This window comes from Salvia miltiorrhiza, chromosome 8 (genome assembly GCF_028751815.1).
Source record: "Salvia miltiorrhiza cultivar Shanhuang (shh) chromosome 8, IMPLAD_Smil_shh, whole genome shotgun sequence".
Lineage (NCBI taxonomy): Eukaryota > Viridiplantae > Streptophyta > Magnoliopsida > Lamiales > Lamiaceae > Salvia > Salvia miltiorrhiza.
Genome location: NC_080394.1, coordinates 38153021 through 38225109, shown reverse-complemented (window position 1 = coordinate 38225109; position 72089 = coordinate 38153021). Strand labels below are relative to the sequence as shown.

The window sequence follows — 72089 nt, the reverse complement described above, 5'->3', positions numbered from 1 at the left end:
TTTTCGTTTTCATAACTCTCATTTAAATTTTGCATCTTTAAAGAAAAATATCTTCAAACCCCAAGATAAATAAATTGAAGATGATGTTAAACTTTGTTCTTCCTTATGTTGATGTTCTTCTTTTCCCTGCGTTTCTTCTTACTGCGTTTTTCTTCCAGCGTTTTTTTTCCTGCGGCTTTAATTAAAATTTTGAGTTGGGGCTATACTGATGGAGTTATTAGGGTTATACGTGATTTATCTGTTAAGAGTTTGTACGTATTATTCTTCTTTCAAATTAATCTTCAGAAACTTTTTGATTTATTATAAATTTTAAATGGGGCTATGAGGGTATATTAGTACAATCATAATTATTTTTATTATTTTATAAAACAAGAGGCTATAGTGAGAAAATTGGGGGCTATGTTTAAAATTACCCTTCGGTTATGGATATAAGTTCTTGTCATTAATTAATGATAAATAACGTGAAAAAAACGCAAATAAAATTGTCAATTACTATTATTTTAATTATCAATTAGGAGAGTGCCAGGTTATTTGTACTATATTAAAAATTCAATTTTTTTTTTAATTTTTTAAAATGGAGAGTGTCAGGTTATTTTATTTTTCTTTTTTGCCCAAAAAAATTCAATTTTTTTTTCTAAATTATATTTTTCTATATCTTTTTTTTTTCTTTTTAAAATTATGAAATTCGATTAATTATAAAATATTTAATATGCATATCACATTAAATATTACGATGAAAGTTTTAATTTGATATACTTTATGTAAATATTTAATTTAAAATAAAAAATTATATTTATTTAAAGATTATAATTTAAAAAAAATTCTCTCTCCCCTCTCATCTTTTATTGAATAAATCTATTTCTCAATTCTTTTTTATTTTTATTTTCATTTCATAACTGTTTTTTTTTGCCTTTTCATAATATCAATTTTTATTATTGTAAATTCTTTGATATTTTTTTTGGCTCAAATATATTAAGTTAAAATTAGTTATTTATTATATTTAGAAATGTGATAATCAAATCAATATTAAGTTTATATAAATATAAAAATATTTTTTTAAATTACACGGAAGTAAGTGCTAATTTTTCTTAATTAGTTAGTGGTTGGGAATTGCACAAATTGGTGGCCACGAAGTTTCGAATTTGAATAAATGATCTGTGATTTAACATGGAGAATGATATTAGTGCTTAACTGGTGTTCGATGATTACTTTGATGAATGTTTCTTTATTGGGTATCCTTAAGTATGAGAATACTATATACATATATATTTCAAAACAAAAAAATATTAGCCATTAAAGAAGAAGCAAAAAATGTATATTTATGATTCATTAGTCCTTTGTCCTGAAGCCAAATGTTATATTCCAAACCCTAGACGATATGACTTAAATGTTTGATGCTCGAAAATTTGATGTGATATTTTAAATTTTAGATAAGATGATTCATCCAACGAACAAAAGTCAGATATTGTCTTTTGAATTCCAGATGAGATGATTTCTAGAAATCATAAGTCTTAAAGTCAATCTATTTTTTCATGCTTCAAATGAAAATGGTGCTTATATGTTTCCAACTTCAAATAAGATGATGTTCAAAAGTCTGATGCTCACAATTTAGTTATGGTCTTTTAAGCTCTAGATGAGACAACGTTCATAAGTTAGTTTTGATCTTTCGAGCTCTAGATTAGATGATATTTAAAAGCTTGATGTTACTCACATCTTAACATGTAATAAAAACTACTTTTAGGTTGTGTTTGAGACAAATACAAGTATATAAAGTATAAACATATCCAGTCATTAATCTACATGTTTATATGATAATTTTCTATTTTTTAGTCGTTTGTTATTTATACTAATTATTATTAATGTTTACTTTGTAATGTTTGACTTTTATTCAGACAAATAAGTAAATACTATTACTACTTATATTTATAGATTTAAAAGTTTTCAGTGAAAAGGTTTTAATGAGGTTCGGCCCTTAGTCTGCTCCTTCTGTGCTTTCAAGGGTTTTTTTTTTTTGGTTTTTTCTTTTCTTTTTTTATAAAATCGTCATTTAATAATATTTATAGATTTAAACGAGTTTGGATAATTAATCGAATTTGGAACGCGTATGCATATATGCATTATATACGAATTTAGGAGGCTAAACCTTAGCCCATAATTTCTGTAATGACCCGACTTTTAATTGAGGATTTAAAATCTTCTAATTACTGATTTAAGGATTGATTATGGTAATTAGGGTTCAGCATCCATTAATAAAATACGAACTTATATGAATTTGATGATTTATATACATGATGATTTAATTTATTTTATCTTCAGTGGACGATGCACTCAAAATATATTTTGAGTCCATTAATTTATTAATGATGATTTAACATTTAAGTGTTAAATATGAATTTTTATTAATTACTAAAGTTGATCCATGTGGTTAGTTAAATTATTAAATTGACAAGCCCAAATGGATTTTATACTTCAAATAAGAATTAGTCTTGTATGTGTTAATGTATTTAAATGAGTTTGAAACCATATGATTAATGTATTAATCTCTTAGATATTTTGATGATTAAGATGGAACCATACTAAGCATACTGAAGAAATTCCACATTCATACTAAGCATGCTGAAGAATTTCCACAATCATGCTAAGCATGCTGAAGAAATTCCACAGTCATGCTAAGCATGCTGAAGAAGTCCACAATCATGCTAAGCATGCTGAAGAAATTCCACAGTCATGCTAAGCATGCTGAAGAAGTCCACGATCCTCATCCATCCAAGCCACCCCATTTTTCTTTTATAACCTACACCATTTTCAGCCAATTTCCACCTCTCACATTTATCTACCATCTCTCGCAGCCAAGAAACGACACCACATCTTTCATCATTCAAGGTTTATATTCTAATTTATATATTATGATATCCTTCAATTGTATACATCAACTCCAGAACACCAACACATGCTCATTAACTCAGATTTACATATGCTTTGATAAATGAAGAAAATGAGTAGCAGATTCATAGATTTACAGTTACTAAATATGTACTTGTGAACTGAAGTTACAAGGAAAGAGTTAAAACTTTTATTTGAGCAATTACAGTATATGATTCTTGCACAAAAAACCCTTTGTGTTGGCTGATTGCGTGTGTGAGTCGAGGTCAGGGGGAGGGCAGCCTCGGTGGATCGTCGTCGCCGGCGGTTGACGGACGGCGACGGAGCCGCGGTGGTTTCCGTTCTGCCATAGAGGAAAAGAGGAGAGGGGTTTTCAGATTTTTAATTTAAAAAAAAGGGAAAATGGTAGAAGATAGGGTTTTACCTGGGTTGTCGGCGGCTGCGGCTGCGGCTTCGCCGGAAATCGGAGGGAGGAAGGGCGGCGGCCATGGCTGTCCTGTGGTCGCCGGATTCGAGGGCGTCGGTGATTCAGGGCTTCGGCGGTGGCTGGCTTCATTAACAGCTGCTGCTACTGCTGCCGGAGTCGAGAGAAGGGAGATGGCTGACCGGTGCTGTCCTCGCCGGGGAAGAAGACGACGCGGCGGCGCGGCTTACGCCGTGTCTGCGTGCGTGTGTGTGTGAGTCAGTGAGAACTGAGAGAGAGGGAGAGAACCGAGAGGAAGAGGAGAGATGCCGAGGGAGAGCAGAGCGCCGCTCGTCGGCGGCGATGGCGCCGTTGAACGGCGGCGGCGGCGGAGAGAGCGCAGAGGCGCCGAGAGTGAGAGAAGAAACTGAGTGTGTGCGTGTGATGTAGGAGGAAGGAATAAGGGAAATAGGGTTTAGGTATTGGGAGTGGGCTTGAGAATTGGGCCTATGATGGGCCGATTTTTAATTAAATTGGCTGGGCTTTTTATTTAATTATGTTGGGCTTGCTGTTGGGCCGAGACTTGGGTCGATTTTAATAATTGTTTGGACCTTATTCAAAGAAAAACATAATAGACTTAATTTATCTAATTAATTTGGGCTTATATCTATTTAAATTATTTGAGCCCTTAATTATTAATTTAAATTGAGCTTGATTAATTTAATTATATATTGACCTTTAAATTAATTATTTAAATGAAGTTCTTTTATTTCAAGTATCTTTACAAATGGACTTTAAAATAAAATATTTTGAGTTAAACTCTTATTTAAATTAATTCTTTTCAAATGACTTATTAATATGGATTGTTTGAAAATGATTAAATTATTTTAAATATGAGAAAGCATGATCTATGATGGCATAATTTGTTTATGTAATATTATATGATTTGTTATTAAATGACGGAATATCTGACTTGATGGCGTGAGTAGAATGAGTTATGGTTGATGCGCATGTTGATATTCGAATAAATAGTTTCGAACCTAAATGTTAGTTATGTGATAAATGTTTTGAGTTTAAGGTTTTGAACGAGACGAGACAAGATTAATATGGATGCTAGAACCCTAAAATCATAAAAAAGGAGATAATTTAGTTTAGAGGCCTATCTTCCTTTCTTACACGACTTTCTTCTCGAACTTATCGACTCTTCGTCAATAAAGGTCCAGACGGGAAGTGAAAGCTAAAGAAGGAGGTAACTCTACGCCCCTAGTGGGAACGAATAAGGTGGGCATTACTTTTACTATACGTATATAGAGATCCCCTGCGTGTCGTAGGCCTCTTATACGAATGAATGCATGAGATGATTTAACTGTTAATTTCAGTTTTATATATCTATCAAACGAGTTTAATGCTACCTTTGAACAAGTTATTTCGTTACAAATCTTTGAACTGGAAAATATTACAACTGTTGTCTTGCCATAAAATGTTTAAATTTTAGTATGATATCTATCTGCTTTGGCTTTGCCAATGATGCAATCGAATTCGGGTCCTGAGCAGTTGATAGCTATCCTGCCAGGGCTAGTGTACACCAGTGACCGTGAGTCATCTAGCGGGTTGGCCGGTCAAGTGACCGTGAGAGGTGGCCACCTCTCCGGCACACAGTTCCAGATATGATAGATTACAAGAGAACTTAGTCTGCAGACGAACTTTAAGAATCACAAATGAATTTAGTAAGCTTGGGCCTTTTTAGCGAAAAACTCCCTTGCTGTACTGTTTATGATGGCATGACAATTTACAGTTTTCAAGCATGTATTTTTATACCTAGGCATACGTGCCCACTGAGTGCTTTTGTACTCAGCCCTGCATATGTTTTCTAAATGTGCAGGTTGAGCTGATGTGATGATGGTGCTGCAATGAGCGGAGTCTCCAGGGTTGTTAATAAATAGTTAACCTGTCTAGAATATGTCTTCATACATATGTCTAGCTACTTTCCGCTGCAAGATGTTGTTGATGTTATAGTATGTTATGTCATACTTTGAGTCTTAAGAGAATGGTTTCATATGATGTATAACTTGATTAATGATATTAATTAAGTTTTATGTTGTCTTTCATAGACTGTTCAAAAGAGTATTAATGAGTAAATACGATGATTTTTCTTAAGTTAAGTCAGATTTACGGTTTCAAATGATGCCCCTTTCTTTTCCCGCTTCTGAATCCCCTTCCCGAGTCATAACCCCGGTTAAGCCATCCTTAGGGATTGCGGGCTGTGACAGAGTGGTATCAGAGCGAAGGTTAAGCTTTGAATTAGAAGTCTTGAGTTTAGTCTAGAATGAGTCACTAGACTAATAGTTATTAACAACCGTGAGCTCAGCGCACCATCACACCAGGCTCAACGAGGTATGTAAAATTTCAAAGTTTATTTGACGTTAAATTTTGAAGAGCACGATGTTGAGGTTATATGATGAGTTATGATGTTATGCTTTGAAGATGCATAGTTTGAGTTTGAGGATGACAACATGATTAATAATGAGTTATTATGTTGTAAGAGCATATGTTGACGTTACATGATGAATCATGAGAGCGTTTATATCATATGATGTTATATGATTGAAGATGCATAATTATGAGTTATGATGTGATGTATTTGAGATGTTTTGTGATGAGAATTGTTTGAGCAGTTGTGATAAGTCACGATGATTTAGATGAAGGAATCTAATGTCATTGTTAAGAGAGATTTTTTTTTTTTTTTACTAAGTAGAAGGATGAAATGAGAACTTAGAGCTAAAGCTTGAGAGAATTAGCAATTGCTTTAAGTACTTGTTGGTTTGAGTTATGAGTTTGAGTTATGAGCTTGAGTATAATAGCATGATTAATGATGAGTTATTAGCATGTTGCAATGAGATATTGTACGATATGTTGAGTTGTTTTGTGACGCGAGTTTTGCTCACGCAACCTTAATGGTACTTGAGAAGGTATCATGAGCCATAGTCTTTGGAGATGGCTTTGAGAGAAAATTGTTGAGTTGTCTTACTGAGTCACGATGATTTAGATTAAGGGATCTAATATCATTGTTTAGAGAGATTCCCTACTGAGTAAAGATGGGACGAGATGAGAATTTAGATATTTTGAGCTTGAGTTTTAAGATAACAGTACTACTTAGTAGGAGTTTTGCTAAGTTATGTTTTGTTTATTTCTGTTGCTGGAGCCGAGTAGAGTTAGTTCCTAGAGTCACCTTTAAGTTCTCCTTATAGGTTGGCCAGGACTGTTGTGAGATCGAACTCAGGGAAGATCAGATACGAGGACGAGGCGTACAGTATGTGGTACAGAGATACCCTAGCAGATTATCAAACACATGTTCATAAACTATGAAAGGATGAGAAAGAGCCAAGGAAGGCTAGGGTTGAAAGGATGAGAAGTAGCCGAGGAGGGCTAGAGTTGATGAGGATGAGAAAAGAATCCGATGTAGGCTAGAGCTAAGGATGATCTTGAGAGTATAAGCAGTACACCTTTGTTTTTGATTAGTTTCAATTACATTGCGATGTATATAACTTACTTAGGAGATACTGATACTTGAGCTTTTGACATGCTGATAGATAAGCATGCGAATATAGTACCCTACTGATGTTAAATAGATGGATGTTCCTAGTGTGCTAAAGTAGCAACTAGATGAGTTAACTGGTAGCAATTACTGTAAGAGGTCCAGACCGAGACATAGTACTATTAATGGTGTCGGTTTAGAAGGGACATTACGATAGATACTATGGTTTTTGTAGGGTTTATATAACCCCTTTATGTAAGTCCTCTAAAAAGAGGCATTCTACTGATGGATATATTAGGTTGACCAGAGTGGTCTTTTTGTTAGCATTTCGTGAGTGCTTATTGCCTTACAGATGAATGTTAAGGTGACCGTGAGGGTTTCCTTAAAGTTGAGTTAGTAAATTGAACTTGAGTTTTGAGGATACTTAGAGCGTTGGTCGAGTTGAGTTTTCCTTTTGTGATTTCAAAAATGCCTCAAAGATGTCATCAAGAGTGTGATGTGAAGGATAGGCGGGATAATACTCCGCCACCACCACCGCAACATGAGAGGAGAGTAAAAAAAAAAAAAAAAAAAAATTTGAACTTTTGAAACAAGAGTCTAGAACATAGGACCCTGAGTTTAAGCTTTTAGCTTGCTGGTGTGAACTTAAGTTTTGTTATGTATAGTATGTTGAGGGTTTAGAAGACACAGAATTTCCAAGTTCGGGATAGTATATCCCGTATGACTGGGGAGTGATTATGTTGGACCTGGCCAGTCCGCATGATCCAAATCTCAGTAGACGTGTTTTGGGTTTATAAACCCATGTATTTCAACTTTCGGTTGAAAAATCAGATGGGTTCTCACTCTAAGTCATTTTGTTCGACTTGGTAGTTACTCCTTTCTACCCTCTGGTTATTTATTTGAGTCTCTTGAACAAATTTTCCGCAACACTTTATTATAATATCATTTGAGATTTGAGCTTTTGCAACTTTGAGTTGCCCTAGTAGATTCTTTTGATGTATACGACTAAGAAGTGTTAGTATATTGACTTAGTAAGTCACCCAAACTATAGCTTGGTTAACTGTCCATCAGTTTGTGTCTAAAATTAGTTGACATTAGTTCTTCTCCTATGATTATTATCAACCATACATTTTGTTAGCAATTTATAGTACAAACCGTAAGGTTTGAGAATAAGGACTTGAGTTATTTTGTCTATGCTGATTTCACGATGGAATCATGGAAAAGTGTTACGCATGTGATATGAGAAAAGGAATGTATTGATGATCGTTTTTTTTTTAATATAGAATGTCTGGTAGATGAGAAGCTAGAAACGAGATGGGGACAAAAAAATGAACCATTACGAAAGATGGATGAACTTTTTCTCGAGTAAAGCTTGTTATAGCTATGAAACCAAGAATCCAGTTGAGGGTAAACTCTAGATTAAGACGATGAAGAAAACCTTTAATTTTCTTTGTACCGCACAAGAAAGACTTCATGTGTTGCGTTCCAGTTGACTAGATTTACAGATTTTGGTGGGAGGCCAAAAGAAAAGCAATGACTCAAGAATGTGGTTAGCAAACTTGTCTTAGAAAGACTTTAAGACGGACACATATTACATATATATTTTTATATATCTGCGATAGGAGGAGAGAAACGAAAATGTTCAATCTAAAGCAAAACAGGATATCTATGACCTAGTATGACCACATTTGTTGTGGCATGTCCGTTATACCCCACAATAGGTGGACATCAATGAAAAGATCCCGAAGAAGTTTCGCCCTGGCCTAAAGTATGAGATAAGAATGGCACTCGCCAACCACGATGAGTTTACGTACTTTGAATGGCTCAGCAAAACTCTAGACGCTAAGGTAGTTATGCTCGAGGATCAACCGACACAAATTCAAACTGAACAAAGTGGTCAAGACATGAAAAAAAAAACTTTTCACCCGTAGAAGGGACAACGATAGTAACGCGTAGTTATATGAACCTTTAATTGAATGTAGGATCACTTAAGGTGGTAGCGAATAACTTGATGTTATACCAATATGGAACGTAGATGTAACCCTAAGAATGGACTGGTTAGCTGAGAACTATATGCTATGATTTACGCAATGAATGGGAAATCTCCTTCAAACCTCCAGGAATAGACGCTTTAAGTTTTCACGAGATTAGTATAAGGAGCGGATACCAGTTATTTCATACATACAAGCCATAAAGGTGATAAATAAGAAACATTACCAAGCTTTCTTTGTATACCTAAACGGAGGAGCTAGAACCGAAAGGACAGTTGAGGACATAGAAGTTATACGTGAATTCCATTATGATTATCCGGAAAACTTACCAAGACTGCCACCCAATAGACAAGTAGAATTTACCATCGACCTAGTACCAAGATCGACACGTGTATCAAAAGCATCGAACAAGATGACTCCAAAGGAGTTGGAGAGCCTAAAGATCTAATTGCAGAAACTACTAGACCTAAGTTAGATCATGTCTAGTGCATTCCCATCGGGAGCGCATATTTGTATGTTATGAAGAAGTATGGTACTTTAAAAAGGCGCACACACAATAGAGCGTGGAACAAATTAATACTCAAGAATGAATATCCTTTACTGAGGGTAGATGAATTGTTTGACCAACTCAAAGGTGCAAATGTGTTTACCAAGATCGATTGAGGATCGGATGTCATCACCCAAGACAACTTTTAGAACGGGTTATGACCACTACAAGTTTGTAGTTGTGCCATTCAGGCTAACAAATGCCCAGATATATTTATGGGCATCATTGATAGAGTATTCTACCTTCACCTGGATAAGTTCGTCTTAGTGACTCCAAGAATGAAGATGAACATAAGGAACATTTAGGGACCATGTACACAAGTACTATTGGGTGAACGAATTTATGCCAAATCAGTAGGTGTGAGTTTTGCTCAAGAAAGTGGCATTTTCTGGAACATATTGAATGATTTGAGTTTATATATGTGTTTATATTTATTAAATATTGCACGTATAATTTACTTAGATTAATTTGAACACCAAGGTTCAAATTTGATGAAGGCCGTGAGTCATAAGGCCAGAGACGAGCGATGCTCGATTTTAATTGAGTTATTTTGAGCATGCCTATGTGTTTAAAAATATCTGTATTTAAATTTTTGGAATTTATTTCCATTAAATACAAATTTTCTAACTATTCGATGATTTATTAAGTTGAGATATGTGGAGTATGTGAAGTCATGTAAGTGAACTAGCAGTGCATATGAGTTAATGCTATGTTAGTAAGACTATATGAATTATTTGAGTATTTATGAGATGAGCATGATTAGTAAGTTATTGAGCTTTTTGAATTACATGAGAAATGCATATAAAATGGCTAAGTATGAGAAATTAGCATGGATTAGATTTATTAGTTTAAATGAGATAAATAAATGAGAGAAACATGATAATTAATTATAGTTGGAATTTAGTATTTAATTACAAAGTTTGAGATTTAATCGAGAACTATGAGCATGATAAATTGTTAAGATATAATTTATTATTTTGAGTTTGATATCGATTATGTGTCTAAATGGAGTGAGTGTGAGAGTTATGATTAACGCACATAAATGTTGGTATCTGACACTCGAACAATTGGTGTCGAGTATAAATGATAGTTTAATGATAAAGAGTTTTGATGATTTTGAATTGTAGTGCTAGAGATTCTAAAACCTGATAAGGAATTTGTAGTAGCTGATGAGACAAAGAGGATGGGTTGAACCCGTAAAGGATTATGATTTTGGTATTAACCATCGCATGAACAAGACCAATGTAGTAGATGATGCAGTGAGCCTGAAGGTCTCGTCTAAGATATGATAAGAGGATGATAGAAGTGATTAAACCACCCAGCTTGAGGAAAATTGTGGTAGGAGCACGAAGGAATGATGAGAAGTTAAGAGTAAGAATAAGGATAAGAAGTTTCAAGAATTACCACGAGGAATCAAATAATGCTATCTTCTTTGAAGGGAAGATATGCATCTCCATGACAATGAACTTAAGAATAAGATAAAGCCACGACACCCATATACTGTCACCAGGAAGTACTAAGATATATTAAGATCTAGAAAAAAAATTCTAGTTAGGAGAAATGAAACGAGATGTAACCTCATTTGTTGAAATATGTCTTGCGTGCTAGCAAGTAAAGGTTTTACAACATATCATATCGTTACTTTGAGTCTTCGAGCTCATAAAGACAAGCTTAATGTCATGTTTGGGACAAACCGAGCCCTTAACGAACCAATGAATTTCGTTGTCGAGATGGATTTTTCGAACCCTTCAGACTTAAGCAAAGGTTGTCACGAAAGGGAGCAGTGAATGCCCACATGACTCGAGATTCCATCGATGAATGAATAAAAGTTTATAACGGCGTTTTAGGCTGACTGCCTACATGCTCGAAATGGTTGGTCTCCTTACAAACTGTTTAAGTTGCCTTAGGAATGCTTTAGAGATATTAGTCGTTATAGTTTCGCTTAAACGACATAGAAATTACTAATAAGGTATGTTGAGGACGACCAAGCTAAACCGGGGTGAAAGCTGAGAACATGTTTTTGCCACTCTTTGTGAGACATATAATACCAGTTATCAATCGACCATCGATAGGTTGGCAAATGAGGCGTTACACGTGAGGAAATATAGATCACCACTTTGTTGAGATGAAATGACTAGATGATTGAAATCATTCGTCAAAATTTGATAGTGAATAAATGATGGTCATGATTGACAGAGTCATATGTTGACAAATGACGAATTGACCTATGATGTGAAAGTGGAGAGATAATTTCCATAAAAGTTTCTCCATCAAGAGAAATCATTGGACTCAATGTGAAGGGTAAACCTAAACCCCGTTTTATAGGCTCATACGAGATTGTAGAAAGGATAGGCCCAATAACTTACTGGTTGGTGTTAGTGCTAAGCTTTGAGAATATGCGTAATGTATCCCATGTGCCGCGAATAAGGAAGTATGTTTACGATTCAAAGCATATGATCCATGAGAACAACATTGTTATTAGTCAATATTTGAGTTACGAAGGAAGATCCGAATCTATCTTACATCGGGAAGTTCAGGTACTAAGGACTAAGTCGATACCGATAGTAAGGGACCTATGAATATATCATGGTCAAAAAAAAAAAAAAAAAAAAAAGACTACGGTCTAACAGGAAAGTGAAGTACTCAGAGTTATTTTCTGAGGTACAAATTTCGGGACGAAATTTCTTTTAAGGGGGATAGTATGTAATGACCCGACTTTTAATTGAGGATTTAAAATCTTCTAATTACTGATTTAAGGATTGATTATGGTAATTAGGGTTCAGCATCCATTAATAAAATACGAACTTATATGAATTTGATGATTTATATACATGATGATTTAATTTATTTTATCTTCAGTGGACGATGCACTCAAAATATATTTTGAGTCCATTAATTTATTAATGATGATTTAACATTTAAGTGTTAAATATGAATTTTTATTAATTACTAAAGTTGATCCATGTGGTTAGTTAAATTATTAAATTGACAAGCCCAAATGGATTTTATACTTCAAATAAGAATTAGTCTTGTATGTGTTAATGTATTTAAATGAGTTTGAAACCATATGATTAATGTATTAATCTCTTAGATATTTTGATGATTAAGATGGAACCATACTAAGCATACTGAAGAAATTCCACATTCATACTAAGCATGCTGAAGAATTTCCACAATCATGCTAAGCATGCTGAAGAAATTCCACAGTCATGCTAAGCATGCTGAAGAAGTCCACAATCATGCTAAGCATGCTGAAGAAATTCCACAGTCATGCTAAGCATGCTGAAGAAGTCCACGATCCTCATCCATCCAAGCCACCCCATTTTTCTTTTATAACCTACACCATTTTCAGCCAATTTCCACCTCTCACATTTATCTACCATCTCTCGCAGCCAAGAAACGACACCACATCTTTCATCATTCAAGGTTTATATTCTAATTTATATATTATGATATCCTTCAATTGTATACATCAACTCCAGAACACCAACACATGCTCATTAACTCAGATTTACATATGCTTTGATAAATGAAGAAAATGAGTAGCAGATTCATAGATTTACAGTTACTAAATATGTACTTGTGAACTGAAGTTACAAGGAAAGAGTTAAAACTTTTATTTGAGCAATTACAGTATATGATTCTTGCACAAAAAACCCTTTGTGTTGGCTGATTGCGTGTGTGAGTCGAGGTCAGGGGGAGGGCAGCCTCGGTGGCTCGTCGTCGCCGGCGGTTGACGGACGGCGACGGAGCCGCGGTGGTTTCCGTTCTGCCATAGAGGAAAAGAGGAGAGGGGTTTTCAGATTTTTAATTTAAAAAAAAGGGAAAATGGTAGAAGATAGGGTTTTACCTGGGTTGTCGGCGGCTGCGGCTGCGGCTTCGCCGGAAATCGGAGGGAGGAAGGGCGGCGGCCATGGCTGTCCTGTGGTCGCCGGATTCGAGGGCGTCGGTGATTCAGGGCTTCGGCGGTGGCTGGCTTCATTAACAGCTGCTGCTACTGCTGCCGGAGTCGAGAGAAGGGAGATGGCTGACCGGTGCTGTCCTCGCCGGGGAAGAAGACGACGCGGCGGCGCGGCTTACGCCGTGTCTGCGTGCGTGTGTGTGTGAGTCAGTGAGAACTGAGAGAGAGGGAGAGAACCGAGAGGAAGAGGAGAGATGCCGAGGGAGAGCAGAGCGCCGCTCGTCGGCGGCGATGGCGCCGTTGAACGGCGGCGGCGGCGGAGAGAGCGCAGAGGCGCCGAGAGTGAGAGAAGAAACTGAGTGTGTGCGTGTGATGTAGGAGGAAGGAATAAGGGAAATAGGGTTTAGGTATTGGGAGTGGGCTTGAGAATTGGGCCTATGATGGGCCGATTTTTAATTAAATTGGCTGGGCTTTTTATTTAATTATGTTGGGCTTGCTGTTGGGCCGAGACTTGGGTCGATTTTAATAATTGTTTGGACCTTATTCAAAGAAAAACATAATAGACTTAATTTATCTAATTAATTTGGGCTTATATCTATTTAAATTATTTGAGCCCTTAATTATTAATTTAAATTGAGCTTGATTAATTTAATTATATATTGACCTTTAAATTAATTATTTAAATGAAGTTCTTTTATTTCAAGTATCTTTACAAATGGACTTTAAAATAAAATATTTTGAGTTAAACTCTTATTTAAATTAATTCTTTTCAAATGACTTATTAATATGGATTGTTTGAAAATGATTAAATTATTTTAAATATGAGAAAGCATGATCTATGATGACATAATTTGTTTATGTAATATTATATGATTTGTTATTAAATGACGGAATATCTGACTTGATGGCGTGAGTAGAATGAGTTATGGTTGATGCGCATGTTGATATTCGAATAAATAGTTTCGAACCTAAATGTTAGTTATGTGATAAATGTTTTGAGTTTAAGGTTTTGAACGAGACGAGACAAGATTAATATGGATGCTAGAACCCTAAAATCATAAAAAAGGAGATAGTTTAGTTTAGAGACCTATCTTCCTTTCTTACACGACTTTCTTCTCGAACTTATCGACTCTTCGTCAATAAAGGTCCAGACGGGAAGTGAAAGCTAAAGAAGGAGGTAACTCTACGCCCCTAGTGGGAACGAATAAGGTGGGCATTACTTTTACTATACGTATATAGAGATCCCCTGCGTGTCGTAGGCCTCTTATACGAATGAATGCATGAGATGATTTAACTGTTAATTTCAGTTTTATATATCTATCAAACGAGTTTAATGCTACCTTTGAACAAGTTATTTCGTTACAAATCTTTGAACTGGAAAATATTACAACTGTTGTCTTGCCATAAAATGTTTAAATTTTAGTATGATATCTATCTGCTTTGGCTTTGCCAATGATGCAATCGAATTCGGGTCCTGAGCAGTTGATAGCTATCCTGCCAGGGCTAGTGTACACCAGTGACCGTGAGTCATCTAGCGGGTTGGCCGGTCAAGTGACCGTGAGAGGTGGCCACCTCTCCGGCACACAGTTCCAGATATGATAGATTACAAGAGAACTTAGTCTGCAGACGAACTTTAAGAATCACAAATGAATTTAGTAAGCTTGGGCCTTTTTAGCGAAAAACTCCCTTGCTGTACTGTTTATGATGGCATGACAATTTACAGTTTTCAAGCATGTATTTTTATACCTAGGCATACGTGCCCACTGAGTGCTTTTGTACTCAGCCCTGCATATGTTTTCTAAATGTGCAGGTTGAGCTGATGTGATGATGGTGCTGCAATGAGCGGAGTCTCCAGGGTTGTTAATAAATAGTTAACCTGTCTAGAATATGTCTTCATACATATGTCTAGCTACTTTCCGCTGCAAGATGTTGTTGATGTTATAGTATGTTATGTCATACTTTGAGTCTTAAGAGAATGGTTTCATATGATGTATAACTTGATTAATGATATTAATTAAGTTTTATGTTGTCTTTCATAGACTGTTCAAAAGAGTATTAATGAGTAAATACGATGATTTTTCTTAAGTTAAGTCAGATTTACGGTTTCAAATGATGCCCCTTTCTTTTCCCGCTTCTGAATCCCCTTCCCGAGTCATAACCCCGGTTAAGCCATCCTTAGGGATTGCGGGCTGTGACAATTTCATATTATGCTTGTTCTCTGTCACGATTAACGACTGCAAATGGGTGAAGCAACTGAAAGGTGAGTGAACTTTAGCCGAGTACAAAGCTGGTTTATAAATTTTTATTTATAAACTAAAATGTAAAGCAATTCTTCGTCGAAACTTAGCAGAAAAGAAACAAAAGTATTGCTCTCTTATTGTTTTCTGTGGGAACAAAGGTAGGATTCTGTTTTTAAAAAATTACTCCCTCCGTCCGCCAAAATTATGTAAAATTGCTTGGGCACGGGATTTAATAAAATTGGTGATGATTTTGATGTAGTGGAGAAAGGGTCCCACCACTTTATGAAATGTGTGGTTGAGATTGAATTTTGAGTGGGTTTTTTGTAAATAAAGAGTGTTAGTAAGGATAAAATATTAAAGAGGATGGTGGGACCATTGCCATAAAAGGAAAGTGACATAATCTTGGCGGACGCCAAATATAGTAATTTTTACATAATCTTGGCGGACGGAAGGAGTATATTACAACTTAATGTGATTTTTCATCGAAATTTGATGGGCTACAAACTAGTTACTCTAAAAGTGAGACCATTATTTCATCAACACACTCAACCAATTTATTGTATAACTCATGTCATTGTCACATGAAGATACATTTGATGGACGGAGAAAGTATTGATTATAAGCCACAAAGAAATATTTTAAATTTAACCAATATGTTGGGTCCACGAGGGTTAAGAAACTGGTGTAGTGGGGGGGATACACCAGAAGGCCAATTTGCAGATTTAAAACATTTGAGGCTTCTTTGAAAAACACACTCTCAAAAAATGTAAGAACTCCTGACTGGTAGTGAGCGTAAGATGACACAAAATTTCAGTCAAGGAGTTTCAACTTTGAGTGTGAACACAAGACTGAATTTAAGAAGGTTCAAATCAATAGGGGTGAGCAAAATCGGACCAAAACCGACGAACCGAACCGAACCGGTCGGTTTTTTCGGTCCGGGCTGGTTTTGGTCCAGTGATTGGTCCGGTCCGGTCCAAATTTCCTGGACCGAATTATAGTCGCTTCAGTTTCGGTCCGAAGGAGGGCAAAACCGATGAAAATCGGACCGAACCGAATATATATATATTTAATATATATTTATTATTTTTATTAATATTATTAATTATTTCTAATATTTTAAAACTCAGAAACCCTAATTCCACTTGGGTTAAACCGGCCCGGAGGATTTTATTTCATGAATTTTTGTGGTATTATTGAATTATTGTTGTTAAACAGGTTTTATATGTGTAAAAATGTGTTTTTTAGTTTATTTCGCAAGCTGCCCAAATTTTTGGTTTTGGATCGAACCGGACCGAGGACCGACAACGGTTTCGGTCCGATTCCACTTCGGTCCCAATGTTTAAGTCAGTCCGGTTCGGTCCTAAAAGTTTTAGATATTCGATCCTCGGTTTTGTCGGTCCGGTCTGGTTCGGTCCGGTTTTGTCACCCCTACAGATCAAGACACAGATCAATGCACAATTGATCTTATTTTAAACTTCAGTCAAGTGAGTTAAAACAGATAGGCATTATGGATCTCACTGACAGATCAAGGATTAGTCAGTTCGATCAGTAACACACGCAGCTAGAAAACGATCTTTTGCAAAATAGCCTTTTTGAAGGTTGGGTTATCAGTTTACAGAATTCTCTCGTTACTTATATTAGTTTCAGTTGAAAAGAGATTAAGCGCATAAGTAAAGTTACAACTAAAAGCAATAAATAACACAGAGAATTTTACGTGGTTCGGATAGACATCTTACATCCACGGTCAGCTGGTTAGACTGACAACCACTAGGTTTGTGCTTACGGGTGCACATCGAACCTTACAACTGAAACAACCGTTTCAGTGTCAACACACTGGGTTGGACTTCTCGTCTCTTTTCTCAATCTCACAAGCTCGCTAAGACTTCACTCGTCTTGCTTGCGGGGACTGAGAACTCTTAAGTTTAGACAACCGTTTAAAACTCAAACTCTCAAACACTTTTTTCGCTCAGTTGAAAAGGGGTTTGAACTACCAACTAGATTACAGAGAACAGGCTCTCTGTAATTTACATCTAGGCTTAAGATTTACAAGGGAATGCCTAGAGGTTCTAAGAGAATATATGTAATCAGGTAACTGATTTTTGGCTTGGTGTATTCTTTTCTTCGATTCAAACTAAGGAATGGAATGAGTAGGCTGAACAGCAAGTTTGACAGAGATTCAGCAAGATGTGGTTGAATCGGTGAAGATTGAGCTTGGACGTTGAGTCTATTTATAGGCAAAGTCTTGAATAGATCCGTTGGTGGAGATTGTCTTCAGGATCTTGCCGTTGTGAGATATCTTTCAATCCGGGCTCATGTCTTCAATCTTCTGATCTCCTTGAGTCTAAAAGACGTAAAGTTTTCTTTCTTGGAGATGGTGTTTGCAGGCCGATATGACACAACAGGAGAGGCTTTGTGTCAGGATAGACGATCTCATATCTTCGGGATTTAATGTTTTTGTTTTTTAGCATTAATTGTGCTAAGTACAGCGGTTGACTACTTTAGCTTCTTGAGGAATGAACTGATGCTTTTCCAAAGTATCAGTCATGTTTGTATGTAGTCTTCAGTATCGTTCCTTTAGTCAGCTCTGCTGATCATGTGACTTCGATCTTCTATTTCAGTTAAGCATCATTCTTTCTTCAGTCTGGTGCCTTCAGTTAAGATCTTCAGTCTTTGCTGCTTCAGTCTAAACTAGTGAGGACTAAAACACATAAATCCATAAGAGAGAAACAAACCAGTACAACTTTCTAATTCCTTTGGTATCATCAAAACCAGGAGGTTGGATATATTTTTTTGTGTCCCAACACAATACTATACTTTTCACTTGCAAAAATAATTTATAAGGGTTTATATTAAGAAATACCCAGTTTCATGTAGCAAAAATATTATATTGTACCCACAATTATAAAAACACAAAAAAAACTATCCATTTTTGTTGAAAAGACATTTTTACCCATATGGGCATTTACTTTGCATCATTGAGTATTTTTTATCCTTAAGAGTAGGATTTCTCCAATCTCACCATTTTCGTGGGATTGAATCAAGCAAAACTAGCCTAATGATAAAAATAATCAAGGATTTTGGGATATTCCAAAGTTTCAATCCATCAAAGTAAACAAGGGATTAACCTTATTATTTATATCTATCAAGGCTAATCCTCCAAAGTAAATGCCCCCTTTATAAATGAAAAAAAATACTCCCTTTGTTCCACTTTAATATGCTCACTTTTTTTCGGCACGAAAACTAAGAAACTTATTTTTTAGGAGAAAAGTAATATGGTACGTACCAATTAAGTATTTTAATTACACCACTAATTTTTCTTTACTCATCTCAATTCACTTAACTTAATTTGCACTATAAAGTGAGAATACAAAGGGCGACTGATGAAGTAAAATTAAAAGGGCGGCTGAATCATTGCAAACTTAAGTTTTTCATAATAAATTTAAACAAAAAAGGCGACTAAATCATTAAAATTCAAAATTTTCAGTTTTTCATTGCAAAATTTTGGCGGCTCACTACAAAGTGAGAATACAAACTAAGTGAAAATTCTAGCTCCACAAATCTTTAAAAAAGAAAAAAAAAAAAAAAAAAAAAACCCTTCCCTATAAACACACCTATATTTCTAACACCCTTCTTCATCTCCTTCTTGTTTCTTCATGCTTCTTCCTTTTAGAAAACTTCACAAAAATGCACTACAAGGATGCAAGTGAGGCACAAAAAAATCTTGTTGTGCAATTTCTTCTCCAACACTCAAAAGATGGAAAGCCTTTGTATGGGAAAATAATGGAAGCAGGCGCCAAATTCAACTTATCAAGGCTGATAGTCACTCGTGTATGGGCTGAAGCAAGAAAACAAAGCGCACAAGGTCAGGTTATACACTTATGCACAAAAAAGATAAATACACCAAGATTTACAAAGAGAGTACAGATTGATCCAGCACAAATTCAAAGCTTGGAACTATGTAGAATAGCAACAATTAGGAAGCTAGCAATAGGCATAAAGTGCAACACGAGCACATTGGAAAAATGGGTTAATCTACTGCTAATCAGAGCTCATACAAGTTCCATCAAGCCAGATCTTACAGCCCCCAATAAGCTTCTCAGGTTAAGGTTTTCTGTTCAAACCTTAGAGTATGACAGAATTGCTAGCATTCTCAAATTTAAGACTATGCACAACACGATACACATAGATAAGAAGTGGTTCTATATGACAAAAGTTTCACATCGATTCTATCTCACTCAAGAGGAGTCTGGAGCATACAAGAGGTGTAAAAGCAAAGTAAATCATCACCAAGGTGATGTTTATGTGTGCGGTTTGCATGCCCCTTTTTGATGAATCGGGTATGAAGAGGAACAGAGACATGTATGCAATGTAAAGATCCACTTTATCTTGTAGAATTAGTTTGTAACACGTAACATATTTTAAAGCTTTAAAGTTCTTTTTTTTTTCAAGATAATTCCATCATGCAAGGCTGGCTCATTTAAAAATTAACCTATTTTAGTACATTTAAGACTGAGCCTATTCTAGTAGACATCCCAAAAAGAAAAACGAACCTATTAGAATGAGACAGAGAGAGCATAAAATAAAACTGCCATCATATTCTCTACTCCCCCCATCAGGGAAGAAAAAAAAAAACTCAACACTTTCATCTTCCACACTCTCCTTTGTGCATTCCGTCATCATCTTCCTCAACCCCCCTCCCCCCCCCCTAAATAAAACTCCACTCTTGCATCGTCTTCCCCAACCCCCCTCCCCTCACCCAATCAATTCATCTTCTCAAGGGTGAAACGTGTTGTCTCCCACCCTGCCTGGTCCTTCACCCTTGATGTTGGTGCCTCCTACTCCTTGCATCATCGTTGTTGATGATGTCAGTGTAGATCCTGTTTATCTTTACACGCTTGATCGTGCGGGTGTGTAAGTGTGCATTAACTTACATGAAATGAAATACATGCTTACATGCTAAGTGATGCAAACGTGTAAACATGTATTAGCTAAAACTTATCCAATGCACATTTATACGTTAGATCGTTTGTCGTGTGAGCATTTAAGCATGCACTAATTAGCTCATATGAACCTAATACATGCCTACATGTTAAAAGATAACATTATAAAAATAAGTATCTTTTATACTTCATCCGTCCACAAAAAATAGTCCCTTTTGTCATTTTGGAATGTCCATAAAAATTAGTCTCTTTCAATTTTTGGAAATTATCTATCACATGGTGTGCCACATTCTCCACTCACAATACAATTAATTATAATTATAAAGGAGTACTACTTTTATGTGGACTATTTTCTCCACTAACAACACATTAACTATTTTTATTAAAATTCATGTCGTCCACCTTTAAGATTATTTTTGGTGGACGGATGGAGTATATTTTTATGAATATTATTTATTTTTACTATCTCAAAATTGATATTTTTCATTTTACCTCAAACTTATAATCTAAACTAGTATTAGAAAATAACGCCTACAACCATTCCAAATGTAAAATAAAATGCTTCCTGCAGTTTAGTTATCAGAAACGTGAAAGAAGAAGGAAAAAAGTCAGTAGCTATTGTAATTAATGCAAAGTAATGAATTGAATAACTCTTCTTATTTAATTAGTGGCTGAAAATTGAACAAGTTAATGGCCGCGAAAGCATTCGAGACGAGCCTAATTAGGCCTATATTTTATTTTATTTTTTAACAAAAAATTAATTAGGCTTTCCATCGGTGATTATTGTAATTGGATCTTCTTATACATCATACTAGTATTTTGCCCGTGCGATGCACGGGTATTATATTTTTTTAGATATTATAATTTTTATTTTTTTCTTTAAAAAAATTATTATATTTTTTTATTTTATATTAGTATTAATTAAATTATATATTATATAAAAATAATGTATATTGTGGTATAAATTTAGGAATATATCTTTGTAAGTGACATGAAATCACCAATCATATACTATATCAATAATTTGAAGTGAAATTGTCTAAAAAATGTTTAAAGTGAAATTAACTAAACGATGAGTTGCGATCATATTTATTAACCTTCACTATTATGTACACATCATTTATTTTATACACTTATTTTAAAATTTAATAATAATTATGCAAACAATAATTTATTATTGAAATCCATAAAATTAAACATATTTTGTTGTTGATTTTATCATAGCCATTAAAAATAATGTATTTACAATTTTTTCAATGAACACATGATCTGCTTTTATATATAAATGTAGCTTTCTGATTAGACGGTTGCACTCGCGTTCAAACTCTGACCCGCGCACAAATACAAACCCGCTTCCTGATTCGAACTTTGTAAATGACACTATTCAATTATACAAATGACAGTGTCTGTAATTGACTCTATTCGATTATACAAATGACACCGCGTATAATTGACATTATAATATTGTAAATGACATTGTGTATAATTGACACTATTCATAAATATAAACGACACTTCATGTCATTGACATCATAAAATTGTAAATGACACTATAATGTTTCAAAATGTTGTAGTGTAATTTGTATAACTGAATAATGTTAATTATAGGCAGTGACATTTGTATAACTGAATAGTGTCATTTACATTATTTGAATCAAGATGCAGGTTAAAGTCTGAGTGCGGGTATAACCCGATTCTACAGTGCACCCAATAGCACCTAAGTTTTTGTGTTCTGATTAATTGTTTACCTATTTTTATAAACGACAAATTAGTGTTGCTGATTATTTTGTTTCAAAATCTAAACAATTTAACAATTATCATCTAATTTCATGAAGAAAATGCATATTACCTAAAAAAAATACTACATCTTAACTATTTTTTTCCATGTAATCGTTTTCAATTTTAGGGTGAAATTGATTTTTTTATTTTTTTTAATCTTTTAACCTATATAAATAATTTAAAAATAATAATTTTATTTATGTCTCATTGAACATATTTTCAACTAACTTCCTATCCATACAATCATTTTACACAAAAACAATTTTTTTTTATATATTTTGACGATAATTATTAAGTTTAGAATAAATTAATGTGGTTTAAGAACCTAATGTTATTAGTGTATTATATGAGAGATTATTTTTTACCAAAAAAATATCATTATACTTTTGTAGTATTATTTCTTATGAAATCCAATATTTTAAGATAAATATAAATGCTAATTCAATTGAGCATTTATATTGAAAATGAGAACAAATTATAGTCGTAATTTAATAGATGAGAAATAGAACTTGCTAGTATAAATAAAAATCAGCATTAATTATGTAAATAAATGTTGAAATTAATATTGAATTGTGTAAATTAAGGTTAAAATTAATGCTACACTTTGGGCGGGAAAATAGTATAGGCATATTGGTTCCACTTTTATATAGATATAGATGAGGATCCCATCCATTTAATTTAGCTTTCAGGCATATACAACACAAACAAACAATAAGCGATATATAGTAATTAAAATTAATTGAGTTATTATAAAAGCCTCTTGAAATTTACTCGAGTTAGTTACTTCACATAGAGTTAACCTAACTCATGCATAATAATTTCTCTCAATCCTTACAACACGTACGTACGTATCCTCTATAAGTAGTAAGAGTTTTCATTTATTATTGTTGTGGTCCATGGAAATAAATAGAGACTTCACACATCTCATCATGTCAATTTATTTTAGTTATGTCCAAATTTTATTTTGAGATAGCTGTGGTCGCGTGTTCACAAGTTTGTGCAGCTATATCAACCAAAAAATATTGAAAAAATAATTAATACTATTAAGAATATTATTATTAATTACATCCAATAATTTCCAAACACTCGGTAAATTGCACACTACAATTGATACATGGAGGAAAAGACAGGCTTTATCTTTAAAGAATAATCACTTTTGTAGTTTATAAGTTATAACAACCAACTAAAAGAGAAAGAAAGAGTAAAACAATAAAATATGCAAAAAAAAAAAAAAAAAAAAAAAACAATAAAATATGAGGTGAGGTGTATGAAGCGGTAAAAAGTAGTGATATTCCTTATTTAGCGTTTTGATCATTAGCAGACTTGAGTTGCTCTTCCAATCTGGCGTTCAGTCGTTGGTCAACCCAGTTGACGATGTCGGAGAATACGATGTCGAGGTTTTCCGGCAGCTCGCCGTACGACAAGGAGTGCCACATTCCGGGATACAGCTTGATGGTCTTGTCGGCGGCGCGTGCCGTTTCGTGCAGTGTCTTGCTCACCGACGGATCCGTCACCTTATCTTCTTCCCCGTGCAGAACAATGAACGGCAACGAAACCTGCACCCAATAATTTAGTATTTCTTTTTTCTTTAATTCCAAATATAATTAGTGGACGCAATTCGATTCATCAGGATAAAACAATGGTCCAAAATCATAACGACACAAATTAAATTAAGAGACAGAACCAAACCTCTTCAAGCCTTTTTTCCAAATCCGTGCTGACTGTATACAGTTGGTAGCTAGTTTGCAATCGAGGTCGGCCTTTATACGTGTAAGCATTGGACCTAACCTGCGCACAATAATGTATATATGCTTGTTTTTAATTAATCACTACATTTGCTTTCATTAATTATATAATAACTGTCCCTAATAAAATTCAAATTTTAAAAAATATAGTATGTATATACCTCTTGTCTAACTTGTGGGTCCCTGAAGGCAATGTCAATTATATCTGGAGTTGGAGTAAGTTTCCATGTAGGGATGATCCGAGCCAGCGCAGTCAAAATAGTGATCACCACTGGGCTTGGTTTAATATCGTCAGCAATCTGGATTTTGATTTCACCGGCATCGTTTACTTTACATGATAGATAAGATGCATGATTGAGTATTATTTTTATGCTCGATAGTAGAATTTTTCCAATTTCTACCATTTTAATGGAATAAGAATCAAGTAAAATTAACTTAAATGATATAATCAATGATTAATCTTATTATTGTTATCTATCAATGTTAACCCTTCGAAGTAAACGCCCTTGATATTATTATATCATTAATTAGAAGCTTCATATGTAATGTGACATGTATACTGTTATGAGTCAACAAATTTTAATAAACTCAAAGCTCACCGTTAGCAGGATAGATAATGACACGGTTGATTTTTTGTTGTAAAAGATAGAATTATACATAGATATTTCTTCTACAAGTTGGAATAAATTAAAATTCCGTTGACAAAATAGTGTAAAAGTTCCTAGAGTAGTAAAAGTGAAGCAATTACATATTTTTGGGTAACCATACCATATTTTGATTTGAAGTAGAGTTGTATTTTGTGGTTTGTTAGGTGGTGTGTTGAGTGTTTCGAAACAAATAAAGTTACCTTGCACATGGGGGCAACGAGGACGGCACCATCCCAAAAATCGGGCATTTTTCTATGCAAGCGCAGGACCATCGCCCCTCCCATTGATTCCCCCATTAATATCCTCAGCTTATTCCTATTCTCTTTCCTCTCTGCATAAACATTATTTAAATCAATTCAAATCTGATTAAGTCAACATTGCACATCCATTAATCCCATTAATTACGGGATTAGTTACATCATTATTTTAATAAATATACAGTATTTAACGAGCCAAGAGTCCACGGAGGAGAGGACTGCTTCTTTGTTTTAATCTTTTCGAACTAATCCGACGACAATTTCTCTTTTTTTATATATATAATAAAAGGTCGGAAAATCTCACCTGAAATATTGGTGAAGTGGTCGGAGAGATCGTCGACGAGATCGTCGAAGCTGGTGATGAGTCCGAGCAGGCCGGAGGATTTCCCATGGCCTTCGCAGTCGATGCCGTGGACTTCATACCCCGCCTCCACTAGTCGAGCGGCGCAGCCTGTTCGAATCAATCAATTAATCGATCAATTGAAAATTAAATGAGGAAATACGATTCGATTTTTCTATTTTTCGGTGATATATTGGAAAATTTTGATTTTACCTCTCATGGAGATGCTACACTCCATGGCGTAGCCATGGCAGAGGAAAACCAGAGCTTTTGCCTCTTTATCTGCAGGCGCCCATCGGCAGGTGAATAGCTTCACTCCACGTGGTCTCACTATGAATTTCTGTATCAAAAATTCATTCAAATTTCAGTTTATGGATCGTTAGTAATCTTCGAAATTGGCTTGCTCAGTAGGTTTAATTACCTCTTCATATATGACGTTGCTGTTCGCGGTTTCCTGCAAAAAAGTTGCAACAAAAGAAGTCTTAAAACTATGTAGAAATGATTTGTGAATTGATACATATCTGTGTGTGTATACGCACCATTCGTATGTAAAGGAAAAAGAGCAAAAAATGATAGATTTTTTTGTTTCTCTGAAAAGAATTCGTGTGTGGGAAATATGAAAAACAGAGAGATTGAGATGAAGGTGATGAGGAGTGGAGTTCGTATTTGGTTGGCTATTTATGGAACGGATACGAACTTGATCGAGACGTCTAAATCGACGGCTAATTCTTTCCTATTGGTTTCGTCAACTTGACTACTTGGTGACATGTTCCACTCATCATTTTTAATTATATAATCCCAATTTTTAATTCGAAAAAAGATAAATTTTCATGATATGAACCGATTATATTAGTATTAATTTTTCAACCCTCAACTTTGAACCTAAATAAATTAATTACGTTGTTATATTATATAATTTTATGATTAATTTACGTCCTCTGCATATTTTTGAATATAAAGAATGTGACAAATTTTTTTCCACTTATATATTTGTCATTTACTTTAGAAAATAAATGGGCATCTCTCATGTGGACGTTTATATGGACAGTACAGACACAGTACAGAGTCTACAGACCATTCAAATACAAAAAAAGAAATTATAAATTTGAATCCTTAAAAATTGCCACATCATTAACAAATATACATCAAATTTCTTGGGGTTAATAGCCGAAAAATACACGAACTTTTACGAAATTTGCATATTGCACATGAGCTTCAAAAATAGCCCCAAAATACACCACCTTTTAATTTAGTCGAAAATTGCACACGCGTTGACCATCACCTTGATCGGTGTTGACGTGGCACCGGAATTTTCAGACGTGGACTCACCGGCATTCAAAACGACGTCGTTTTGAGTGAGTATAAATAAATAAATAAATAAAACAAAAAAAAACAAAAAAAGAGGAAACGCCTTTTCTGCTCTCTCTCTCTCTCTTTCTCTCTATATGCAGATGGCCGCACAACGGTGCCGCCCCGTTCTTCATTCACCGGCGTTGATGCCGAGCACCACCGCCACCTTTTCCAGACGCACCACCGCCTTCTTTCCGCACAACATCAGCGTCGCCCTCTCCACCCCCTTCCCCAAAACCTAATTATTTGGAAATCTGCAAATTTGGAATTCGATTTTGAAACTAGATCTGCAAATCTGGAAATCGATCTTGAAATCGATTTTGAAGATGTCGTTGGGTGGTGGAAATCGATTTTGAAGCTGGCGTGGGGTGGTGGAAATCGATTTTGAAGCTGTTGGAAATCGATTTGAAAATCGATTTTGAAGCAGGTGGAAATCGATGGTGGTGGAGATTTTTGTGGTGGTTGTTATGGTAGAGGTGAGGTCGGAGGTCGGAGATTTGGAAAACAATCTGGTTGGTTTGGTTGGTGGAGGCGGCGTGAACTAGGTGGTGAGGACGGCGTCGAAGTCTCCTCTGCCGCTTACCTGCTGCTTCACCCCCGCAGCCCCCGCCGCCGCCTCGAACATGGGGCTGAAGTCGTTGTTGTTGTAGCCGGAGTGTGGAGAGAAGGAGGCCGCGAATCGACGGTTGAACGGCGCTGCTCCCATCGCGGTTGATGTCGGAGAAGCGTTCCTCGCCGGAGAAGCAGGAGACGGCTCCAGATCTGGAAGGGTGGAGGTGGCGGTTGAGTGGAAGAGGGAGGCCGCAGTGAGGATTTTTTTTTTAATTCTTCAAAATATCAAAACGACGTCGTTTTGCCCACGTGTAAAAAAAGCCACGAGTAATGCCATGTAATGTTAAATATTGTCCACGTCATCGCCGGTCAAACTTAAGTGCTGCCGGAACTTTCATCGTGTGCAATTTACGACTAAATTAAAAGGTGGTGTATTCTGGGGCTATTTTTGAAGCTCATGTGCAATATGCAAATTTCGTAAAAGTTCGTGTATTTTTCGGCTATTAACCCAATTTCTTGTTGAAATAATCACTCTTAACTTTGGGATGAAGCTAATATTGTTAGTTTGCTTCTTTGCATGCTAGATTTTTTTTTTTTTTTTGCAATAATTTTTTTTCTTTTCTCTCTCTCTCTTTTTTTTTCTTTCTAAAACTTGGACAATTTGATTTATAATCGATAAACAATATGTATCTTATATTAAATATTATGATAATATTTTTTTTATTACAATATTATGATAATATTTTTAAGGATAAGTATCACTTTTCCCCCAATATTGTCATCCCTATCGCCTTTAACACCCTAGAGCCAGGATTGGCGTTGCTCACTACCTCAACGTGTCAAAACTGAAACAAATCGCCCCCCGCGTTTTAACGGTGCTAAACCTCGTTAGAGAATTTTTTTATTATTATTTTTAATAATTGTGGGCACACACATAGACACCAACGACAGTGTCTCCCTCGTCGGTGTCGTTGCACTCAACCGCCAAGCGGCGTCTCTCTCCTCACTCTCCCCCTTTCTCTCTATCAAAAACCTTAGACACCCAATTTCCAACCAACGCTGACGCTCGCTGCCTGCCGCCTCTTCCTTCAAAATCCGGCAGCCTATCGTTGGCTACCACCTTCACCGTCGTCTCCTCTTTCTATTTCCAACGAAAACGCCATCTTCCTCAGCCTCAATTTCTGCGAACCCTCATTTCTCTCACACACTAAACCAAGCAGCAGCAACCTCGCGGCCGCCGCCTCTTCTCGCCGCCTGCCACCCCTTTGCCGGCCACAACAGCAGTAGCAACGGCGGCAACACCGCCATCCTTCTCTCTGCGTCTTCCCATCTCACAACTCTTCCCCAAATCTCTAAAATCCCCAAAAAAAGAATCCTTAAATCTGCCCTTCATCCCCTCTCATTCTCTCTGCTGTACAATCAATGACAAAGGGTCGTTGCCATCAACGCCAACTCTCTATCTCTGTCTCTATCTTTTCTGGCGAATCCCATCGTGAATCATCATCACCAACTCCTCCGATTCTTTCTGAATCGCTCTCTCCAATAGGGCAAAATTTTAGACAGAACGCCCAGCAGCTTGAAACACCGCCACCGCCCCGAATGTTTAGAAAATTATTTAAAAAAAAGTCTAACGGGGTTAAGCACCGTTAAAACACGGGGGACGATTTTCTTCAGTTTTGACACGTTGAGTTAGTGAGTAGTGCCAATCCTGACTCCAGGATGTTAATGGCGATAGGGGTGACAACGTTGGGGGGGGGGGGGAGGGAGGAAAAAGTGGGACGGTCCAAAATGGAACAAGTCACTTTTAGTGAGACGGAGAGAGTATTTATTTATTTGTTAAATCTACAAATTTTAAATAATTAAATTACATATATTATTAAAATTAAATTAAATTGAAGTTTTAAAAAATTAACAATATAGTATAAAATAGAAGCTGACTATAGGGGTGACTACAATCACTAAAAGAAAATAAGTCATATTCCGACGGATTTAATGACAGGAAATTTACGTCGGGTTAGTGTCGGAAGCTACATTATCGCTCCACTGTTGACTTTACCGACAGAAATAAGAACGAAAGGTGACATGTATATTTTTCGCTAATTCAATGACAGAATTACCGATGAACTCGAATTTCGTCTATAAATTGAATACCTGTAGGGAAATGAATGAAATATTCTTGCCCTTGTTTTGATGATACCAAAATCTCTTAGGTTATTTCTACAGCATTAGTCTTTTTCGTTGAACTCAAGTGTTAGAGTTCAAAGTGCTTAGAATAGGACTCTGGCTTGCTGACTGATGAATAAAGACAGTGCAACTGAAGTCATTTCGACTGAAGCATCATGACACATTTCCTGACTGAAGATTGAATGCAAGTTTCAGTAAGAAGCTACTCAAAGGATTCATGTCATCGTAGAACTGAAGCAAAGTGAAAAGGGCCAACGACCTTTCTACTCTCGACTGAACTAAGGAGTATCAGACACGCAACATTAAATGCCATGTACGTAGCATTAAATGCAGAGGATTTGACGACCGTCCTTGCAAGGACCAAACTTTCTCTTTTCGTGTAAAGCTGCAGAAGTAACAAGCTCCAAGACAACACCGATTCAAATTCAAGTGTGAATGAGCTTGCAAAGATTGCCACCTCAGCCCATGAAGTGACTACTGTTGGATTTGTATACTGAAAGCAAGAACGTTTTATGCTTGTATACAATGATTCCTGTGTTCACTATTTAATCTCCTATCTGATTGTGTTCATGATTGCATATGTATGTCATTTGTCTCTATATAAGTAGATTATATGGTGTGTTGTAGATCACAAAAGATTATATAATTAGAATAACCTTAAGAGATATAAACTGATCACAGCCGAGATGACTCTGGGACGAGTCGTTGGTTTAGGCTGCACTATAGATGGAAGGAGTTTGTCTTGACTACTTGTCTATACTGGTACGTCATAACGTATTGATAGGATCACAGTGAGATGTATTCTTCTATCTGACATAAGTGAAGAATCAAGATCTCGGTGACTTAATAGAATCTTAATACTAATAAGATTTCAAATATATATGTTGATTCGTGTATCACTTTGACTTACTATGGGTGAGAGTTATATATTAACTTGAGTACTATGTATCTTGGGTGATAGCGGTCAATAGATGATATTTGGTTATCTCTATTAGTAGCCGTATCCGGTATAGGATAATGACATCCCCTTTAGGAGCTCAATAAGGTTTATTGCGTTAAACCCTGCAGGTTGATTAAGTTCAGTCGCAATAATAAAGTTGGAGTGGTACTGCTTAAGGATTACAAAGAGATTAATTAATTTAAACTGTCAGAGCTCTAATTAATTAATGAATATCGGATATTTTAAATACGGAGATTTAATAAGTCTAAATACAAGCTCCGACTCATCATCGGCAATAAAGGGGTAAGTCGGTATTGATTCTCTAGTGGAATGAATTAATACTTATGAATTAATTATGATCTGGGCTGATCATAGAAATTAATTCATTAGAGGCCCATCTTTATTCCTTGTATCTGATCCCTGGACCGGCCCAAAGTCTCCTGAGCCCAGTAGGAGTAAAAATCATCCCTCATAGTTATGGGAGCCCTAGGACTGTGTTTTGTCTATAAATACAGTTGTCTACTCTCAGAATAAGATACACACAATATTAGGGTTTTAGAGAGCAGCAAGGGGGCGCCAACTTTAAGAAGGCCGATTTCTCCTTGGGAATTCTCGTAGCACGTTGTCCATCCAACGTTGGGAGTTGAGCTGGATACAGTTCAGAAGGTCAGAACTGGAATCTTTCAAATCAGCCATCGACAGCCTCTGCATACAATTCACAAGTAAGTAATTCTAACTCCAATGTGCAGCACTTAAATTCATAGGAGCATGTTAGAGATTAATCGTTGTATGGTGAATTAGGATATCCGAGAAACGATCATTTTGGGGCTATCATCCTTCAACTACATCTCACAACGGCAGGAATTTTGAAGACGTTCTCTCCAATGAAACTATTCGGAACTCCATCTATAAATAGCGCCGAGGATCAACCGCAAATCTTTACCGATTCAATTACATAGTCGAAGCTCTGTAGAAATTGCTACCCAAGCTCAACCATCTACTAAAGATTGAATCGAAGAAGAGAGTCATCAAAGCTTAAGCCATCAAAATATCTGATCATCAAAGCTCTGTTAGATTTCTAGGCATATATCTCATATACATCCTAAGCCTAGATTCTGATTACGCGAGAGTCTGTTCTCAAGTAATCCTAGTTGAAAAACAAATTCAAACCTCTCTTTGTTTAGAGTTAAGCGTTTGAAGTTAGAGCGAGTTCAGACCAGTGTTCTGACTCAGAGTTCTTAGTGTGTGTTATTGCACTAAGAGGAGAAAGAAAAATCCAACTCAGTGTGTTGGTACTAGAACAGTCGTTTCAGTTGTTCAGGTTTACTTTGCACCCGTAAGCATTGCAGTCAGGTTTGCGCACCCGTAAGAACTAGCGAGTGATTGTCAGACTAATCATCTGGTCGTGGATGTAGGAACGTTGTTTTCCGAACCACGTAAAAATCTCTTGTGTTCTTACTTGCTTTATATTCAGTACTTGCGCATAACTCTGTTTCTCTAATACTGATTAACTGAAAAGAGTAACTAAGGGATTCTCTGTGAAGAAATTCTTTCAAGGCTATTTCACTAAGTTTAATATTCCGCTGCTAGAGTTATAGATTTAATTGAACAATCTTTTGATAGTCAATTAAAAAAGTAACTATACTCTGTTTTACTTACGACTGAAGTCTTACTTGAACCGAAGTTAATTGACCAGATCAATTAACTGAAGTCACCCACTGAACCTTTGTTTTAGTATCAGTCGCCACCCCTTGTCATCTGAAGCGTGCATTTTCAAATCAGTCAAACTGTCTTTCAGAACAAAGGTGTTGGTTTTAAGTAATCTTGTTTTCGAAAATAGCCTACAGGTGTATTCCCCTTCCCATACACCTGTCCTTTCAACCCTCAAGGGACCCAACAGTACCAACCAGTTTAACTGTGATCGGTAGTCGGCGTTAGCGTTCAGTCGGTGATTATATGTAGCAACGGAAAAGTACACATTACCGACGAAAAATTCCCTCTGGAATCATCCAGTTCTTTGTAGTGAATTTTAGATATTACTAAAGCAAATATATTATTTTAACTAAGCATTAGTTATCAATATATAGCTTATATTTTCTTAAATTATATAATTATATCAACTAATAACCATTTTGTACCCAATATGTCCAAATTTTACCGTAATAATATCTTAAATTTTATTATAATAATATATTTAAATTTATTTCAAGATAATAACGCCATAGGCTGGCTACATTCCTGTTAGGTCCGGAGGTTCTCGAATAGGTGTATGGGGGGGGGAATACACATATGGGCTATTTTTACAATTTCCTCTAAAAACAGAGGGATCTCAAGAATGAGATCAAAACGAAACTTTACACGCAAACTATGACACCTGTTGACTGAAAAGAGTTTTGACCAAACAGGGTTGACGACTGATACTGAAAACTCTTCAGTAATGAGTTATCAGTTAAGTCATTGGAACTTAACTGATGCATGTAAGGGCTTCAGTCGACTTTGCTAAAACAGAGATGATATAAGTCTTCCTGACTATCAGAGGATAGATCAGTCAGACTGATATCACACGCAACGGAAATAAACTTGTTTCGTAATAGCCTCAGTTGAGCATGTTGTTAGTCTTAGGTTTCTCTTTGCAGTTATTCAGTATTCAGTTTATCAACAGTAAGAACACAGATAAGAATGTAAAGACTGAAAGCTGTAAATAACACGGAGAGTTTTACGTGGTTCGGAAAACACTTTCCTACATCCACGGTCGGTTGATCAGACCAACAATCCACTCCGCAAGTGCTTAACCGGTGCACTGCAAACCGAACCGTGTGCTTGCCGGGTGCACACAACCGTTTCACTGAAGAGACCTTACTTCAGTACCCACGCTTCACTCGCGTCGAATTTCTCACTCCTAGCACGACCTTGCACTAGGATCTCACGGAGTCAGAGTACCTTCCTGAACTCCTTTTCACTCAAACACTCGGTTTCTTTCTTACGAAAGGAGGTTTGAAAAACTTGCCAACTAGACTTCAAAGAACAAGTTCTTTGGAGCAAGTTTTGACCTGGGCTTCTGGGTAAACAGATATATGCCTAAGGTCTAAGAGAATGTGTGTAATCAGTAGTGACTGATTTTAGCTTTGGAATTCTCTTCTTCGATTCAAGCTTTGGGGAGATTAAGCTTTGGGCTTAGTAGCAATTTCGGCAGAGCTTCAGCTTAGGTCGTTGAATCGGTGAAGATTGAAGTTGATCCTCGGGCGCTATTTATTGGAGAGGTCTTGAATAGATCCGTTGGCAGAGAATGTCTTCAAGATTTCTTCCGTTGGAGAGCAATTCGAATTTGGGCTGAGGCTTCAATCTTCGAGGTTCCTTGTTTGGTGGAAACGGCTCTCTTGAAAGACAGGAGACGTGACGTCTCTGATAAAGTAGCCACCAAATAAGAATGACCTCTGCAGAGAGGGATGATCCTGAGATCTCTGCATTTAATGCGGCTGTACTGTATAAGCACGTGGCTTCCTTTGAACGTTGGAAGTTCAGTCCGAGGAAGAATGTTTAACCGATACTTGACTTTAGTATCAGTCTGCTGAGTCCTCAAAGCACGCATTAAGTAATCAGTTCTGAATTGATTCTTCAACTGATACTTCAGTTGGTATCTTCAGTTTTCAGTCCTCCAGTCTTTAGAACTGCTAACTAAACTAGAAACGAACTCTAACTCTTGAGTTCAAAACAGTTCTAGTCTATTACAAATTAAACCTAAGGATTTTGGTATCATCAAAATAAAACCTGATATTCCATGGGGTTCCCAACAATTCCTTTAAGATGTAAATGGTTATAGGTTAAAATTGAATTAAGACTACGATAGAACATTGCCAATACTGACGTTGAAAAAGGTTAGTTATTTTAACTAGTGTTGCACCAGCGTTATGCATTGTGAATATTTAATACACTCTCATACATTATAATAAAATATTTATTGAATAACTAGAATGATGGGGGGTCCTAATCAATTTAGGGCATCCGTATATTTTTCTAATTTTTTTTAAATAATAAGTAATACTTTGTTTTCCTATTGAATGTGACAAATATTGAAAATAAGGATAATAGATATAGAGATGAACATTCAATTAAAAGTGTCAATAATTTAAATAAATGTATGCAATGTATAACATTTTTTTGTAAAAATACTAATACTTAAAAGTTATAGTACAATATTAATCAAAATCAATTAATATACTGATAAAAACAATGAAACTCAAATTCTATATAGATCCAAAATGTTTTAGTCTAATAAACTTTTTTTTAAAAATATTAATAAACATATAAATAAATAAAAACTTACTTTAATAATCACTCTGTCCCAATAGTAGTGTCTCATAACTTTTCGGCACGGAGATTAAGAAATGTGTAAAAAGTAGATAAAGTGGATTGGTGGAAATTATTTAAATATTAGGCATAGAGAGAGAATATATTGCCAAAAAGAATATGAGACATTACTATTGGGACGCCCCAAAAAGGAAAGTGTGACATTACTATTGGGACGGAGGGAGTATTGATCAAGATAATTAATAACTTGATTTTAAAATAAGCACATATTAAAAAAAAACTTGTCATATTTAAAAACAACATTAAATTAAACAAATTCAACGAAGAGGCAATTTTGTACTAGCCTATATAGATAGAGGAAATCAATAGTTGTCCACAAATATAATTTTAATAAAATTTAGCTAAGTTTAAATTTTTCGGATAAAAATGTCCCTTAATCCATTTCAAATTTAAATTTCTATTTTGAAACTCATTTCTCTCTTTCTACTTCCTGCATATCTCTTGGTCCTCTCTTTCTTCTCACCAGACGTCGTCTCCGTCCTCTAAATATTTGGCAATGTCACCATCACGTTCACCAAGTCATCATTTTCTCCAATTCACTGCCGCAGATGACCAATGCCTCTATAAACTCAAATTTATGTATGTAATTTAATAAATACAAAATTACGTACGAGTTTAATATTTGTAGATCTAATGTATGTGTGAGTTTCTATCTCTATTTGATCCTCTAATTCACCTCTTCAAATTGATCATTGGATTGTTTTGAGTAGCCCTTGAGATTTGTTGGAGAAATATGTCTCCGATCTTATTGGACTTGATATTTGAGCTTTATGACGTTGATGAGGAGGACATTCTCCTCATTTCTAGATATAATGTTGATGTGGAGGGCATTCAACTTGTTATTGGATTGAACATCGAACTTAATTTGAGCTTAATTTAGACTTTGTAACATTAATACAGAGTGCCTTCGCCTTATTTCTGGATCAAACGTTGGACTTGTTTTTGGATCAAAAGTTAGACTTGATTTGAGTTTTGGGCTGCTTCTATAAAGAACGCATTGAGCCTTGATGGGACACCTGGAATATTGGAGAGAAGTTAGTTGTAGAGATTTCTCCTCCAATTTTTGAGCTCTTCAATTATACTTTTGATATGTTTAGAACTGATAATACTTATTTACAATGTAGGAAGAATCATGATTGAGAGATAATAAGTCTAGGAAGTTTTGGGACCACGCTTGGCAAGGGGGGATTAGATTGAGAGATAGGTTCTCTAGACTGTTTCGAATCAATGACAACAAGGGAGGACTCATTAGAGACATGGGGGAGTGGGATCAAGGCGGATGGAGATGGAAACTTGGGTGGGAAAGAGATCTGAGGGATAGGGAACAAGCCATTCTTGAGGAGCTGACGTCCTTTATCAATCAAGTGTCTTTGATTTCAGGTAAAAAAGACAGGTGGATCTGGAAACCCTCTCCAAACGGATGCTTCTCCGTTAACTCTGCCTACAAAGAGATTTGCAAGGAGCTTCCTTCAAACAATCCGACCAACACCGGAAAGGAATTCAGAATCATCTGGAAAGCAGCAGCTACACACAAGGCAAAGTTTACGGCTTGGAGAATATTTAAAGATAGGTTGGCGACGTGCGACAATCTGATTAGAAGACAGATCCCTATCCCAAACGACGAAGCAAACTGCGTTTTCTGCGGATCACATCAGGAAGAGTCGAATCACCTCTTTTTCGGGTGCCAACGAACCTCCGAAATCTGGTTTGAACTTCTTTCTTGGATCGGAGTTCAGACGGTATTTCAACCACGTGCAAAAGAACACTTCACCACTTTCTCTAATCTTGGCAACAAGGAAGACGCTAGCAGCCTTAGGAGCTTGTGGATTTGCTCGGTTTGGTGCATCTGGAACTTGAGAAATGAGTGCAAATTCAGCAACTCTTCCTGGAGCAAGGAAAATTTGGTTAGAGAAATCAAAACAAGAACTTGGACATGGAGATCGGCTTTTGGCTCGGAACCTGCATCGAGAGATTTTAAAGCTTGGATGCTCTCCTTTCGTTAGTTTTCTGCTCGTTGTTGGTTTACTCCCGGAGATTTTTTTCTCCTCCTTCTTCCTCCTTATCCTTCCCTTTGTTTTTTCCCTCTGTTCACTGACTTTGGTACTACTGGTACCATTTTCTTTTATTTATATATGTCTTTTCCTGATCAAAAAAAAAAAAATCCTTGTTGTACATAGCTTATTGCTAAAAGTCCAGGATGAATTAGAAGTACCTTCAAACTTGTCTTTGGTCGAACACATGATGAATTCTTTGAGTTGATCGACATGTATTAAATCATCGGAAGATACTCCAGTTTTGTTAGTCGTTGATTTTCCACTTTCGCATGTTTTTAGCTTCATGGATATCTTGACTTCTTGTCCACCCTTCACTTGCTCGCCATTTGGATCAACAAAATTTGCTTTAATTTCTCCAACATTGTAATATTGACATCTTGTTCTTTTGGCGAGTCCCTCAACAAGCTTTGTCAAATTTTCAATTTGATCTCCTATAGTTGTAAACATCTTGCACTACAAGAAAAACGCTAATACATGATAGGCGAAAACGTGTCATCTATTAGAAAATCGTCTGTCATAAATGTAGGTGTAGTCTTTCAGGGGCGCTAATAGACGATAGACGCATGCGTGTCGTCTATTAGCTAATAGACGACACGCATGCGTTTGTGGTCTATTAGCGCTATTTTTCAAATTTTTATTTTAGTTTTGAAATTATATTTAAATTTCCTATTTTTTCAAATAAATATTTTATTAAATCAGAAAATTCATAATAAATAATTTAAAACATATACATGAATAATAAAAAAGTCATTCATTAATTTCAAATATTCTTTATCATCCTACATTGAAATATTATCCATCATACAAACATCATACGAATTTTTACAAAAATTCATTGAGCAACTTCCATCATACAAATCCAAATCACAAAATACGTTGAGCAACTTCCATCATACAAATATTTTGTGACTTGAATCTAAATCCAAGTCACAATTTTTCTACCATACTATCTATCTCTTTAAGATGTATTCAGTAACCTGAAATGATACGAATTGTATCAACCGAAGAAGCAGCCGGGGGTTGCCAAACCAGAACAGCTCATCCCCCAGATTGAACATCCGGAGTTCTGTCCACTGATTCGACTCCATGATTTCAACAGCCAGCTTTACAACTATGCGATGTAGCTTTGTAGCAAGTAGAAAGATCAACTGCTCAAGCATAATGTCAAGTATGTAATGAAATGTAAGCATCGATACGTCTTGAAGGATCGGAAAGAACCCCAAAAAAAGAAGAAAAAAAACTCATGAACTTACTATGGTGGGAAGGAACGAGAGCCAGAAGTATATATTTGTTCCTGATGTCATATAACAATACACCTTAGAACAGCAATAGAAGAGCAGAATTGAATACGATTTAACTGAAAATTTCACGATAATGGCGCTTGACTCAACTAGAAACACCTCTAGATTGACATGCAATAGAACAAGGACATCCTAGCAGTGGTAAGTTAACCCAATGTCGTCTCTCAAGGAAGATCTTTAAGGGCTCTTAATTATCTCACGAGAAAGCTGTAAACTTGGATTATTAAACTAAAGCTTATAAAGTAAACTTAACGTGAAATTAAACTTGTAATTAACTAGGCATGAAAGAACGAAAGCATAAATAAACTATAAAACCTAGACAAGAATTAAACGATGAAAGTAAAAGCAACTTAAGAATTTAAATGCGACTAAACTAAGAATTTAAAGACTTGTAAATTAAAGCTTCTAATCTACTAAGCATGAAACTAAAGTGCAGAATTTAAAGGAAAGCTTAAACATTATGAAAACGCATAATTGAAATTGCATAATTGAAGTGCATAATTTAAATTGCATAATTGAAAGTGCTGAATTTAAAGTGTAGAATTGAAATTGCATTGCATAATTTAAAGGAAAGCATAATTTAAACAAAGCAAGTAAATAAACGTAAATACGAAATACATAAAACGTCTCGAGAAGCAACATGTCACTTGATTACAACTCTAAACGGAAAACTAAAGTAAAACTTGAAAATAAACTAGAACAAAAAAGTAACTAAAACTTAAAGAACTAAGAAAGCTTGTAAAACCTAAACTTTGGCTACCTAGCGGAAACTAAAGATTAGGGCAAAGATTAATTCTAACTAAGTGCTGGAGGCAAAAGGATTTTCTAACTAAATGTCGGAGGCAGGAGATGTATTTCTTGATTCACGTTCAAGCCCCTTTTATAGACTTCCTTTCAACCCTAATTAGCATCAAACTCGGCTTTGCAAAGCTGGACTCTTAAGGAAATAGAATCGTGCATTCAAAGGTAAGTCCAACTGGCAGCGCGTGCTCTGCAAGTAATCTTAGCTCCGGCGAGAAATCGTTAACTCTGGAAACGTAAGCGAACTCCGGAAAGGTATGACAGAGTTGGAAGTCAGCTCTGGAATGAGCGAGCTCTGGCGAGTATGGCAGAGCTGGAAGTCAGCTCTGGAAAGTTCAGCTCTGAAAAAATATGTTGACTCTGGAGAATAGTCAGCTCTGTCTATTCTTCCCAGCTTTGGAATGTGTTTACTCTGGCGCGTAAGTCAGCTCTGTCGAGTTTATCTCTGCTCTGACAAGTTTGTTCTGCTCTGGAGATTTCAGCTCTGATAGTGAAGTTCAGCTCTGGAGATGGTCAGCTCTGACTATGGAAGTCAGCTCTGCTCTGGTGCAGACCTATCCGCGCAGCTCTGCTCTGCACAGCTTCTCAGCTATGCTCTGGCGAGGACTTTTCAACTTTGCTCTGGCATGGACTTTTAGCTCTGAACACAATTTTGCGCCTAAGTATGCAATTTTGACCCAAAATCTCCAAAATCACACTCTTCCATCTATAAAATCAGAATCTCCTGCAAAGCATATAACAAACCCATAAACGCACCAATTTCCAGAATATTTAACTTAAAACAAGCACATGCAAACCCCCCAAAATACGAACAATTAGGCCTTAATCAGCGCTGTACATAGTTGCTGAGTATATTAAACATGATGTTTCCCAAATCAATGTTATATATGTTTGTCATCACAAGAAATAACCAATGCCAACATATGCATTCAAATGACTAAGATAGGAACATGTGTAAAGTGCTTCACTACAGATTCATGAACAATATTCTTTCCAGTAAGAAGATGGATCTTACCATGAAATCCTAGAACAATGCAGGTAATAGCAAAAATCCAGAGCGGGATACTGCAAAAGATAAAGAGGAAATGTTAGATACTCTCATTTAGTCATTGCTGAGTCTTTTACTTTCTTAAGTGAATAAAACAAGTCAAACAAAATCATTTTCATAGAAACCTTCGCAAATGAAATTTACCGTCTGATCAACAACCATCGAATAACCACATAGAGTCACACAATTTGGTACTTTTTATCCTACCAGAAATTAAACAAAATGGGAGAAACATTCTGTCAAAATGGTCAGAAAATGGGGGAATATTATAGAAATCCATACTAATTAAGTATGGATTTCAATTTGGTGACTAATTTATATGGAGCCTGTGATGAGAATCCACCACCTCCACCAGAGGATCAAACATACCTAACGAAGTCTTATTTTTACTTTTATTTTTTGAGAGAGAGAAAGAGACACACACACACACAGCTTAAAGAGAGGAAAGTGAGCATCACCTGTCAAACCCAAACCTGTGAACAAAGACAACAGAATCATATAGATAAGTAACATTCGGTTCCAAATTCATCCAAATTATGTTATGCAATCAGCAATAGGATCCAAACAAGTGAGTACATAGTAGACAACTTACAGTAATGAAGCCCAGTCGCAGAGCCATATAGTCAGCTTGGCTTATAGAACTCCAGAACTGGCGGCTAAAACAAAGCTGAGCAGAAACTGGTTTATGAATGTTCAAGTGCCATGTCACACACATACATGCACAAATCAAACAGGATAATGATGCATAGTTTTGTTGCAAAGCACATGAATTGAGTAGTGAAACCAAAACCACAATTGGACTTTGGTATTACACATTTCAAAATCACTAATGAAGTCTTATATTTCGAAGGATTTGTTTCCATCATTTTCAAACAATCTTTCTTTATTCCTTCCAACATACCACAAACAATTTTTAAGCAACCAAAACTTGATTCTGAGCTATACAGCACACAAGTTTCAGGATAACAGATATTTTTAAGCTTACATGAAGCTTGATTGGAGAAAACGAGCTATATGGAGTGGACATATTCCAACTGTTCAAACTCTTCTTCAAGCTTCAAGCTTTCAGTTACATATCCCAATCAGTTACCTATCTCCAAATCCACGAAATAGAGAAATTTAGATTAAGCACATGAAATTTAGAAATTTACATAGGGAAAGGAAAAGAAATTTAGAAAACGGGTGAAATTCGATTAAGTAAATGATACACACAAAACTCACATTCATCTTCTTCATATTCGATTAAGCAAATCACTAGAAACTAATGAAGTTCCAACAATGAAGGAACTAATTAGTAAACTTCAGATATGAATTGCTGCCGGTAGAAGCGGTGCTCTGCCCCTTGAGAAAATCGAGGGGGGTGAGGTGTCCGGTGGTGCAACGGTGGGTGAGACGCCGGTGGGCGGTGCGACAGTGTGAGTTTCGATCCTCTTCTTCAAATTCGAATTGCCGCTGGCAGAAGCGGTGGTCTTCGCCTTGAGCAAATCGAGGGGGGTGAGGCGTCAGGTTGTGCGACGGTGCGGTGCGGTGCAACGATGGGCGAGGTACTGAGAGCGGCGCCAGAGAGAGAAGTTTTGGGTGTTAGCGGCGCGAGAGAGAAGCTAGGTATATTTTTCAAATTAAAACACACGACGTCTTTAATGCACATCGTCTAATTAGATTCAAAACGATAGGCTTACAATGTTGTCATGTAAACTACTCATAGACGACGCGCACTTGGAGGATGTCATCTATGCAATGCAGTTATAGACGACACGCGCAATAACCGTCGTCTATTATGTGAATAGACGATGTATTTGGGGCCTATCGTCTATGATCGCATCGTATAGACGATGATCTCCAGGTAACCGTCGTCTATTCACATAATAGACGACACGTTTAGTTCTTTGTCGTCTGAAATCTCAGTCATAGACGACGGCCAAGCTATAAACCATCGTCTATTCACATATAGATGACGATTTTCGAAGCATGTTGTCTATAACCTGTAGTCCACCCTTCACTCGCTCGCCATTTGGAACAACAAAATTTGCTTTCTCCAACATTGTAATTTTGACATCTTGTTCTTTTGGCGAGTCCTTCAACAAGCTTTGTCAAATTTTCAATTTGATCTTCTATAGTTGTAAACATCTTGGTACTTGATATAGCTGATGAAGAGAATAGATGGGAGATAGAGATTGTCCCACAGGGCATACCATAAATTGTAAACATAAATTACATATTTAATTTAACAAATACAAAATTACGTACAACTATAATATTTGTAGATCAAATATATGTTTATGAGTTGCTATATCTATTTGATCTTATTCTTCTATTCAAGTTGATCCTAAGATATGCTTTAAGTAATTTTTTAGATTTATTGGAGAAATATGTCTTCGATCTTCTTGGACTTGATCTTCGAGCTTTATGACGTTTCTACAGAGATCATCCCCTTGTTTTTGGATCTAACATTAAGCTTTATAACATTGATGTAAAAGGCATCCATCTTGTTTCTGGATCGAACGTTGAACTTGATTTGAGTTTTGGGCTTTACTTTAGCTTTTGGGCTTTATAACGTTAATGCAGAGGGCCTTCAAAAGTTAATTATTTAATAATTAATCACTAATCTTCTTTCTTTTTAAAAAATAACTCCTCATGATTAGTTTTATTTATAAATTAATTTATAATTTATTATAATATTTATTGATTTAAACAATAAAACAAAATTATCAATCATTTCAATCCATTATTATTATCTTGAAAAATTTAACATATTTCATTTTCATGTGATAGTTTATAATTTTCTTTTCAAAAAACTACAATGTATAATATGCAATCCTTTTATGATCGTATCATTGTGTCTCTTTAATAAATATTTCCGTCATAAAATGAATAAAAATAAATAATTTGAAATTTCAAAATATCAGTAATAAAAGAGAAATGGAAAAAAATTGAAAAAAATGTTTTAACACATTCACGTGTCCAGAAAAAAGAATGAAATAATTAAGAAATAAAAAATTATTTAATATGCAAAAATTCTAAATAATTATTATTAATTCATTTTACAATATATTTTACTTATCATATATTAAATTAAGAAACAATATATTCATATGGCCATTTTGAAGACGCAAACACAATATTTGGCCACTAATTGAAAAAACACAAATTCTGGTCATTTTTTACATTTTCGAACTATTTTGCCCTTAAATAGGGCGGACTGAATTCGGGTTTCCTTGCGGGTTAGGCACATATGGCACTATTAGTGCCATTAGTGACATATACTTAGTGTTGCACGAATGATACTTATGGTCATATTAGTGCCATTAGTGCCATACGAATGGCACTTATGGCCATATTAGTGTCATTAGTGCCATTTTGAACACTTCCCCATAGGGTTTAGATTATCATTTAGGGTTTAGATTATCCATTTAGGGTTTAGATTCTCCATTTAATGTATTACACGAATGGTACTTATGGCCATATTAGTGTCATGAGTGCCATATACTCTGTTATGTAGTGTTGCACGAATGATACTTATGGTCATATTAGTGTCATTAGTGACATATACTTAGATTTTTTTTTTTCCGATTGGCACATATGGCACTAATAGTGTCATATGTGCCTAACCCGCGCATAAACCCAAATTCGACCCGAATCCGGTCCGCCCTAATTAAGGGCAAAACAGTCTTTACACATAAAAATGGTCAGAATTTGTGTTTGAAAGATCCGTCTTCCCTTATAAACATAAAGTTCGCAGCAACCAAATATGGTACCAAACGAAATACCTAAGCACAGCAGATTGCAGAAAAGAAATAAACGCGAACACACGAGATGGTAACCCAGTTCGGTGATAGAACACCTACGTCTGGGAGGCCTTGCCCAGGGAAAACGATTCACTGTATGAGATTAAATTACAGCAGGATTCATACAAGACTCGATCTTCGATGCCTCTATAATTTCCCAAAATCTCTATACAAGAAATCGTTGAAAGCTAGATAAAACTAACTTCCTAAGTATGAATCCCGACGATTACACTTAATCCCACACAACTACAAACTTCAACTCACAGAGGAGATTATTGAAAATACCTTGCTAGCAACAATCACAAAAGCAAGGTAAAAATAACAAGAACATAAACGTTAACCAACAATGTTCTTTCGCTCAAGGTGCTGCTCCCAAAGACTGCTGAATAGAATGCACGAAAAACACCAAGAAAACCCTAGCTCTGTTCGCTATTTTATTTACACGCCGCAAGTGTATGGGTGCAATTGTATATAGTGGCAAACAAGGTCGAATCCACAGAGACTAATGGTTATCAATGCCTACTCTTAATTACTATACTCTATCTGGAAAAACGAATTTTAAAGGTTTGATTTTGGAAAACAAACTTAAATTAAAATAAAGAAACACTAAAAAGAAATCAAGCTGTGAAATTGCGAAGTAACAGAAGAAAGAGAGTTTCCCAAGGCAGAGGTTTCAACAGATTCTCCTAACTAACACGTTTGATTCAATTAATGAGATAATTCCTAAGGCAATCTAAAAGTTAATTCATACCCACTCCCGTGGCATACAAATCGTTGATTACATGCAAGGCTACCATCCCTGGATCACACTTCTAACATGTAACTCCTAAAAGTTCCTAGGATTAAAGCCCTCACAATTATTAATTCCCTTTAGAATTAAAATAAATGTGTTCTATGTTCTTAGTTCAGGTAATAATTATCATCTCTCGATCTCAAATTAAAACCTATGATCATGCTAAATTGGTGATCAAGCAATAAAGCAAACAATTATAACAAGAACATAAAAAGGAATAGAAATCTCAATTAATTAAATCAACAGTCAGAAATTCGAATCATGTTTACTCCCTAAACCCTGGGAAAAAGAAAACTAGTCACACATAGACATATGACTAACAATCAAAATCTCAATAAAACTAATGAACATTAAACAATGAAAAACCGTAGAAGTCGAGAATCTTCAGTCTTGCTCTTGCTCCGTGTCTCACAGCTCTCAGGAAAAGTAAAAGAAAATGATAAAAAAAGGTCCTCGGAATAAGCTATGGGGTAGTCTTTTTATGCCCTAGGTCGTCTAATACCAAAAATACTCCCAAAATCGCGTTTTAAAATAAAATCCGGAAAAGTGGGTGAAAATCGGCATCTCGCGCGGTCTTGCCGCGCGGCCGCATGGCCGGGCCGCGCGAGCTCGCGCAGTCTCCTCGCGCGGCCGCGCGTCTGGACCGCGCGGTCCTCCAGGGATTTCTGCAACGTCGCGCGGCCGTGGCATGCGGCCGTATGCCCGGACCGCGCGACCTCTCGTCGCCCGTTCTCGCGTGCGGCCGCGTGTCCTCCGATACGCGGACTCCCGACGCTCGTTCTTGCTCATCCGATGCCCGATTTAAGCCCCGTTTGCGCCTATGGACTCGTCTCTTCACGTGCTTCATTATTCTTCATCCAAAATCTTCACAAATCGAGTCCAAGAGCCTGCAAAAACAACACGAGCACGGACGAGTAGTCTATTCCACAAAATTTAACAAATCAAACCAAAGACACTCAAGAACTCAATGAAATCACCCAAAAACTATGAATAAACGCGACAAAGGAGATCAAAAATGCATGTAGAACAAGCTCCAGGAAACCTTTGATATTTATATGAGAGATATCAAAGTTTCCTTTAATGATGATGACTCATCTTCAAAAGACTTGTAAAGCAAACCAAAACATGCCCAAAGATCTTCTCCGAAAAGAACTCAAAAACGGAAACAAAATCTTCAAGATATGAGCATATCTTCAAAAGAATTTCTAAGAAAATTCGTCAGCAGAATAGGTAGCACTTTTGGTAGCTCTTCTGGTATCAAAGACCAAAACTAATAAATGACAATTAGAATAGAGTAGCAAACTCTAACAGTGTTTTTTCAATTAGTGGCCAAATATTATGTTTTCTTCTTCAAAATGGCTATATCACGAACGCTCTCTAAAATTAAATTCTTTTCATACTGATGAGGATGAAATGTAACGCCATTTCTTCTCACCAAATATGAGTACTCAATACTTATCATTGATGAGAATTTTCTATAAAAACAGTAGAGGCACATATAAATATCCACAAGTCATTATACAGAACGAGGGTCAACTTGGGATAGAATTGTGCTGGTGCAATCTGAACTGAGGGTCATTTGAGAAACATTGAAAATACTCTGAGAGTACAAGATCAGTTCTGAAGGATTTCGGTGTCAATACGTGTCAGTGATTCATTTGCACTTCGAATAACAGTCTAACTGAATTCAGTTAGAGTATATCTTGAAGATATGATGTCAGGCTACGTTACCACCATGAAAAATACACGTGAAGCTCTGAAAAGACTATATTGCCCCTCGGTACAAAGAAGATCAAATTTGAAAGGACAGAATCATTGTCTATGTAAAACTCTTGCACTCTCAATACTTGTACCAAAACTCTTGGTATCACCGGACAGATGCTGAAGTAGATTGTCTGTTTAATTGTCATAAATATTTCATCTAGAGAATTTTAAAAAATTTGGATCATTTATTTTATAAAGGATAATATATTTTGCATTGAACAAAATATTAGAGTCATATTAGTTTAATTATCTGTACCAACAGCATTTAGACTAAAAAGAAAAGGTCGGAGAGGAATCACCGGCAAATTCATTGACTTCAAAATCTAAAATAAGAAAAGATGGAGTAGCTGCGTCGAATTCGATCGCTCACTTTTATTGCTATAAAGATAACAATTAAGGAAATGAAACTGCAGTTTCTCATTGGCGCGGGCACGAGAAGATAGCTAGCGTTATCGACTATCGACAAGCCACATTCACGTGTTGAAATTTCTTTTGTCACGTTTTAGGTGTTATGTTACTCTCGCACAGGGCCCATCACAAAAAATCAATCCTCCATTTTCTAAAAATCGCCCATTATTTGTTTGCTTCCACATAATAATTGGAATTTTAGTGAAAATAATATATATACATTTGATACCTTTAGGCCTCACGTGAGTCCATGAGTACTCTTGTTTCTGACGCAGGTTGTACAAATTGTTTCTTTTAATCTCATTGAAATTTATGTTTTTTTTGTTAGAACGTTCTGTAATACATTTACAATAAAAGAATTATTTTTATTTTAATCACATACACTCAATCAATTTCTTAAAATTTGTGTTTTTTTCAAATAAAAGTATATTTAGAATTTTATTTAAATAAGTCGTTCTTGACCACGTGGTATATATTCCTTATATTATCTTATAAGTAGTGACTTTGATCATTGCTTGGGTTCAGTTATCAATTCACCATCCCCAACTTGCAAAAAAGAAAAGAAAAGGAGACACGAACGAATCAAGCTCTATTTATTAATTTGTTGTAATAGAATTGTTGCCTCCAACGCTGTATAAGCTCTTTTCTCCTTCGTTTTATTATTATTTAAGCTACTAAAAGCTGTAGATATGATTTCGAGAATCATATCGATCAAGACTGTCGGAAGTAGTAGGAAAGTAGATTATATTAAAATAGTATAATGCGTAAACTTTTTCTACATAGTTTTACTATTTTTTTCTTTAAATAATAATAATCTATAATAATAGTGAACCAATCTTTAAGTATAGGCACGCTAGCTTAGGTATTATATTAACTAATATGTGTATCGGTGCAATGCACGAGAAATATTGAAATTAAATGACATATTTAAATTAATAAATATAAATATTAAATAGAATCAAAATATAAACAAGTGTAAAATATACTTTAATAAATAAATAAACATCTTCTTATACACTCATAAATAAAAATGTTGTAAGAAAATAATAAAAAGAGAGAAAATAAAATATTTTCATTTTTTCAAAACTTATTTGTTTTAAATTAATTTAATTTTGATGATTTTATGTCATATTAAAGATTTTTTCATGAGCTTAAATTTAAGATACATATTAAATATTTTTTTTCATTAATTAAATTTGACGTTGTTTGGAAAAGAATTAAAAAAAAACAAGAAAAAGAAAATTGGTAGAAGAAAAGAGAGAAAATTTGATGTGAGAAAACAGAGAAAAAATTGAGAGAAAAAACTCTTCTTTTTATATATAATATATTGATTTTTCAATAAGGATTATTTAATGGGCCTTTTATGATAGTACTTTACAACATGAATATAACAACCGACATTCTACCACATTGTTTAAAATTCATTTGATCGTTTTAGTTCGAAGTTTCCCGCATTAATTAATAATCCATATACTTTCTATTAGCTAATAAAAACTCTCGAATACTTTTTTTTTAATCCATATACTTTCTATTAGCTAAGAGCATCGGCAACGCCTTACTCGAATGCCTACTCGAGTAAGGCGTTGCCTTCGTGTATGTGCGTTGCGCGGGGGGGGGGGGGGGACTCGAGTATTGCTCGAGTGCTCGTGTAGCATTCGAGCGGCGCGTGCTGTGCACGCGCCTGAAAAAAAAAATCCAACAACTGTTTTCAATATTTTTGAATTTTTTTTTAACGGCTCTTTTAGCCGTTTGAGCATTTTTTTTTTCCCTCTTCTTTTCTCTCTATAAATAATACTTCTTCCTCCCTTATTCATCACAACTCACTCTTCATTCATCACAACTCACTCCTTCTTCCTCCTACAATTTTTTCTTGCAAAATATCATCTTCGTTCTTCCAAAAATGTCATCACCCGAACATGATTCTTCGCCCGATTCCGACGAAGTAGCTGAAAAGTTCATGGAGTTGGTTGAGTTGCAGAAACAAGTGCTTCAATCATACTGCCCCCAACCGGCGCCAGAGCCGGCGCGTGTCAAACGTCCCCGATCATACGTCCACCGTGATCGTGAAGAGGCCCATGTACGTCTCATGCAAGACTACTTCATCGACAATCCAACGTACGGCCCTACTTTTTTCCGGCGTCGTTTTCGCATGCAGAAGGAGCTGTTCTTGCGCATCGTCGAGGTTGTTCAAGGTGAAGATATTTTCTTCCATATGAGCACTGATGCACTCGATCGAGATTCTCTTTCTCCTTTGCAGAAATGCACGTCGGCTATCCGCCAATTAGCCACCGGGGTTAGTGCGGATGTTTTCGATGAGTATCTCAAAGTGGCGGACTCAACCGGGCGTGTATGCCTCAAGAAGTTCTGCAAGGCGGTCATACGGGCTTTTGGAGCCTATTACCTGCGCCGTCCAACGCCAACTGACGTGCAACGCCTACTTCATATGCACGAGGCGCGACATGGTTTTCCCGGGATGCTCGGGAGCTTAGACTGCATGCATTGGGCGTGGAAGAACTGCCCAAAGGCGTGGCACGGCGCCTACACACGCGGGGATCAGGGAGAGCCCACCTTGATATTGGAGGCCGTTGCATCTTTCGATTTGTGGATTTGGCACGCCTTCTTCGGCGTCGCTGGTTCAAACAACGACATCAATGTGCTGAATCAGTCGCCTCTCTTCTCCGACGTGTTAGGAGGAACTGCGGCGCCGGTGGTCTTTCATGCCAACCAGCGCAAATACCGGATGGGCTACTATTTGTGTGACGGCATATATCCGGAGTGGCGTTGCTTCGTCAAGAGTCCATCAATGGCAACCAATCCGAAGGAGGCAAGGTTCAAGAAGATGCAAGAATCGGCACGGAAGGATGTCGAACGCGCCTTCGGAGTCCTTCAAGCTCGGTGGGGTATCATTCGAAGTCCGGCGCGCAATTGGTACGTAGAGCACCTGAAGGACATCATGTTGTGTTGCATCATTCTCCACAACATGATTGTGGAGCACTAAGGTGAAGCGGCTGTCAACTGGAGAGATGATGACGGGGCGTCTAGCAGTGCTTCGACGGAGAGTGCTGGACAAACACCGGTGTCCTTCGAGGAATATGTGCGAAGGGATACAATTCTCCGAGATAGACATCTACATGCTCAGCTCCGAAATGATTTGGTGGAGCACCTTTGGGCACGTTTCGGACCTCTAGGGCCAGAGTAGTTAATTTTTAGGAATTGTTTTTATTTTATTTAAGTTTTATGTAATATTTAGGATTTTATAATTAATGCAATTTAAATTTGAAATAAATTGTGTTATTTAAATTTGAGCAATTAAATTTAAATGAAAAACATAAAAATCAAAACTAATGTTATCAAGTAGGCTATCAAGTAACCCCAATGCAGCACTACCTACTCAATAACACAACCCACTATCAAGTAGGCTATCAGGTAGGCTATCAAGTAAGCCCATTGCGGATGCTCTAATAAAAACTCTCGAATAGTTTTTTTTTTCTTTGTGTATATGCTGAATGTAATATATTTCTAAGATGATATACTCGTAACATAAACTTAATCATTACAAAAAAAAAAATTACTAGTTAGTATATATCCATAGCCTAGGTGATGTAAGTTGCTTTAATGACCCACACATAAATTTATATTCGCATACATATCGTGGATGAGGTCATTGTCTTACAAGAAGTTCTATACTACTTCTTGAAGATATTATTTTAAATTATTGATGTCCTATTTATTAAGTCATTTGCAATTCAAGCTTATAGAAGAAAAAATAATTATACTTTACGGGGTAGTGTACACTTTTACGATATGGCGTCGATAAATATAGGGTAACTTTACGAAGAAGCATAAAATTTTCAGACAACGTGATATATATTTTGTAAATGTGTGTATCCTATTTAAGGTAGTTGTCCAAATCTAGAACCCCCATTAATATATGGAAGTTGCATGTTGATCGTTGACTATGCATATGCACTTTGAATTTCATTAATATTGGAAATTGGACTTTTCCATTTTGGAGTTCTTGTGAATACGTTGCTGTTTCTCATATTAATGGAGTTCATGAAAATATGGTGAGAACAAGAACAAAACTTTTATCGACCTTATCCACTCCATTCACATTTCCTTTCCACTTTTAGAAGGTTGAAACTTGACATTTGTTTTTTCCCATCTTTATTATGTTACAACTTCATCATCTTAACATTTATAGGTCAGCCCATCCAAATTCTAGCTAAGCGCCAAGATTTTTTTTTTCTCATCTTTTAATTATTTTCAAGGAGCATGGTCAGAAATCTTGGAAGGACTATAGATCACCGACTAATCATAAAAATGAAAATCACCACCTCCTCTAATTTACTATAGAGCTCTTATATAAATATGTAATAATCGCATAACTCAGAATTAAGTTGATAATAGTGACTTAGGTGAGTGGGTGGATGGGAAATGGGAATGGAAGATGAAATGGAGAAGGGAGTTGTTCGACAGAGAGAAAGTTATGACTAATGCTCTACTTGCTTTTGTCTCTACTGTTAATCTGCACGCAGGAGAAGAAGACACATGGTCATGGGGAGCGACCAAGGATGGAGTGTTCTCAACAAATTCTGCCTATGCTATCATCAAAGACACAAGCAACTGGGAACCAAATGCAGGCTGCAACAAAGAGAGGTTGGAGAGAGTGTGGGTTACTCCGGCACCACAGAAGGCAAGAGTCACGAGCTGGAGGATCCTAAGGAACAGGTTACCAACGTGTGATAACTTGAAGAAAAGAAACATCTTGGCTGGCGAAGAGGAGTGATGGTGTAATGCTTGCTGCAATCAATTCGAATCAGCAGCGCATGTGTTCTTGAAGTGCCCAAAAACAGAAGCAGTGTGGATCGAAATGCAGAAATGGTTGGGAGTAGGGATGGCAATCTACCCGCGGGTAGTGGATATCCGCGAAAACCCGAACCCATTAGGGTGGGTTTGGATACCATTTGATATCCACGGATAGTTTCGTGGGTACAATTCACTATCCATTTAGTTCGTGGGTATGGGTTTGGATACTTACTATCCATACCCGCGAAACCCGTTTACCCGCAAAAAATACCCGTCAATTACCCGTCAACTATCCGTCAATTACCCGTCAAATATCCACAAAAAATTCTATAAAATATGGGCTTTAAATACATATTTTGAGATTATGGGCTAGTATTTTATATTTTAAAATAGGCCCAAAGTCTAATATTGAGCACCGCAGTCGTCTCAAACCAAAGCTATTAGAAGCATTAATGTGTACTCAAAATTGGCTACGAAATCAACTTGAAGGTATGTAAATTTATAATTATAATTAATCTTTTATTTCATATATCTAATGTAAATAATTGCTTATTTCATAGGTCAAGGAAAGAATGGAAGCTTTTGGACTTGTTTTGAAGATGAAGAAGAAGAGTTCAATGAAGAGGGTTCTATTTCTACTGTCGAGCAATTATAGACATTGTTATTTGTTGGATTTTATATTTTAGTTGATGAATTTAAACATTGTTCTTTGTGAATTTGAATTTAAACATTGTTCTTTGTGGATTTGAACTATGCTATTTGTGTTGATTTTTTTTTTCTATTAAATTTGTTGTAAATTTATATTTAAATTCTATTTCGTGGGTATCCGGCGGATAGTGGGTATCCGGCGGATAGCGGGTATCCGGCGGATAGTGGGTGACGGATACCCATCGGATAGCGGGTTTCGCGGATACCCGACGGATAGCGGGTATCCGCGGGTAGCGGGTTTGGATACCATTTGATATCCATGGATAGTTTCGTGGGTAGCAACCACTATCCATTTAGTTCGTGGGTATGGGTATGGATAGTCACTATCCGTACCCGTCGTACCCGATTGCCATCCCTAGTTGGGAGTCAGCGCTCCACGTCCACAAAATATTAATGCACATTTCGACGCCTTTACGAACATGGGAAAGAAAAAGAGTTGCAAATTCCTCTCGGCATTATGGATGTGTGTCAATTGGATGTTGTGGAAGTATCGTAATGATAGCAGGTTTGACGGCAAGACATGGGAAATTCAAAGCTTCGTCCGGGAGGTTAAGGCCAGATTCTGGAGCTGGAACAAGGCGTTTTGCTTAAGTGAGAATGATTTGAGTTTTGTTACTTGGATGACCGGCAGCTTGCTCTGCTAATTTCATTGTTGACTGTTTTTTAGGCACTGCTGGTGCCATTGTTTCTTTATAATATTTCTTTTTTCTGATAAAAAAAAAAAAGAATTAAGTTGATAATGAGTTGCCTAATTTGACCGATTTGAATATGTTAAAGCATTAAATTTCTTGTGCGAGATTGATGTAATATCTTACTATGTTGTTTCAGTAGCTTGATATTCTTCTTTGTATACGAGATTATGTATATTTAGATAATTATTCCCTTCCTCCCACCAATTTAGTCCCCTTTCACTTTTTACACATAATAAGAAATTGCATTTTATTTTTTTTAAAAAGACTAGTTATTTATATATATATATATTATATACCTTTATTTATTATTTTCACATTTAAGTAAAACATTAAATAAGGTCAATTTAATAAAACAATATTTTTATATAATATTAATTAAAAAATTGAACTATCTTTTTGGGCCGGACATTCCAAAATAAAATACGGAACTAATTTAATAGGATGGTAGGAGTATATTAGAATTGAGTCCATTATTCCTTAAAAGGAATTATATAAATGCTTAGGAGGGAAGATGGTTATCCATATACGATCACCTACCCACCGTGGGTATGCTACCATGATATGACAATTGTAATTATAGTAAGATAATTTTAATTAGAGTAAGATTTATTAATTCTCTTTCCTAATTAAAATTGTCACATCAGTGGTGGGCACGTTATGCTTGCCCACGGTGGATAGGTGATCGGTTCTGTCCAGCCTATCAGATACGATCACCTACCCACCGTGGACATGTATAACAAGATTGTAATTATACGATCACCTATCCACTTTGGGCATGTATAACATGCCCACCATAATGTGGCAATTGTAATTATACAATCACCTATATACTGAAAACAAGATTATGAAACCGGTATGAGCACTTAAGTCTTGAACAAACTATAAGTTAATTTTGTAACTGAGATTGATTGGGCAACGCTTCAGAAGCCGAAATACGAGCAGAAGAAATGTTGTTTAACATGTGGATTTGTTAAATTGAAGAGTGCATTTTTCTTTGGTTTTGGGCATATGTTCCAATTGAAGTATTAATTAGACATGCATTTTAGCGGTCAATGCTTTTATACACGTGAAATAAATTGCGGAGGGCTTTTTAATGACATGAACATAATTAAGGAGCGCGTAAACTACAATCCTCATGTACCCTACCAAATTAATTCGAAAACAAACGTGGAGACCATATCCGAATCAATTATGAAGTGGGCTTAGAATGTTAAATGGAGGTGGAGGCCCATTTAAGTTGCTGCTATTTCACGCCGTACAAACGCGGAAATCATATCCAATATTTATTTTTCACGTGTAGATGGTATTCGGATACCGGTGGAAGAGCATCTACAAGACTACACGTTGGGGCAGTAAACAAACTAAATTGTTTATAATTTATCCCGAATTCGATTTTAAAAAAAAAATATTCAAAATTCGTTCGTCTACTAAATAAGCTGAACTCGAGCTCGATAAAATTATCAAGACGAACTTAAACTTGCATATATTCAACTCTTAAACTTGCGAACATGTTCAGCTCGAACCTTAACGAGCCTATTCACGAGTCTATTTGCGAATATGTTCGTGAATAGGCTTGTGAATGTATTCGTAAATATGGCAAATTATCTATGAGATAAATTTAATTATAAGTTATGATGTGGACAATAATATGCATCTCTTGAAGATCAAAGGATTAAAATAGATTCAATTCAATTCCGCCGATAACAGCACTGTTAGGTAGAGAACAGTCCTAATTTTGCAGAATTTTGCGTTATCTTTAAGGAGTTAACATCTAATAAAGTTGGAGATCAATTAATTTAAAGATAAGGACTAACTCGAAAAGTTCTAATTCTGCACAATTATAGACAAATTAAAGTCTTATTCCTATTAGGATTCTCCATGTCAATAGCCTAGAAATACGTGTAAAATTTCATTGTAGTGATACCACACGCTACGCTAAAACTTGCGTGCGGGTGGCCGCATACCATGCTGTCACCCGCCAACTAAACATCTATATATATATTTATATATAGTATGAGAAAATAAGCATAATAACATGGCGGTGCAGTAGTAATGGGATCTTAGTGCCCCACTTCCTTAAGGTCTCAAGTTCTCGAAACCCTTATCCCCCTATTTTTGCGACTTTTTTCTTTTTTCTTTTTTTTTCTTTTACACTTTTTGGATTTTATTTTTGTGGTTTTGTTCCTTTTTTTATAAGTTTTTTTTTCCTTTTCCTATTTTCTTTTTTTTATTATTTTTATTTTATTTTTTGCATTTTTTATATATTTTCTTTTTTTTTTCTTTTCAATATATTTTTTTTATTGTTTTCTATTGCGTTTTTTAAATTTTACTGTTTTTCTTTTACATTATTTTATATATTTTGGTTTTTTTATCCTTTCAATATTTTCTTTATTTTTTGTTTATTTTTTTTATTATTGTTTTTCTTTTGCCTTTTTTATATATTTTTGTGAAAAATATTACATTTCTCCAGAACAATAATTACTTTTTGTTACAACAATAATTACTTAAGGAAAATAACTAAAAGTATAAGTTCTCGTGAATAAAAATAGCAATTAGCGTAAACAAATGTTTCAAAATTATTACATTTGTTTATGATAATTGTTACTTTTATTTATTAGAACTTGTACTTTTAACTATTTGGTTAAGTAATTATTATAGTAAGAAAAAGTAATTATTGATATGAATAAAAGTAGTGATTATTTTTACTCATTAGAACTTATATTTTTAGTTATTTAGTCAAGTAAAAATTGTCCTAAGAAACAATAACCATTGATATGAAGAAAAGTAATGTTTTAACAATATTACATTTCTTCACAATAATATTTATTTTCATTTATATGAACTTGTACTTTTAGTTATTTTCTCAAGTAATTATTTTTGTCAGTAAAAGTAATTATTGATGTGAAGAAAAATAATGGTATTTTCACTCGCTAGAACTTTTATTCTTAGCTATTTGGTCAAGTAATTATTGTCGTAATAAAAAGTAATTATTGTTATTATGAAATGTAATGTTTCCAAATTATTATATTTGTTCACAATAATTATTACTACTTTTATTCATGAGAATTTGTACTTTTAGTTATTTAATCAAATAATTATTATTGTAAGAAAAAGTAATTATTGATATGTATAAAAGTAATGTTATGTTTACTCGTTAGAACTTGTAATTTTGTTATTTGGTCAAGTAATCATTGTCGTAAGGAAAAATAACTATTGATATGATGTAATATAATGTTTCTAAATTATTATATTTGTTCATGATAATTGTTACTTTTATTTATGAGAATTTGTACTTTTAGTTATTTGTTCAAATAAATATTTTTGTAAGTAAAAGTAGTTATTGATGTGAATAAAAGTAATGCTATTTTCACTCGTTAATACTTTTATTCTTAACTATTTGGTCAAGTAATTATTGTCGTAACAAAAAGTAATTATTGTTACACTAAATGTAATATTTATAAATTATTACATTTGTTCACTATAATTATTACTTTTATTCATGAGAATTTATTCCGATTCCGTCGCTAAAAATGAAAATTCCGTCACTAATCACGGCTAACGACAGAATAACGACAGATTTTTTCCGAATCTAGAATCGTGGTCGCTAGAAAAAATAGCGACGAAAATGCATTCTGTCGCAAAAATAGCGACGGACTAGCGGCAGAAATTTCTGTCGCTAAAACAGTTGTTGCCATTTGGTTGTTTATTTATAACTACGGATTAGCGATCGAAAATTCCGTCGCTAGTAGCGACAGAATAGATTCTGTCGGTAATTTTGTTTGAACATACTATCGCTATTCCGTCGCTAAAAACAACAGATTTTGCAATATATTTTTTTAATATTATTTATATAAAAATATTTAACCTATTAACACATTATTAATGCAACTTATTCATCAAAATATAAATAACAAAAAGTCTTATATCACATTAATTCATAGAAATCCAACATAACAAGCTCAATCTCCAACATAACTAAAAGTTAAAATCAAAGTGTTCAAAATAGTTCCAAACCAACATATAAAGATAAAAGGATCAAGAGGAAGATGATGAGCCTCCTCTACCACTATATAGCTTCGATAGAGCTTGCTCAAACGCCTCCTGCTGAGCTCGTAGCTGAGCCTGAATCTGTGCCTGAAACTGTGCCTGCATCTGTGCTTGTGCCTCGTCTCGTGCCCTCAGCTCTGCTCGCAACTTTTCCTCGCTTTGATGACGCTCCTGTCTCTCTAACTCTAACAGTTCCTGCACCTCCACCAACTTCTGCTGAGCAGTGGAATCGAGCTGGGAGGTCGCTGCAGAATCAGCACTCGATGAACCACTAATATAGCAATGCGCAAGAGAGCCAGCACCAAACAATCTCTTCTTCTTCGAGGGCTGGATAAGACTTTTGAAGATCTCATTCCTATCCACCTCTGGCACCTCATCTGCGCCGGGAACAGGCTGGCTCAATGTCTCAATACGCTCATTCACCTTCATCTACAATATAATTCAATATTAAACAAGTTAATTAAAACTAGTTATGATTAACAACACAAAACTATTTATAAGACATGAGAAATAAAGCTATATTAGCATTTCATTTAAGAAATTTACTGCCTACATGCATTTTGAGTAGTTAAAAGTAGTTATAAAACTCATGCATTTTTCCATGAATGCATTTTTCAGCTTGGTGGAAAACTCAAGCAATACATGATCAAATTCAAGGATTTCTGTAGTTGATCTTTTAATAGAAATACAAACATACACATTGTATTCATGGAACAATGTTTAGCAAAAGTTAACAAGTCATTGCCAAATTAGTTAAATTACCTAAAGGCTAAAGCTATCTTATCTCCGTGGAACATCAAAGAATCAATCTCTCAAAACTGAAAGCAAGCAATGACACTAATATAGCTCAAGTCTACATGCCTCTGCGACAGAAATTAATCCATTTTGCACAAATTAAATCCAACAATAGCCAATAAAATAGAGATAACAAGAGCTCCCTAACTAAACAAATGAAAAAGAAGTAAACCCATAACATCACAACCTACATACTTTTTTGGGGAGGGCATAGGTTCACAACAAGCAATACTTGGCAAATTATAAGGATAATCAAATTTACTGCCTACATCCATCATCAAGTAAAGATATGTTTCCATTATTCCATATGCTATATTAACATTTCATTTAAGAAATTTACTGCCTTGCCTACATGCATTTTGAGTAGTTAAAAGTAGTTATAAAAATACTTACTGCAATAGCACGAAACTTCCCATCTGTGTAATCACCAGATTTTGTGACGTGAAACCTTTCGAACACATCGAGCTGGACCTCTTCTACGGTGACTCCTTTCTCTTTTGCCTATGAATTTAGACACATAAAGTTAAAAATTTAATTAAGTGAAGTTTATTAAACTAAAAAGTAATTACCATTTCCATGGCGTAATCCAAAGCACATCTTGAGCCACCTCTATGCTTTATGATCCCTGTTCCAACTCCATCTGGTTCAGACATCCTATTCCTTCTATTCCTTCGCGCCTTTTCTGCTTATTCTTTCACATCATCCCGACCCCAATACTCTTTCCAACTTGCCCAATCTCTTCCAGGAATGAATGGAGGTGGATGCTCGTTGTTTCGGCACCTCTTGATCTTATGAATAAGATCTTTATATCTATCTCTTGCCCTCGTGTACCAATGTTTGTACACAACATCTTCACTCAATCCTATCCAGTAGAAGAATTTCTACAAAAAAAATCATCATTTAAACATCATTAGTTTTCAAACATCATTTAAACATCATTAGTTTCATATTCATTTTTTACCTTAAAGTCTTTGAAATACTCTTTCTTCTGTTCATCCGACACTAATTTCCAACAGAAGCCATGATGATTCATTACTCGCTGGAATGACTCAGTAATCACATGAGAGACATCATGTGAGGGACATAATATCCTACAATTGACATTATGATGGTTAATATGTTGAAATACATGTAAAAATTTAAATACAATAGATAACATACCCCCTGACGATCGTCAGCTCCTTCATCCCAGCCCTAGATAGTGATGCCTCGCTACTTGAGCCAGCCTCTCCTCCACCTAATGATAAATTTCCCACCGATGCGCTAATGCCACCACCCTCTGATGATGATGAATGTAGAGGCTCAGTCCTCCGACTAACTGCAGCTCCACTTCGTCCTCTATTAGCCATCTAAAAGTAAATATAGAAATGCATAAGTAAATACATTGTATAAAAAATTTAAATTGATAAAATTAAACTTATAAAACAAAATTTAAATTGCCACATTCTAATTTAAATGTAAATAATTCTGACCCTAATCAGCATCGTCCTAATCCGAATCACTTGAATTATCATTAATTATCTTCTTGCTCGGACAACTCATCATCTTCAGCTAATTCATCATCATCATCATCATCTTCTTCCTCTTCTATGTCAATCAAAGTACCATCAGGATGGACTAATGTTGCGTCATCATCCATAATTGGATTTGTAATTGAAGGCAACTCATCCTCTTGAAATGGTGGAGGTACTATTAAGCTAGATGATTGATCTGAGACTTCCACATTAGATCTAGCTTTAATTTTGCAAAGTTCCCACTAGTCATTAGTAGACTGTTTTAAACTCGGATATGGACAATAATACACTTGGATAGCTTGGTGGGCTAAGACAAACGGTTCATACTTGTTGTACCTTCGCGTATGGTTTATAGAAACTGACTTATAGTCAGGATGCACTGATGTCCCCGATCGTAATGGATCAAACCACTCACATTTAAACATTGTTATGGTCTTAATTGGTAGCCCATGATATTCTAACTCACAAACATCCAATAATCGACCATAAAAATCGAGTTCATTCTTGTTGTATGTACCATAAGTCTCACCCTTAATGCATACTCCACTATTCATTGTTGCTCTTTGTGTCCCACGTTCCAAAGTGTGAAATTTATATCCATTCACATAATATCCTGGATACGTCTTAATTAGTGGTGAAGGCCCTTTTGCAATATCCAATATAAATGGATTCACGACGTTGCTAGTAGGATTTTTGACCTATATCATAATTATCAAATCATCATCAATAATATCTAATATATTAAATATTAAATATTGCGTATAATTCATGAGATAAACACTCACATATGCACCAAACCAACGCGCAAAGTCTCTTTCGATCTCCTTTTGAATATTAGTGCTTGAGATCAGCGGATTTGATCTTTGCAAATCATCGATAAACAAACTTCAAATGACACAAGTTATTGTATTAGTATTTTAACTACTAAATATTTTTTTTTCAACAAGTAGTGATATACATACTCCAAATACGTGTCTGCAACTTCAATGCAATTGAGCAACACATATAAATGAGCAGCATCATACTCCTTGCTATCGAGATATCTCTTCGACATCTTTCCAAAAGGTCGTCCAGCTTGCTTGAAGATTGAAAGCATATCTAGATAGTCATCATACTTACTCTCTCCTCGACCATCATAATTGCGAGGCACACTTCTAAACTTTGTTCTTACGTGATCTTCAAAATAATGAGAGCAGAATGTCGATGCCTCTTCCACTAAGTACGCATTGCATATAGAGCCCTCAACTTTGGCTTTATTTCTTACGTTGCTTTTCAACTTACGCAAGTATCTATCAACGAAAAATAAAGAAAATGATTATATATATATATATATATATATATATATATAGAATCAAGAGGTTAACTGCGAATTGCACCTTTCAAATGGATACATCCATCTGTATTGAACGGGGCCTGTGATGCGAGCTTCATAAGCTAAATGGACAGGTAGATGCTCCATCGAGTCGAAAAAACTAGGAGGAAAGATGCGCTCGAGCTTGCATAAGATGATTGGAATATTTTCTTGAAGTCTCCACATATCCTCGAGTTTGATGTTTCGAGAAGTCAAATCTTTGAAGAACAAACTCAGCTCAGTTACTGCTTTCCAAACATTAGGTGGAAGAAGTTCACGAAATGCAATCGGTAGAATACGTTGCATGAGTACATGACAATCGTGACTCTTCATCCCAAACATTTTTAATTTTCTCAAGTCGACACATCTGCCCATATTTGAGACATAGCCGTCAGGAAATCTTAAGCCCTTTAGCCATTCACACAAGACTTTCTTCTCACGGTTGTCAAGTGTGTAAGAAGCCTTAGGGTATTTTCCTGTTGACTCATTCATCTTCAACTATGGTCTAAAGCAATATAAGTTCAACTCTTCTCTAGATTTGCACGTATCTTTTGTCTTTCCTTGAACATTCATCACAGTATTAAACATATTATCAAACACATTCTTCTCTATGTGCATGACATCTAAATTATGTCGAATCAAAAGAGAGCTCCAATAAGGTAAATCCCAGAATATACTCCTCTTCTTCCATCCAATGCCAAATTGTGTGGATATTCTGGTATTTATTTCATCACTACCCATCTCAGTCTCTTTCACTAGTCTCATGATCTCTATTTGAGTCAATAATTCTTCTCCAGATCTCACTTCTGGTGGATCTACAGTTATCATTGTATTCTTTCTAAATCCTCTTTTATCCCTTCGAAATTGGTGATTATGAGGTAAAAAATTTCGATGGTTGTCAAACCACGACTGCTTACCACTTTTTACTAAAGTGAAAGCATCAGTACGCTCCATGCAATGCGGACAAGCTAACCTTCCAGCTGTACTCCACCCAGACAACATAGAGTAAGCAGGGAAGTCACTGATTGTCCAAAGCAATGCAGCACGCATCTGAAAATTCTGCTTTAAAGATACATCATAAGTAAGAGCTCCCACATCCCACAACTCTATCAACTCTGAAATCAATGGTTGCAAAAACACATCAATCTTCTCCTTCGGACTATGTGGCCCGGGCACTAGAATCGTCAAAAACATATATTGCTCATTCATACACATCCAAGGAGGAAGATTATGATGAGTAACTATAACGGGCCATGACGAATATTGTTGCCCTGATTGACCAAAAGGCTAAAAACCGTCAGTTGAGAGACCCAATCTAACATTACGAATTTCAGATGCAAACAAAGGAAACTTCATATCTAAATTTTTCCACGCGGGTGAATCCGCTGGATGGCGCATGATACCATCATCAGCCGACGATGCATGCCAACGCATATTTTCTGCTGTAGCCTTAATTGGTAGTTGATTATTCCTTAATTTAAGGCAGGTATATTCCCAACCTCTTCTTCTATTCATGTTCATGGTATCTCTTTTCTAAAAGATCAAGCACATAAATAATTATGATCTCTTTCTTATCTAGTAAAACACAGACACCACCAGGGGGAAAGAAAACATAAGAGTATTTGCTTAAATGTTAAGTCAGTTACTCATGCATATTAAGGGACACGACATATCAAGTTTTCAAACCTTACCATTGAGAGATAGCATTTTATCTTAACTTCTTGTTCGACACACCATAGTTCTTTTTTTGGGTGAAAGAACAAATAGTTTTAAAGATCGTGCGACCGTGGACTTAAACATGAAACCTTTACCTCATTCATTAACCACTATACCACTAGATCAACATATGCACACAACACACCATAGTTCTTACTATCAGAAATGGTGATACCACAAAATTATGTTTATTTGTATTGCTCATCATGAAAAATGGCCATTTGCAAACTTGAAACAAGAAAACAAGAACAAGAACAGTCAATGCTAGCCGGACTAGATATATTATTCAAACTAGTGCATCAGGAGATGGGGAATCATTTCCACTTTTCATTCACTACCAATGTAAAACGATAAACAGTTTGTGTTAAAACATGCCTACCTAATTTCACAAGTATCTCGTGTGCTTATTTGAGATATGGTCTCCAAATATCAAAATTATCAGCATTAGCTCTATATGAGATATGGTCTCCAAATATCAAAATTATCAGCATTAGCTCGCAGCTTATTTGAGGTATAAACTGCAAAAAGGGGATAATGCTTACAAGCAACCAAAAAAAACTAGCTTAGCTCCTCTGTAAAATTCTTCACTCCTTTATTAGAACACTGGTCTCCAATTCCTAGGAAAACACAGCAACCAAAAAAAAAACATGTCATCATCCACCAACACAAAAATTACATGAGTCATGAAAAGATTCAAGTGAGAGCAGAAGTGAATTTACCTCTAAACTTTCTGAAGCAGATGGAAGAAGAACTTCAGCCAATACTTCCACTTCTGGACCTACTTCGAAATGGATTACAACCTTGCAGATTGGGGATTCGAGTTCAGCCCGGATTTCTCGAAGAGGTCGGCGCCGTCGATGAAAGCAATCGGTGGAAGGTTAGCTTGTCGAAAAAGCAATCTAAGGCTTGGGGGGAAGAGGAGCTCGAGCCTCAGGCGGATCGGAGGCTGATGGGTGGCGGAGTCTTGACTGGCGGCGGAGAAATGAAATAGAACGTTAGATTTGATTAGGGTTGTTGCCGCGGAATGAAAAACAAAAGAGGATTCAATTTTGTAAAGTTTAACGACAGAATTAATTTCCGTAGCTAAAATAAGATTATATAAATAAAAAAATACTCTTCATTTTTAACGACAGAATATTTCTGTAGTTAAATTTACATTATAAAAATAAATAATATTCATTATTATTAACGACAGAATACTTCCGTAGTTAAATTTACATTATTTAAATAATTAATAATATTTATTTTTAGTGACGGAATTATTCTGTCGTTAATATATAAATATTTAAATAATTAATTATTCCTTACTTTTAACTACGGAATAATTCTGTAGTAAACTCTTACGACGGTTATTCCGTCGCTAATTCCGTCGTTAAAAAATTTCCGTAGTAAATTCGACGTAAATTCTGTTGTTAATTGGTGAGAATGTGTGTCGTCGTTATTCTGTCGTTAATCCGTAGTAATTTTGAGACAGAATCGTTTTCCGTCACTAATTCCGTCGCAGTTTGACTGTTTTGTTGTAGTGCTTATATTAACATAAGTATACATTTGTGCGAATAAATATACTTTATGCTAATTAAAAGTAAATATTTCTATTAGGGTTCATGATTTAGTGTTCAGGGTTTTAGGGTTTAGGATTTAGGATGTATAAAGTATAATACTTTATATTGAATGAAAATAAATACTTATATTAACATAATTATTTTTTCATTATAATAATAATTATTTTGAATAACGTATAAATAAATACTAGGATAAAGAAAAAAAATCAAATAATTATTCAAGTAATCATTGTCGTAAGGAAAAGTAACTATTAATATGATGTAATGTATTATTTCTAAATTATTACATTTATTCACAATAATGGTTACTTTTATCTATGAGAATTTGTAATTTTAGTTATTTGCTCAAGTAATTATTTTTGTAAACAAAAATAATTATTGATGTGAAGAAAAGTAACCTTATTTTCACTCGCTAGGACATTTATTCTTAGCTATTTGGTCAAGTAATTATTGTCGTAATAAAAAATAATTATTGTTACAACGAAAAAATTAAACAACAAAATAGAAGAAAACGAAGGAGCTAACAAAAAGAAAAGAAAAACAAGAACGAAAAAGATAAAAAAGTTGAAACAAGAAAAAAAAAACCAAGAAAATTAGCTATTTGGTCACGTAATTATTGTCGTAATAAAAATAATTATTGTTACAACAAAAAAATTAAACAGAAAAATAGAAGAAAATAAAGGAGCTAACAAAAAGAAAAATAAAGAAAACGAAAAAGATAAAAAAAAAAAGTTGAAACAAGAAAAAAAACTAAAAAATTAAAATAGGATTTTATTAAAAAGAAAAGAGAAAAACAGCAGAACCTAAACCCTTGAAAGCACAGGAAAGCAGACTAAGGGCCGAGCCTCGTTAAAACCTCAGAATGAGGAAAAAGAGTACTCGTCTAGGAAGAAAAAAGTGTTGGAAACGGAGATGGGGGAATCTCAGAAGCTCCGGCCGAACCATTGCTCCTAGATAAACCCGGCTTCCCGACACAAGGAAAGAACGAGGAGAAAAGAAAACGCAAGAAAGAAAACATAAAACCGAACAGGCAACGCCAATGGCAATCATAGAAGGAACCTCGGCCGGTAAGACGCCGTCGCTGAGGTCCGCCTCCAGCCAACGATCAACGAAGGGAGAGAGGCCAAGCAGCCGGTGAGACGCCGTCGCTGAATGATCTTCCTTCCCAAAACTAAAGCCGTTTCCAGCCGCATCACTAAGGAGCATGCTGCCGAGAAGATTTCTAACAAGCAAACTGTCGAGAAACTCAACGTGGAAATCCGCCGAAAGAGACGACACTCCGGCAGTCCAGAGATGGAAACGAAGATGACATAAATAACGCTCAACAAAGAGCAGAGCCCAGCACTTCAACGACCAAAGCATGCTGACTCCAAGATCTCGAAACCGATAAGTGAACACTCTTACCTCCGAGCTGCCAATAGGACCCGACCGTTCGAACTCCAGCTTTGAGCGCACCCAAAGACTGAAAAAGGATTGGAACGACTCCCCAAACCATCTCCCCATCAGCCACTCCCAAGAGCACCCAACCCAAGTAGGAACAAGCGTCACCTCAAGCTGTCGCGCCGAGCTCTAACACACACTAACCCCGGATGGTTCGCACATGGTTATGCGTAGACATATCTCTTGCAACCGCAAGTTTAATATCATCAATGGCTGACGGCCACCAACCTTCAACACGATCATTGTTAGCCATGATATCCGCTGACTGATTACCTTCCCTATAGATATGAGTAACAATCAAATGGAACTTCTGTAGAAGATGAAGAGAATTTTTCCAGGAAGCAATGAAACGCCAAGGAACATCCAAGGATCTATACTCCAAAAGACGGACCACATACATGGAGTCCGACTCAATCCATAAGTAGAGCCAATTCCTATCATGGGCCAAATTTATAGCAGTGATGACTACTAAAAGTTCAGCTTCAAAAGAAAAACCTATCCCCCCTTTAATGTGAAAGCAACCACGAACAACCGCATGGTGGTCCCTGAAAACCCCGCCCGCAGCAATGATCCCCGGCGCTCCAATAGCAGAGCCGTCAGTGTTGACTTTCATCCAGGGAGAAGTAGGAGGCCACCAGTGGATCTCAACCATACGTGGCGGAGGAGCCGACCGACTGCCAACACCACTAGCCCTAGTGATCAAGTAATCCGGCCAAGTGTTATTAATGGTGCCAAGGCTTTTGAAATTGGAATCCAGCTCTTTGAAGAAAGATTTGACGAAAGCCAAAATCCGGCGAGAGTCAAAATGAACATCATAAAAAACCATGGAGTTGCGACACTCCCAAATCTTCCATATAATAGAGATCACACCAGCTTTCCAGAACGAAAGAATTTGTGAGCTAAACTTTGTCGCCCAAGCCAGCACCAGAAACGAGTGAATATCCAAACAATCCCCGAGCGAGGCTTTGTCAAACCAAGAGAGAAAATCCTGCCAGATGGGTTTCACCTTCGAGCAATTCCAAAGAACATGAGAAATAGATTCCTCGCTCTCCAAGCAAAGAGTGCAGCCATTAGGGCCGACCAAGCCCTGCCCTATAATGCACGAATTCTCCAAAAAATAGCACATTACAGTATCGGATACTCACAGGGGGCGGGTGCGGGTGCGATTCGCGTGGGATTCGCACGGGATTCTCCACGTGGCGAATCCCCCCATTAAATTTAAAAAAAAAATTTGGATACGCGAATCCGGTGCGTCAAATTCGCAAATCCGGTGTGAATAGGGTGCACTGGGGGTTAATTTGAAAAACTTCAATTTTTGGGGGCTATTTTGCAATTTTTCATTTTTTTTCAAATTCTCAATTTTTTGCCCTACTCTCTCACGCTCTCTCAGAATTCTCACTCTCGCACTCTCAGTCTCTCGCTCTCTCACCCATCTCCGGCGACCGCTACCGCCATCGCCTCATCCGGCGACCGCCACCAGCCGCTGCCCAACACCGCTGCCACGCCTCTCATCCCTCTCTCTATCGGCAGACGGCTCGGCAGATAGAAGCGCCGCCCCACGACGATAGCAGCGGCGCCCGGTCGTCTCCGGCAGAGCGATCAGCACCCCCCCCACCTCACCACTCCCTCGGACCCTCGCTCTCTTGGTTTGTCAGCCGGGCAGCATCGGCAAGAAGCAGGTGCTGCCAGCCAATTTTACACAACTTCGTTACTTCTCTCAGGTAATGTCTGCTCTTCCATGCTTGTACAGTTGCACTTATTTCTGTGTTGTTTGATTTCTTTGGAATTGGATTCGAGTATTATTCCCAGTAAGTCTTCCTTGCTAGCTTCCCCTGCTTCCATTGCTCTGCTTCTTGTGTTGATTATGTCGAGCATGGACGTTTGCACTTCCTTCATGATCGTTTTCACTCTCCTGTTCACTTTTGTTGGCAAAAATCTGCTCAAAGAGTGGAACAAAACGTAAGAAATTAAATAATCAATAAATAAATACATAAACATGATTTAATTTCTCTCAGGTATTGTCTGCTGTTCATTTGTGAAATGGATTCTTCAAGTTTTGTTCATGCTGATGGTGATACAAATGAAAATGATAATGAGAAGGAGAGTTCTAGCTGTTGGCCTTTGTGGAAATATGTAGAGAAGCAATCGAAAATTGGTAAAGGGGGTGGAAATACAAAATTTAAATGTATGTATTGCAAAAATGTGTATACTGGGTCTTACTCAAGATTGAGGAATCATTTGTTGAAAAATTCTAGTATGGGAATTGCCATATGCCATAAAGCTACTGTTGCCAATGTACTTGAGATGTCAAAAATGGAAGAACAAGCTTCTAGCAAAAGAGATGCAGTTAAAATTAAAGATATACCTTTGCCTCGCTCAGTTTGTGATAGTGTTGGGTCTTTTTCTATAACAATGACTGAAGTAGAGCCCTCCTCATTTAAGTTAGAAGGTTATGATCCTTTGAAAAAGAGGAAGATTGTTGATGGTCCTCTAGGAAAAGCTTTCAATGCACAAGCTCGTGAGATATTAGATGGTGAGATTGCAAGGATGTTCTACTCAGCTGGGCTTCCTTTTAACCTCGCTAAAAATCCACACTTTATTAAGTCTTACAGTTTGGCTGCCAATAGTAATGTTGCAGGTTATAACCCTCCAGGTTACAATGCACTAAGAACCAAGTTATTGAAAAATGAGAGGTCACATCTTCAAACTTTGCTTGAAGCTACTAAAAGCACATGGAAGTCGAAGGGAGTAACCATAGTATGTGATGGTTGGACAGACCCTCAAAGAAAGCCTCTAATCAATTTTATGGCCATAAATGAAGGTGGACCAATGTTTATTCGCTCGGTAAACTGTCAAGGTGAGTATAAAGATAAATTTTTTATCGCTACTTTGATCAAGGATGTCATAACAGAGGTTGGTGTACCTAATGTTGTCCAAGTTATAACAGATAACGCCCCCGTTTGTAAAGCTGCTGGAATGTTAGTTGAACAAGCATATCCTAGTGTATTTTGGACTCCTTGTGTTGTGCATACACTTAATCTTGCTTTAAAGAATATTTGTGCTGCAAAAAATACCGAGTCAAATGAAATCACATATGCGGAATGTCGTTGGATAAGTGAGATTGCTGCTAGTGTTGTTATGATTAGGAACTTCATAATGAATCATTCCATGAGACTTGCCATGTTCACTGAGTTTTCTAAACTTAAATTGCTTGTGGTTGCTAAAACTCGATTTGCCTCGATGATTATCATGTTGAGAAGGTTTAGAGATGTGAAATGTCAATTGCAATCGATGGTGATAAGTGAACAATGGTCTATGTATCGTGAGGATAACATTGAGAAAGCTAGAATTGTGAAAGAAAAATTGTTAGATGATGGCTGGTGGGATTCAATAGATTATATTCTTCGTTTTACTGAGCCGATTTATTCGATGTTGAGAATTTGTGATACGGATAAACCTTGTCTGCACTTGGTTTATGGGATGTGGGATACCATGATAGTTAAAGTGAAACGAGTTATCTTTGAGCATGAGATGAAGAGTGACTTAGAGGAATCCAGCTTTTGGAATGTTGTATGCAACGTGTTAGAGGACAGGTGGAGTAAAAGCAACACTCAATTACATTGCTTGGCTCATTCCTTGAATCCAAGGTAATTCTATTATATATTTGATATTTTATATTTTGAACACAACTAATATTCTAATTTTTTACAGGTGCATTACAGAGGATTGGATAAAAGAGCATCTGTATCTTCAAACACCAAATCACGATGCAGATATTGTTAAAATGACAAAAAATTGTATCAAACGTCTTTTTCCTGATGCAGAAACACGAACAGCAGTAACACTAGAGTTTGCTAATTTTTTTGGATGCTTTGAAGAGTTTGGTGATGAAGATTCTACACGAGATAGATTGAAGTTGGATCCACTAAAATGGTGGGTAGCTTATGGTATAGGAGCCCCACATCTTCGACCTCTTGCTGTGAGATTACTTGGTCAAGTTTCTTCCTCATCATGCTGTGAAAGGAATTGGAGTACTTATTCATTCATCCACTCTACAAAAAGAAATCGGATTACTGTAGAACGTGCTGAGGATTTGGTCTATGTACATAGCAATCTCCGTTTGCTATCAAGAAGAGCTCCACAATATATGAAAGGTGAATCTCATATGTGGGATGTGGCAGGGGATGCATTTGATGCCATGGATGATACTGGAATTCTTAGAATTGCTAATCTATCTCTTGATGAACCTGAGTTGGAGTCTATATTATTTTGTGATGATGGAGAAGGAGAAGGACCAAGTAATTCTTAGAAGTGGAATGTTAATAGGTGAGTTAGTGTCTATATTATTTTATTGTATTTTGTTTTCAGTTAGTTTTTGCATTTTGTTGTTAGGTAATTCCTTTTATTTTGTGTTTGTTGTCAGCCTTGATGTAGCAGTGGACGAGGAGGATGAGGACGTGAAGGATGAGTTGTAGGGCGTGACGAATGATGTTTTTAACATGTATAGGAGATTCTAATTTTACTCTTTCATATTTGTCAGCCTTGATGTAACAATGCATAGGAGATTCTAATGTTACTCTTTCATTTTGGGAGGTTAAACTCGTTTTTGACTAATGGGATAACATAAGAACTTTTGTTTGATTTAATTGTATCTTTGAACTTTGAACTATTGTGATTTAGTTCTTTGAATGTTCCATGTTATATATATATATATATATATATATATATATATATATATATATAACACGGACGTATCCTTCACGAATCGCACCCTACCAATTTTGAAAAATTCGTATCCCCGCACTGGAATCGTATCGCTCCCGCACCCGCCCCCCCGCACCTATGCAACATAGGCCCTGCCTAATAAGAATATCCAGAGTGGGGAGACGCCCGTGTATAACACGCCAACAAAGAATAGATCGCCTAATAGGAATGAAAGGCTCCCAAATCCACTTTCCCCAATTCACCTCCGGGAAGCGATGACATTTTTTCGAAAAAGCAAGAGCAGCAGAAACATCCCCACTAACAGAATGTTTCCAGAATCTAACATCTTTACTTCCATTCATGGGAAGAAGTAAGATATCAACCACCACATCAGGGAAACGATTCACAAAAGCAGCAGAGAAATGCCAAATACCGTCATAAAAATAGTCCTGCACGGAAAAGTTAAGAAAATCATGCATGTAAGAAGGAATCTTCAGCCTATCAACAAGCTTATAACCAAGCCAGTCATCTTTCCAAAAGTAGGTGCAGTCACCACGATCAATGCAAGCATAAGAATCATCTACCAACTGATTCACTTCATCCTTCATTCCCAACCTGACAAAAGAATTAGCAATATTCTGCTTGGCATAGCTAAAACCAGTAAGATATCTAGAACGCAGGATTTTATGAGCCCAGTCCTCACCCTTTATCGTCTTCCAGGCAAGCTTCATTAAAAAGGACTGATTCATCAGGGCAAAAGAACGAATACCCAAGCCGCCTTCAGGCCGCGGAGAGCAAGTGCGCCCCCAACTAACAGAGCAGCTAGGGCGCTGATCAATATTACCAGTCCAAACAAAGTTTCTGCATTTTCTATCCAAGGAGTGAAGAAGCGACTTCGGCCACTTATAAACCATCATCGAATGCACAATCGAACTTTGAATAATCGATTTCACCAGACAAAGACGACCAGCCATAGAAAGCTGAATACCTTTCCACTTCGCAAATTTCTGCACAATCCTATCAACAATCTGCATAAAATAGGAGGCGCGAGGACGACCAACAAAGATAGGGACCGCCAGATAGGTCATTGGAAGACTATCCACCGAAAATCCTAGAGCTCGATGAATAACCCTTCTTCTATCAGTAGCGACGCAGCTAGAGAAGAAGAGATTGGACTTCTCTTGACTGCAGTGCTGCCCAGAAATAGACCCATAATACTGAAAAATCTCTTTAACTTTTTTAGCATTACGAACCGTTGCGCGGCAAAAGAGAATAATATCGTCAGCATAAAGCAGATGAGTGGGGAAGTTCGAAGTCCGAGAGAAGCTCATAGGAGTTAGATGGCGAGAATCCATGCAGCTGTTAATTAAACGGCTCAACACGTCTTCAGCAATCCCAAATAAGATGGAAGACAAAGGGTCTCCTTGCCGAACCCCACGGGAGCAAGCAAAGTAGCTAGTAAGACGACCATTGTAAAGAATGGAAAGTCTAGCAGAGCTGAAAATGATAGAAATCCAACGAATAAAGTTGTCATGATAGTCATTCGCTCTAAGCACCTGAAAAATGAAGCCCCAACGCAAAGTATCAAAGGTTTTTCTGATGTCAATCTTACACGCCATGTTGATGCCACGATTAGTGCGCTGCATACAATTGAAACCCTCCGAGCTAAGCATAATGCAGTCATGAATATTCCGTCCGTTGATAAAACCAAACTGATTGGGCGCAACATGAGAATTAGCCACAATACTAAGCCGCGAGGCCATAACCTTGGAGATAATCTTAAAGAAAAAGTTAGAAAGAACAATGGGGCGAAGATCCGCCACAGTGGAGACCACCTCTTTCTTCGGGATGAGAATCATCGTACTCGCATTACATCCACTGGGCAGGTAAGAGTGGCTAAAGAACCTCTGAACTGCAGTAATGATATCATCCTTAATAGTCGACCAACAGCTATGGAAGAACATGCCAGAGAAGCCGTCCGGACTTGGCGCACTATGAACATCCATACAAAAAATAGCAGCTGCAATCTCCCCCTCATCAGGAACGCGGATAAGCAGGTTATTCTGATCCTCAGAAATACTTGGTTGGATAAGAGCATCAATCTCTAATTGGCCAGCTAGCTCGCTCCCATCGTCAGTGAAAAGTTCAGAGAAGTGGCTAACAATATGCTGCTCAATAATCCCAGAATCATACAC

General features: G+C 36.2%; 3 protein-coding genes and 1 long non-coding RNA gene across 5 annotated transcripts in view; 1 reads left to right on the top strand and 3 right to left on the bottom strand.

The window, feature by feature from the left end:
- Positions 1 to 91, top strand: part of LOC130996668 (V-type proton ATPase 16 kDa proteolipid subunit-like) — a 1168-nt gene extending 1077 nt beyond the window's left edge. Inside the window, exon 1 of the mRNA XM_057921967.1 lies at positions 1 to 91. This exon is cut by the window's left edge and continues 1077 nt beyond it. Coding sequence (XP_057777950.1) covers positions 1 to 15 — 15 coding nt within the window. The 3' untranslated portion in view covers positions 16 to 91.
- A 12762-nt stretch (positions 92 to 12853) lies between these two features.
- LOC130996667 (uncharacterized) lies at positions 12854 to 15457 on the bottom strand. Its single transcript, XR_009092712.1, has 2 exons — positions 13210 to 15457; positions 12854 to 13128 (listed from the first exon to the last, which is right to left on the bottom strand). It is a non-coding gene; the product is annotated as an uncharacterized LOC130996667 (long non-coding RNA).
- A 7784-nt stretch (positions 15458 to 23241) lies between these two features.
- LOC130996666 (caffeoylshikimate esterase-like) lies at positions 23242 to 25947 on the bottom strand. The gene is made up of 8 exons (XM_057921965.1): positions 25748 to 25947; positions 25630 to 25662; positions 25422 to 25548; positions 25173 to 25319; positions 24812 to 24942; positions 24126 to 24263; positions 23909 to 24007; positions 23242 to 23775 (listed from the first exon to the last, which is right to left on the bottom strand). Exons 1-8 carry the CDS (start codon positions 25748 to 25750, stop codon positions 23515 to 23517), a joined length of 939 nt encoding a protein of 312 aa, XP_057777948.1. The 5' UTR covers positions 25751 to 25947; the 3' UTR covers positions 23242 to 23514.
- A 30720-nt stretch (positions 25948 to 56667) lies between these two features.
- On the bottom strand, positions 56668 to 60396 carry LOC130996665 (uncharacterized). Of its 2 annotated transcripts, XM_057921963.1 has the most exons (5): positions 58769 to 60396; positions 58569 to 58698; positions 58177 to 58488; positions 58001 to 58108; positions 56668 to 57241 (listed from the first exon to the last, which is right to left on the bottom strand). In XM_057921963.1, exons 3-5 carry the CDS (start codon positions 58258 to 58260, stop codon positions 56801 to 56803), a joined length of 633 nt encoding a protein of 210 aa, XP_057777946.1. In that variant the 5' UTR covers positions 58261 to 58488; positions 58569 to 58698; positions 58769 to 60396; the 3' UTR covers positions 56668 to 56800. The 2 variants fall into 2 exon arrangements, with proteins under 2 accessions (XP_057777946.1, XP_057777947.1); XM_057921964.1 differs by lacking the exon at positions 58769 to 60396 and having other exon boundaries at positions 58569 to 58703.
- Between the last annotated feature and the right edge of the window lie 11693 nt (positions 60397 to 72089).

Coding starts and splice junctions, on each gene's coding strand:
- LOC130996665 (XM_057921963.1), bottom strand. CDS start 58,260: ATGTCTGAACCAGATGGAGTTGGAACAGGGATCATAAAGCATAGAGGT. Junction 58,109..58,176: donor TGGATTACGCCATGGAAATG/GTAATTACTTTT, acceptor CTAAATTCATAG/GCAAAAGAGAAAGGAGTCAC. Junction 57,242..58,000: donor GGAAGTTTCGTGCTATTGCA/GTAAGTATTTTT, acceptor ATTATATTGTAG/ATGAAGGTGAATGAGCGTAT.
- LOC130996666 (XM_057921965.1), bottom strand. Junction 25,549..25,629: donor GCAACGTCATATATGAAGAG/GTAATTAAACCT, acceptor TTTTTGATACAG/AAATTCATAGTGAGACCACG. Junction 23,776..23,908: donor TGGAAAAAAGGCTTGAAGAG/GTTTGGTTCTGT, acceptor TATTGGGTGCAG/GTTTCGTTGCCGTTCATTGT.